The 72089-nt window shown below is 36.4% G+C and overlaps 3 protein-coding genes across 3 annotated transcripts; all 3 read left to right on the plus strand.

Moving 5' to 3' along the window:
* Positions 1-18278: 18278 nt before the first annotated feature.
* Positions 18279-22257, plus strand: LOC113173447 (C-type lectin domain family 4 member C-like). Its single transcript, XM_026376858.1, has 7 exons — positions 18279-18352; positions 19013-19119; positions 20620-20733; positions 20984-21034; positions 21394-21536; positions 21810-21913; positions 22101-22257. Exons 1-7 carry the CDS (start codon positions 18279-18281, stop codon positions 22255-22257), a joined length of 750 nt encoding a protein of 249 aa, XP_026232643.1.
* An 11856-nt stretch (positions 22258-34113) lies between these two features.
* Positions 34114-36752, plus strand: LOC113173448 (CD209 antigen-like protein A). Its single transcript, XM_026376859.1, has 6 exons — positions 34114-34402; positions 34502-34603; positions 35061-35315; positions 35639-35781; positions 36069-36172; positions 36596-36752. The coding sequence occupies exons 1-6, from the start codon at positions 34333-34335 to the stop codon at positions 36750-36752; spliced, it is 831 nt and encodes a 276-aa protein (XP_026232644.1). The 5' UTR covers positions 34114-34332.
* A 4235-nt stretch (positions 36753-40987) lies between these two features.
* Positions 40988-50223, plus strand: LOC113173449 (CD209 antigen-like protein C). The gene is made up of 7 exons (XM_026376860.1): positions 40988-41057; positions 41153-41242; positions 46982-47071; positions 47288-47509; positions 48888-49030; positions 49782-49885; positions 50067-50223. Exons 1-7 carry the CDS (start codon positions 40988-40990, stop codon positions 50221-50223), a joined length of 876 nt encoding a protein of 291 aa, XP_026232645.1.
* Positions 50224-72089: the final 21866 nt, after the last annotated feature.

A 72089-nucleotide genomic window follows, 5' to 3' on the forward strand; every position in this document is an offset into this window, starting at 1 on the left:
TCAGAGTTTGTGCAGTAAGTGAGTCAGTGAGAGACAAAGCACATAGTGTCTCAATGATGACAGCAAAAATAACTGCAAACACAATGATCCAGTTAAGATTATTAAAGATTTATTAATGTTTGGGTTTCTACAGTGAACTAAATGTTTCCCAAACTCACTATAGTTGCATTAGTCATGTTTTGTCATGTTCATTTACTAATGTTAAGATACTTGTTATGTAATTTCAAACTGGAATCATGTACTGTAAATCCAACTTTGTGTTTTACCTCACACTTTCTTCCTTTAGCAGTAGATGTAGCTGCATCTTCACTCATTTCTAATTGTTTTGTTAATACAGAGAAATGTTGTCCTGCAGACTGGGTTGTGTTTAGTTCTTCCTGTTATTTGCTCTCTAATGACTCTGGTTCCTGGGAAGAAGCCGAAATGGACTGCAAGCACAGAGGAGCACTTCTGGTGGTCGTAAATGGCACTAAAGAACAGGTACACAATAAAGAAATACATTTATTGGTTGTTAAGTGTTTCAAGCAGGTTTCTAACAAGAGTCTAAAAACACGTGAGCACAAAAAATTCTTCCAAAGTCATCAACCAGCAATAATAGATGTAGTAGATGTTAACAAGTTCAATTTTAGTTTCTGCTTTAGTTCATATTTAATCTCAAATATGAAAAACAAATGTGACCAACATCACTGAAATGACTGAAGAGCACAACAGCCTCTAATGTTTGTACAGACAGAGTGAATTCTTCTTTTATATAATGTGTATCTGGAATTACCAACACAACTGAAACACAGGAGTTTACATAAAGAGATCATAACAGGTTCCAATTGATTTTGAAAAAACAAACCCTGAGTGACAGAAAGTCAAGTAGACAGAGATTTGTACCACAAACGAAAAGTCAACAACTTAAAACAGAGCAAAGAACGAACACACACACACACACACACACACACACAATAGGAGATTTAAATTCAACAGTGTTACCATTAGCATCACCCCTTTAACTATAAAATGTTACTGAGAAACTGTGTTTATGTCAGATCTTTACAGTTTCTTCTTCATTTTGTTGTTTGTCTGTTTTGGTCAGTAACTGGAGGAACAACCAGCCTGATAATGGTGGTGGAAGTTCATGGACTGGTGATGAGGACTGTGCACATATCAGATCTGACTCTGAGTGGAATGACCTGTCCTGTGAAATATCTCTGCAGTGGATCTGTGAGAAAATGTTGTGACACTGGTGGTGACAGCCCTCTGTGTGCTCCCTGTGCTTGACTACCAGCCTCCATCTACTAGCAGATGTCCCCAGATTCTCTCCTGCCTCCTTTGTCCTCCGTTCCTCTTAATGATTAACACATTTTCTCATGTAAAAGTGAAGCATTAATTAAAAATACAATACAGCAATCTTACTCAAGTTGATTGTCCTTGTTTTATATTTCTATTGTAACATGCTTCATATTACATCATGTGACCGTTAACTATGCAGAATTCAGATTTCAGTGAGCATTCAAACATCATGGTGCATTTTCTAACCACATTATGGAAATAACACAGTAAACACGTCTGTGGTTACCTGCAGTCCAGTCTCTACCACATATTTTAATGTCCCTCTGTAAACACAGCTCACAGATAGACTTCCCCAAGAGGATCGATAAAGTCATTATTATTATTATTATTGTTATTATTATTATTATTATTATTATTATTATTATTATTATTATTATTATTATTATTATTATTATTATTACATAGATATGATGATGTTTTATGTATATAAACAAATTGAATTCCCTCCGTTTAAAAAACTAATTTTATACAATAATTAAATAAAGTGTTTGTGCTCTGTGTGTGTGAGTGTGTATGAGTATGAGTTGTAAGTGAGATGATTGGTGACTAAGATAAAACTCACTTTTTGTGTAACATGCACTATTTGTACACGTCTTCCTGGTAAAGGAAATATATGCAAATGTCGATTCTGACAAACCGATTCAACATTCAAAACCTTCACAGAATCAATCAGGTAATTTTATTAGACTGAACTGTCACTAAATGTCATTATTACTGTTGTATCATTAGTTATATTCTTTGCTCTTTTCTCTGTTCAGGTTCCAGGAGATTTCATGGAGCTGTTGTTCTCTGTCTGGTGCTGCTGAGTGTTTTCCTGCTGATTGGACTCATCAGCCTCGGTGTCCACTGTGAGTCTGGTTCATGTTCAGTTCACTTTGTTAAGAAGCATGTTACATATCAAAGTGTTGTTTAAAGTTGGGAGTTCAACACCTTTTATCTTTCCTGCAGAGCAAAGATAATTATACATTGCGTTATGAAGGGGGCACAGGCTCACCAGAGAATATTATAGTAATATTACATCATAATAATTAATTTAGTGTTTTTTGTTTCACCTACATGTGTCTTCATTATTTTAGGTTATAACTCAGTACGTGGTGCAGATGATAAATTCTCTACTATCAAAATCAACCTGACTGAGCTTCTCCAGGGCAGTCAGATAAAACTGAAGAGAGAAACCAGCTGAAGACCAACCTCACTGAAATGACTGAAGAGAACAATAAACTCCAATGTTTGTTCAGACTCAGTGAGTAGAAGCAGTGAAAGACAAGGATCATGGTATCGCAAAGATGCCAGTAAAAAATAAATGCGAACAAAATTATCCAGGGACTTAGACTTATGTGCACAGTGAAATAAAGTTTTCTCAAACTATTCTTTTAAACTGGAATTGTGCTCACACTGTTTCTCTTTAGCCATAGATGGAGTTGTGTCTTGACTCGTGTTTGTTTTGTTACAGATAAAACTTGTCCTGCAGGATGGACAAAGTTCAGCTGTTTCTGTTATTTCCTCTCCACTAAGACTGGTTCTTGGACAGAAGGCAGACAGGACTGTAGAACCAGAGGAGCAGATCTGGTGGTTATAGACAGTGACTTAACGAGGATTTTTCAATTCAGTTTTTGTTTCAGTTGAGTTTTTGTTGCCAAGTTTAGATATTTGCAAAAAGATTTAGTTTTTTGGTCTCTGTGCCAGGCAGAAATTTTATTAATATTTTGTTTTTGTTTCAGACCAAGTTTGTAACTAGCAGGAATCCTTTATGTTTTTTATTAGTTACGATAACCATTTGCCATTAATGTCACCAAAGTTTATCAAACAAAATTGTAGAGCATCTCTGTACTGGATTTGTGAGAAAAAACGCTTAGTGCTGGTGTTCGTGTTTGTTTCATGTGGGAGAGTGAGTGTAGTGTATGACTACAGTTCCTACTGTAATGATGACTCAACAATAAACATCAATGGAAGATTCTGATCATTATATTAAATATGGGTTCAAGATCAAAATTATTTGTCTGGTGTTATGATATTAAAGTAGCTTCTGCCTTTCTTGGCCTCTGCTTCTCTTTTCTTCTTGTTGCTGAGTGGTTTTGTCGCCACCTTCTGATCTGTAAACTCCAGTAGCAGTAGAAGAGTTGCTTCAGAGTCTTTGAGCAGAATTTAGTGTTTCAGGATCAACGCTCATGTGATTATCTCTGTTTATTACACTCACTGTGTTTATTACACTCACTGTGTTTATTACATTCACTGTGTTTATTACAATCACTGTTTATTACACTCTCTGTTTATTACACTCACTGTGTTTATTACACTCACTGTGTCTCATCCTCATGACTCAGACTTCTGAAAGAAACTAGATCTTCAAGCAAAGTGAAGAACAGTCAAACAATAAGGCACAATGTGAGAGATAAAGGAACTGAGGTTAAATAAAGATATTGATGGTGGTTGATCAGTGTCACTAGATTCCTGAAGGTTTTTCTTTATTATTGCTGCAACAACTGCAAATTATCAAGTCTGTTGACTCAATAACTTTAACAAAACCTACAGGTAAGAAGGCTAAGGCTGTACCATGTTTGATTATATATTAGAAGTTGTATTAGGTGGTCTACCTGTCATTGTTTGTTGTTTTTTTTTTTCTGTTCAGGTTCCAGGAGATGTAGAGCTGTTGTTCTCTTTCTGGTGCTGCTCAGTGTTCTCCTGCTGGCTGGACTCATCGCCCTCGGTGTCCACTGTGAGTCTGGTTTTCAAAAGTTAACGTCTAAATGTCTCTAAGCTTGACCTCATCTGAAAGTGTGAATGTGTTAAATGTTTTTAGGCTGCATGTGTAAAAACTTTATAACAACTAGCACATATTGAACCCATTAAAAAATAACTTGCACTGACTCCTTTTAGTTTAAGAGTTTTAAAAAATGTTACTTGTTTCTTAATTAGTGAACTTTGACTCAAAATAAATTTCTCATTTACTGATTTCTTATTAACAGTTTTTATTTTTTTATTTATTTTTTTATTTTTTTTTACTTGAAAATGTATTGTTGAAACATTTAAATCTAAACTTTAAACTTAATTTACTTACATTTGTTCTTGTATATAATTTTAACTTTATTCTGGTGTGAGAGTTCATTTTGTTTTTTGTAAAGTTACAACACTTACAATACACAAAACTAAACTTTTAAGAAAGAGGAAGAAACTATTTTAATTTGCATAGCAATGTGATATTTTGTTTCTCAGAGTCTGAAACAACTCTACAGTAGAGCAAAGTTGCAGAGACAAAAAAATTCAGTTCATCATATTCGTATTTATACTGTGTTTGAATGTTTACATTCACTATGGTTTCTTTTAATGGACAGACACATTCAAATGACTGAAGAGAGGAACAGGCCGCAGGATCTGTCCAAACAGAGTGAGTAAGAGTTGTAGAGACATGATGCATCATAAAGACAAAACTCTTTCTTTCCTGTTGTGAGTCTTGCAACATGAATTTGCTTCATATTCCCCAGAGACTGAGGAGACATTGTTCACATTCTGTTAATGTTAATAAGCTAATGGTAACATGTTCAGATACTAATTCACTAATAGCAGTTTAAACAGGCACTAAATCATAACCCCTGTGCTAAATCTGCACTTGTCTCCACAGTGTAATTTACTGGCAGTAGATGGAGTTTTGTATTTAATCATTAATATTGTCTGTTGTTTTATGTTACAGAGAAAACTTGTCCTGCAGGATGGACGATGTTCAACTGTGTCTGTTACCTCCTCTCCAGTGAAACTGGTTCATGGCAAACAGGTAGAGAGGACTGCAGACAAAGAGGAGCAGACCTGGTGGTCATAGACAGTGCAGAAGTCCAGGTGCAGTATTTTTGATCATGTTTGTGTGACTGAACAAGGAGGGAGAAAATATTAAACAGGACTTTACACGTAACTGGGAACACAATCTCCAGTCCTCACTGTGTAGAAATATGCAAATTCAGTGATCAGAGAGTGAGATCTGTGACATGCAAACTTGTGGTCTGTCCACAGATGTTCTGTAGAGTTTAGGTCTGAGCTTTTTTTGGGACACTCAAAGAAAACTTGTCCCAAAGCTACTACACTATTACATAGTAGATATGTTCTGATAAATGCTGTATGTGTGTCCTGCACATGTTATAGTTATACGTAACATATCTCTCGTCTTCATTTCTTTCACTTTGTTAAACAGACATTTCTCTCTGGATTCACCAGTTATTCAGCCTGGATCGGTTTGACTGACGTGGAAAATGAGGGCATCTGGAAATGGATAGATGATACTGGACTGACTCTGAAGTAAGGCTTCACGTTGGTGGTACACTCACTGATTAACATTTACTATTTATTCATCATTGTATTTTACTAGAATTGAATTGTGTTGGTTTGAATTACCAGCAAACAATTCTTGCATAAACTGTAGAAACATCCTAACTAGAAGACTTTCATGGATAAAGGTACTAGTGTTTTAAGTAGACAGATTACCGTTAAGTGCTTTGTATGGAAGAAGAAGGATTTTAATTTCTGTTCTTGATTTTACAGTGATCCAGAGAAACTAAAGTAGGAGAAACATAATTCTTGTCAGAGCTTTGGCTGCCGCATTTTGGATTAACAGAAATCGTTTTTTAGGAGTTATTGGGACATCCTCTTAGTACTAAATTGCAGTCTAGAAGTAAAAAATACTTGTTCACCAAATTTAAAAAAGGCAGATTATAGCTGTCAGAGCATACGTCCCTTAAAAATTTAGTGAAATAGTAACAATACTGCACAGAGCTGCTGAATAACTACAATAACAGTTTTTATCACGTTATAATTTTATTTTATGTTAATGTATCACTCCTATTTACAGTGCTAACTGTGCTTCTAGTGTCAAATCTGATGACGGTGTCACTGATTCTTTTCTTTCTTATCCTGTTACTGTAGGTACTGGGCAGAAAATCAGCCTGATAATCATGGTGAAGAAGACTGTGCACATTTAAGATCTGATAATTTTTTGAATGATCTGTCGTGTCAAACTTCTTCACAGTGGATCTGTGAAAAAAATGCTTAACCCTCCATGTTTAAATAAAAGCTGCAGTTTATATTTAAACAGTACTTTCGGTAAAGGTAACAAAAAATGGAAATTAATACCATATTAAAAAAACATTTCAGATCAATTATTCAGAGCAGTTTTTTGCTGTAATTTAACCATTTCAAAAAAAGAAAAAGGGATTTATTCCTGGAAGACACATTTAAATCACTTTTTGGTTTTACATTTTGTTATTTTACAGTTGTGAAAACACATGGGATTAAATACCACAAAGGCAATTTGAGAATCTTGGTTTGTAAACTCATAGTTCCTCATATCCTAAAATAGGACTCCTCTCATTTAAGTAAAATAAAAAAAAAAAGTGTTGCCTCTGCAAACTGCTGTTTGATAATTTCTCCTTTTAGACTATGATGCAGCATTAGATGGTCTACACAGCCCAGTGCTTTTAGATCTGCTGATCAGCACACAACCCTTCGAGCTGAAGAGCATGTCTGCTCTTTAAAGTATTTTGTGTGATGTTCTGTGGTAGCAGCAGATCTAAGTACTAACTGCACACTGTTCACTCATTGAGTCAAGTTTAAATCAAATAGTAAAATATGAACTTAAGAACAGCTCCATAAATATTGATCTGCTAACACCCTCTACTGGTAAAATGACATATTGCATATTGTATGATGATGCTGTCAGGTGACGTGACTCCTGCTCCCTTTCGGGAACGGACTAACTAGTGGACCCAGTTGCAGAATGACAACAAAAGCACAGGGAAATTTCCCAAAAATGATTTATTAACAGAATACATAGTGATAAATACAGAACAGACGTAATGTAATGCAAACACAAAGGAGCAAAGAAAACTACTTCAAAAGAAGGGACAAACTAATGAACTACTACTGCTAACCAACAAGCTGCGTGGAGATGAAAGCCAGAGGCCGGGGAAAAGGTGAATGAAGGAAGCAGGGAACAAAGGAGGTTGGACAGTTAACATACTAGCAAATGACAAACTAACAGACATCAACTGAAATACACAACACACTAATGAGTAAATACAAAACACCTGCTAAAAACACACACCTGCTGCCACTCGAACCAGCTGAGACATGACCCCGGAGGTGAGGGAAAAACACAAAACAGGAAATCAAAAACACAGAGATATCTTCCAGGGACATTGCCTCAGCTGGCCGGAGGAGGGAGTCGTACCACCATGAAGTAGTCATGTTGAATGGTTTTGAATTAGCAGATGTGCTTTGTCTCAACTTAACTGGTAAATTTCTTGACTTCTTATTTGGTCTGAGACCATCAGCGTGAGAAACATTTCTAATAGCGACTGCTCAAATCATGTCTGATGGTCTCAAACATCTAATTCCTACATGAAAGTCAGATGTTGATCTCTGTCACTGTGTGGTCAACATTTGAATGCTGTTTTAATCATAAATGGTAAAGAAAAAGATCTACTAATCCTCGTCTCTAGCTTTAAGGCAACACATCAGGATTACAATTATATACATACAATTATAAAAGTCACTGTCTGTAAATGAAGATACAGGGAAACAGGAGCATAAATTAAACAACACACACGTTAGCTGGACAACATAACTTTAATACATCAATTTAATACGCCCAGTACGTAACAGAACAAATCAAAGATGACTGATCTGATTTCTCCTCTACCTCTGACTTATTTCACAGACTTTAAATTTAATGCTGCTTCCTGACTCTCTCTCTTACTTCAGAGTCAGTGGATTCCCATCGACCCATTCCCAGGTTCCCTCATTGTCTCTGTCAGTCAAACCAATCCAAGCTGCCAACTTGGTGAATTTAGAAAGGAAAGTCTGTTTAGTATGAAAAGACAGCCACAGTATTTATGTTTCAGTTTTAACCACATAAAACTAAGTGTAATACAGTGTAATTATAACAGTTCATTAAAGTGGTTGAATACTGATGTGCTGCAAAAAGTCAAAGATTTTAACCACATTTATTTTCAGGTGCACCTTTTACTAAGTTGCATGAGAACAGTGTGTAAGAAACAGACAGATGACAATGAAATATAATTACATTACATTATATTATATTACATTACATCATTCCTCACACTTTCAGTCACATATGGACACTGTACCTGTTCTTCAGCACTGTCAATGACCACCAGATCTGGTCCTCTGTCCATGCAATCCTTTCTGCCTTGTGTCCAAGAGCTAGTCTGATTAGAGAGGAAATAACAGGAGGAGTTGAACATTGTCCATCCTGCAGGACAAGTTTTGTCTGTAACGTAAAACAACAGACATTAGAAATCAGTGAAGACAAAACTCTATCTGCTCCAAAGAGACCATGTGCTGTGTCCTTTACTTTTAAAGTGGAGAGTCCTGCAGCTGCACTGGGGCCTGAGTAACAATCTGAAATGACCGAAATGATGAAGAGACATGTAAAACACTAAATACCATGTGAAATCACATAATGTAGTTGCTACCTAGTTGTGCTTCATCCTAACAAATAGCCAGTCCTGCAAAAATCTATTAGATGGGTGAGTGTGAACTGTCACTTTAAGGTACCTGTTGAAAATTTGAGCCATTGTCTTTTCCCTTTGTATAGATTTCACATTATATAAAGACTGAATAAGTGTTCACCTGCATGCATTCAAACAATATGACATCAAAATGCCATTTGAGAAGAGCCAATAATTAAGACAAACATACACCAGAATAAAGTATGAACAGTCTTTTAAAACAACATTCAGAGTAGATAATGTTTCTGAAAATCACAAGTTGACGTAACAATCAGACTCACAGTAGACAGCAGGTTCAACACAAGCTACAGCCCAAGAAGACTGAGACTTTTCATTAGTGCACCTGACTTTTATCTCATGAGGAAGTTTCTAAAGAATGATCTGTGGCCATCTGTTACCTTCTTCAAAATAAGCCACAGCTGAACTCCATTTACACAGGTATAAGAAACTTGCTTGATTCAGATTTGGACGTAATGTTGCATTATGAAGTCAGTAAGTATGATTACAAAATAAAGACAAGACACATTTCAATACACATTTCTGTTGAACCACAACTCAAAAACAATGTCGGATTTTTGTGAGTTAATGTTTTATTTATTATTACTTTCATCAGTTTCTAGTTATTTCAATGGCCTTTGTGTGTTTTTCTTTTTTAAACGGAAGTTGTGCTCAGGATGATTTCTGCATCTTCAAAACTGTTGTTACAGTTTATTTTCAGGAAAAGTCCAAATGTTGTTTCTTCTGGAGAGTCACAATTTTTTCCTGTCTTTGGTTCATTACTTTGATTTGATAGCATCACATTTTAAGTAATGAATCTATGCATGAAGCTAATCAAATTTGAAGTCACTTCTAGCACAGTTTGGGTCTATCAAGTATTCTGATAGGAAACTATTGTTAACACGGGTTTTATACCAGTGTTATTTTCTCTTTTCACATTACAAATGTTCTGTATCATCCTCTGGTTATTTTTACATTTTGAAATGCACATTTAAAACAAGCTGGCAATTCAAGAACTGTGGGTGCAGAGTGTGGTTCTGTGGGGGGCTCTGGTTTTTGAGAGAATAGAATCTTAGGATCACGGTTGACTTATTGACCGTGACTTGAACTTCAACTCTTTACCACAAGCTGCAAAACAAGCTTCCTGAACTATTTAGTTAATGTCAGGTTTTTTTTTTTTTTGTGGTTTCAAGTAGCCGATGTGTGGGAACATGTCACCTTTCTTAAAATAGCCTCTGATGATCTTAGTGTGAGAAAATACAAACTGTATCAGTAACAGTATGTTTCTAACACATTTTCTTTACCTTTTCAAGACAAAGTGAGTCTCTTGTGTTACCCCATGGCTCAGTACATGGGTTAGCATAACAGCAGACTACATCCTAGTATTCATCTGTTTCTGTGACACCACAACATGTCCACCCCATAAAAATATTCTTTTGGCTAAAAGTCAAGACAGTCGAGTTTCCTGTGTTGCATTTCTGTACATCAAGATAATTGTTTTTTAAGAAAGGTGTTAGATGACCACAGATAAGACATGTTTAACTGCAGAAACTTCCTCAGAAGACAAACTAAACAGACACATCGATGTAAAGTCTGCTTGTGCTGTAGCTTGTCAAACAGCTCACAGGTCCCTCCAGAAAAAATTGACGTCCTCTGTGCAATGGAAGAAATCTACTGCAATGCTGAAATTATCACGTCTGTTGATTCAACAACAAAAACTACAGGTAAGAAGGCTGAGAGACTGTACCGTGTTTGATTATATATTAGAAGGTATATTGTGTGGTCTACTTGTCATGTTAACTGTTTGATGATTTTCTCTTTTCAGGTTCCAGGAGACATCATAGAGCTGTTGTTCTCATTCTGGTGCTGCTCAGTGTTCTCCTGCTGGCTGGACTCATCGGCCTCGGTGTCCACTGTGAGTCTGGTTTTCACAAGTTAACGTCTAAATGTCTCTAAGCTTGACCTCATCTTAAAGTGTGAATGTGTTCAATGTTTTTAGGCTGCATGTGTGAAAACTTTATAACAACTAGCACATATTAAATCAGTTAAAACATAACTTGCACTGACTCCTTTTAGTTTAAGAGTTTACTTGTTTCTTAATATTGAACTTTGACTCACAATAAATTTCTCATTTACTGATTTCTTTTAAACAACTTTTAGTGTATGTTGATGCATTTAAATCTGAACTTTCTCTTTAAACTTTATTTTTTCTCCTTCTTCTTCTTATTACTATTATTATTATTTTTAATTGTTTCTTTTTAAATATGTTCTTATATATTATCTAAACTTCATTCTGGTGTGAGATTTTAATTTCTTTTATAATTTGTAAACACAAAAAGCTAAATTTTAATAAGGAAGAAAAAACAATTTAATTTATTAGACAAACAGGAACTTGAGTTCATCTTTTATTTTGACATTATATATTATATATTTCATATGTATTTCATGTTTTGTAGCATAAAAATGGGTTTTGGGACCAGTTACCACTTTAGTAATGTTTGTTTGTTTGAATTACTTCAGTTAATATTGAAGCAAAAATTGTTTGATAGAAATTCTAGAAATTCATACAGTATTTTTTGTCTCTTAATAATTTCAGACCTTAACTCAGGATGTGGTTCAATTGCCAACCAGACTGAGGAGCTCCAGGTCACTCTCTTGATTCAAGAGAGAGACCAGCTGAAGGCTAAACTAGTTAACACAAGTGAAGAGAGAGACCAGCTGAAGGTCAGCCTCATTCACATGACTGAAGAGAGGAACAGGCTGCAGAATTTGAGACAGAGTAAGAGTTGTAGAGACATGATGCATCATAAAGATAAAACTCTTTCTTTCCTGTTGTGAGTCTTGCTACATGAATTTGCTTCATATTCCCCAGAGACTGAGGAGACATAGTTCACATTCTGTTTGTATGTTAATAAGCTAATGGTAACATGTTCAGATACTAATTCACTAATAGCAGTTTAAACATGCACTAAATCATAACCCCTGTGCTTAATCTGTACTTGTCTCCATAGTGTCATTTACTGGCAGTAGATGGAGTTTTGTATTTCATGATTAATATTATCTGTTTTATGTTACAGAGAAAACTTGTCCTGCAGGATGGACGATGTTCAACTGTGTCTGTTACCTCCTTTCCAATGAAATTGGTTCTTGGCAAACAGGTAGAGAGGACTGCAGACAAAGAGGAGCAGACCTGGTGGTCATAGAAAGTGCAGAAGTCCAGGTGCAGTATTTTTGATGTTTGTGTGACTGAACAAGGACGGAAAAAATATTAAACAGGACTTTACATGTAACTGGGAACAAAATCTACAGTCCTGATTGTGTAGAATTCAAATTCAGTGATCGGAGAGTGAGATCTGTGAAATGCAAACTTCAGGTCTCTCCACAGATGTTCTACAGAGTTTACTTCTGGGCTTTTTTTGGGCCACTCAAGAACAAACTGGCCCAAAGCTACTCCATCATTGCATTAGTAGATATGTTCTGATAAATGCTGTATGTGTGTCCTGCACATGTTGTGGTTATATGTAACATATCTCTCGTATTTATATCTTTTATTTTGTTATACAGACGTTTCTCTCCAGATTCACTAAGCAACAAACCTGGATTGGTTTGACTGACTTGGAAAACGAGGGCACCTGGAAATGGATAGATGGTACTCCACTGACTCTGACGTAAGGCTTCACGTTGGTGGTTCACTCACTGATTAACATTTACATCGTTGTATTTTACTAGAATTTATTTGTGTTGGTTTGAATTACCAAAACAATTCTTGCATAGACTGTAGAAATATCCTCACTGGAGGACTGGATAAAGACAAACAACCCAAACTAGTTGGTAATAAATACTTAATTCTTAAAACTGTAAGAGTGTTTAATGTGTGCTCATTTGAGGCCCATATATGTATATTGACTATTTTTTCTTCATCATTTTGAGACAGGATGCCCCCAAGTTTTGCACAATGCTGCAGATGTAGGTTCTTTACGGTAGTGGTGGAGGGCTGTGCCATCTAGAGTACTACATGGTCATATAGTGTAATAGGTTTTGTCCTTAAATATTGTTGTGAGGCTGTTTTGGGGATAAACAGTGACATCAATCTTTTGTTCACTGACGTCCTAGGTACTGGGCACATGATCAACCTGATAATGGTGGTGGAGACCCTAGATTTGGAGAAGAGGACTGTGCTCACATCAGAACTTATACCAATGACCTATGGAATGATCTGTCATGTAGTTATCAACTGCACTGGATCTGTGAAAAAACACTATAAAACTGCTGAATAACTTCATCATGATTATGTAAAGCTGAGTAACATGTTCTGATATAACTGTAACATCACTGCGTCTCTGCGTGTCAAGTTTTGTTGTCGCTTATTGAAGAGGAATGAAAGTTGATAAAAATGTACTTTGAAATATAAAAAGTGGATGTTATGCTGAAGACCATCGTGTCATTTGAGCGTCATGACAAAATACAGGGTCCAATGAACCGATTGAGCAATTGAATTGTTTTCAACTATTCTAAAATTCCATTTCTCAGGCAATAAAAAAATCATAAAAACACTAATTCTGACTAATTTTCTTACTGATTACCCTGATTAGGGATTTTTTAATAAATCATGTTTACACTGTTAAATCATGGTGCTGAGCACCTAGTGTTTTGCTGCTTCTGTGACACTAGATTGTCCAACTTTAAAAATAAGTCTTGAAGCAGACATAAATTCATAAAACCTTCTGCCACCTTTTTTAACTGCAGATCTATTTCCACCTTTATTCTAAGATTGATTATTCCCATTGTCCTCTCGTGTTTCTATTTAACATAGGTAGAGAAAAAAAGATTAAGTTCAAGGTAAATCAGCATCTGACCTCAAAACAGTGGCAGTTCAGTACTTCCGATTATTAATTATTAAATAAAAATAAAATAGCATTATTATTTAAAACCTATAATATTATATAACTTTAGAATTGGCCAAGATCTGCATTATAATTGAACAAACATGTCAGCTCCAACATGTATTTTCTTGGTCAAGATGCTGCACGTTCTTATGAAAAACACTCCAGCAGGTGTTCCTACAAGGTTCTTAAAGGTGTTCAGCACTAGATTATCTCTTGTAAATCCTGATGTAGCTCAGTCGTTTCCCACAAGAACTCAAACAGGAACAGAAAACTTTAATCTTTTTCTGTGGGACAGTTGTTTTAAATAACTTCATGGGGCAACAAAAGTGATTGGATGTCATGGGTCCCGAACATATCTGGTGAATGTGAATAGAACATGTGTAAAAGGAGATAAATTAAAAGCTTGATGCAAAGAGACATAATGGCGATTAAAAAAACTGTGGAGATTATCTGATGGACACATGAGATGGACAAATGGATGCAGGAACCAGAGGAGACACAGATCAAGTCTTAGCAAGTGAGCAGACAGTGCCAACGAGTGAAGATGGTGAAACGGCTAACCATCTGTGTTCACTTAAAGCTATTGTCTGTCATTTTTCACTGAAGATATTTTGCCCCACTCTGTTCCGTTTAACATAAAAACTTCAACACAGTTTAACCTTTGAGGATCAAAAGTGTCCATTTTGTGTTTTTTTACAGACACCAGAGGCTGCAGTCTGTTTGAATTTGTGCTAGGTGTGTATTTGCACAGTGCCAAATCACAACAGAAGTCATCTAAGACCTTACACTATAAGATATAATTGTATAGAAGATTATACAGAAAACCCAACAAAATGCTATTTGAGCTAGTTTTGGGCAGCAGTGGAGATAGAAAGAAAGAAACCTCCAGCATGGGAGAGGGAAGACACAAAGTAAATTATAAGCAATGGTGTTACTGGGTGCAGTTTGGTGACTGTCACTGGGGAAAGAAGTGTCAGATATGAACTGTTGTTTTTATAGACAGCTGGTTAGCACACACATACTTGACATCTAATTAAACTTTTAACCTTCCAGAAGAGATAACAGATGAGGTTGATAAAGTATTATGAGATATGTGTGCTGGATGTGGTAGATGCTGATGTCATCACTTTTGTAACAGCTTGTTACAACAACTCCATCAGTTGTCTGTTTGTTGACCTTGTAATGATCAATAATAATAATAATAATTCTTTTTATCTCCTTTCCTCTATCCACTTATATGCCACCATGTCCTCTCCCCCCTTACTCTCTCTCTCTCTACCTTTCTGCAGGCTATTTCCTGTGGGCAGTTACTGACCGAACCAACCTTTCCACTGTATCGTCTGCTGCTTGTTGATGTTTGTTGTATTTTTACAGTCTTAAACTTGTAAAAATTGTAAAATGCCTTGGATGACTTTTAATGTGATTTGACACTTTATAAATAATTATTTAAAACACAAGTCAAACTGTCTGCAGCCCTGATTTTTTCTATTCACTTTTTCTTCTATAAGTAAATTGCACAAGTTTAAACTGCCTTCCTCTTTAGCTTCTTACATGAATAAAATGCTGTCTGTGGAAAATAAATAATGTGTGAGTGTGAGTCAGCCTGTTCGAGATTTAATCACTTTTTACTAAAAATTTACTATTTTAGTTTGCACTTCTGTACTATCAATACAGACAGTAGTGGTAAGTGAGGAGGCAGATGTGGGCAGAAACATTTTCTCTGAAATTAAAGTTCAGACACTGATAAAAGTTTTATTTCCTGTGTTGTAGCTTGTGCACAGAAGCTAACCTAAAATAAATAAGACTTTTTTGTGAGCAATGGACTAAATCTATGCCAATGTTGAGCATGACAATTTTGTTTCAACAAATCAAAGTGTTTTTACATATAATATTATTTGGACTTGCTGTCACTGTAGCCACTTTTCTGTATTTAGCTCCAAGGAGTTCATAAAAGGTATAAAATAAGCATCTTAAGTCAGACTCTCAAAGGTAACGAAGGGCAGAGGTTCACCAATCTGTAAAACGTTGTATCTACTGTACAAAATGTCAAATTCAGAATAATGTGATGCATGTCATTGCATGGGTTCTAGATTCAACACAAAGGAAACCTTGCAGGAGTTGGGCTGGTTTGACTGACAACATGGAGAATGTCTGGAAATGGATTGATGGAACTTTACAGGTTAGACTTGCATGTATTTTAAAATTGTGGGTTCCGGTGTCTGGTTAGTTGTTATTAAAGTGTCTTTAAGTCTTTTCTTTCATTTCTTTCTTGTGCCCAGTATTAAATATTTATTTGTACCTAACCAAACAATGACATCTAGTGGCCATGTGAATTCTGAAAAGCCCATCAGAGGGAAAGGTGTTAAGGTGCCATAAACCCATCCAAGGCCCTGTCCCACCTGCTTCCAATCCTGGTCTCAACCTCTCTTCACCAACATTAAAACCGGAAAAGCACACTGTGCATTTATTTATTGTAATTATTGCTTATCTAATCCAGCTGAGCGGCAGTCAGCAAAAATCACAGTTCAGAAAAATCTTGTCTCAACTTTATTTACTTTCCAAATGTAAATTAAGTCTATTGGAAATAAATACATCCACACTGCCACACACAGTGTCTATGCACTTCCTCCACCTTCCCTCCTTCACCACTAGCCACACTTCAAGTCCAGCTGCTGCCACTCAGCAATCGATACAGGATCCTCTTCACATTCAGATTTCAGATTGTTGTTGGAGTTTCTGTTCTCTACCTGTTCCTCAGTCTGGACTCTTGGACTTTTGTTTTACGTCTCATGTAAGTTGGTATTTGGACTGAGTTTTGTGTTTGTGGCTAGCTCCCTGTCTGCCAGCTCACGTTTAGACCTCCTTAGATTTAGTTTTTTCTGTGTGATGTTTCTGTTGCCTGTTTTCTTTGTATTCCTTTTTGTTTGGTCTGATTTTATATTAAAACTTCTTTTATCTCAACCTCCTCTTCTCAGTCTCTGGGGCCCTCATTTAGTCAAAACCTTTATTCAGTGTGTGTTTTTAGTAACTCTTGGTCGCACTAATGCTGAGAAGCACGTCTCATTAATTTAAATGTTCACACTTAAGTAGAGACGAGATAACAAGATGGTGTTGCCAGATTTTGGTTCCTCATTTCTTATTGATTACAAACTGTCATTTGACAACCAAATGGGTCACAGTCAGAAGCTCCTTGATCACCAGTGCACTACTTTTTATGTCTTGGTCCTATCTACGACCTGCTGATTAAGATTGCTGACAGCTGTCAGTTTCAGGGGTAGGTGTGAGCATAAGCTAATAGAAGTTGGGTATTACATTAGGCGAGCAGCATGTTGCTGGAGACCCTGTGGGGACGAATGACCAGGCTGGAGCCTCTTCAGCACACTTACAGAGAACAATGTTGTTCCAGTATGTAACACTTCTCAGCAGTGGAGCTGTGGAAAAAAAATACCACAACACTGCTGTAATTTTAATATTATATTTGAAAATGCTTTTAAACTTAAGCTCTGATTATGTAAAGCTTTTAATAGTGTGAATATTTAAAAAAACTTTGTTCACTATTCTAAGCTTTCAGATGATCAAGAATCGATTGATTAACTGATGAAGACTTTGAGTGTAATTATTCTTAATAGTTTTTATTATTAAACCCTGTTTAGGGTTGGGCAGTGGTACAGTCCTGAAATCCTCCAGAGTCTTCATCAGATGAGATGTTGGTTCACTGGTCTGTAGTCTTTAGGCTCAGTGGGCCCTGCAGTGGTTGCAAGTGGCACAAAGTGGTCTTCCACACCGCTCTCCAGACTTATCCTCAGGCCAAAGATGGTATAATTATTGTTTGAATTCCATAATTATTGGAATGAATAATTAGACCATGCTTTGTCTTTGTAACAATACAACAGATTGTAGTTACAAAGACTAGTAGATGTAGTAAATGCAGTTAGTGATTAATAATTAGGACACAACATCAAATCTAATGCTTTAAGCAGAAATAGACTACATATAGTCTACATTACATTAACAGATAATTGATTGCAAAAGTGCTATTTTCAGTGTATGCTTTAAGTAACTTCCTCACTGCTCAGCTACTAAAATACTCAAGTAACAAAGTCAAAAGTAAATGATCTGAGCTGTGATGCACTAGGTTTTCTAATACTTGTTGAATGCATGTCAGCTACAACATCAGTGGATGGTGGTGGCATATAACCACAATGAGGTCATTCTAGGTTCTCATTCTGTCAACAATAAAACCACTCGGTTCTAGTAACATTGTGTCATGGTGGCTCGACTAAACATGACTTTGTTTTCTATTGATTTTTTTTTTTTTTTTTATCATGAATAAAAATTGTCCCTCATAAAAGACCAAACTAAGTTGCAACCACACTGAAGCAGTGTGGTTGCAGCATGGTATGTCTTATAACTGCCCACAAACTTGTCATTTCCTAAGCAACTCAGCTTCCTGACATCAAATGGTTTTAACATTGTGTATTTACTACAGTCTGTGCAGCAGAACTGATCATTTAGGAAATCATTGGCCATCTTATGAACAATGGAGGAAGTATATATCAATGTTGACTACGAGAAGTTGACTCAGAACCTTCTAGACATCAGACAGGATAAATGGCAAAAAAGGAAATGAATGGCTGCAAATATGAAGGTCAAGTCATTATCAAACTCATTCAGTCATTCACTAAAAACATCTTTGCCAAATTTGCATGTTTTACCTCAAAGTCTTTGTTTTGCAGTAGAGTTGCGTCTTGACCATGTTCCAAAGTCTGCACTAACACAGAAGTTATATTTATATTATGTATTTTTTACTTCATTTTTCTAGTTTGTGCTGTTCACTCCTCATTTCCGTATTTTATTGAGCCGTATCACAGAGTCAACTTCATCAACACCAACTTTGAATGAGTTTTGGTCTATTCTTTTGTCTGTGACGGGAAACTGCCCGCAGGATGGAAGACATTTGAGGTTCCTGCTATTTTCTCTCCAATAATCTGGTTCTTGGACAACAGCTCCAGAGGACTGCAAGAAAAGAAGCATCGAACGTTACTCAAGTGTCTCTCTGTACTCGCTTGTGTCAGTGCTGTTTTGTTGCTTTGACTCAGTTGTCCGGACTCCACACTGTTCATGGCCAGCCGATCAGTGAGTGTCCATTGAACCACATGGGTGTAATTCGACGTCAACTAAAGAACCTAACATTCCATTAGATTTCACTGATCTTTGTTTATGTCCGTTAAAAGATCATCAGCGTTGTGTCTCTTTTGTTCATTATACTCTTAGGTACTGGGGGAGTGGGCAGCCTAATAATGGTAGTGGAAGTCCTAAGCTTGGTGAAGAGGACTGTGGACATATCAGAGTTCAGCTTCAAGACTGGAATGACCTGTCCTGTAACAATGCTCTGAAATGGATCTATGAAAAAAATATTGTAACACTGGTGAAGCTTAGATGTCATACATTTGATAAAATCTCTCTTTTATCTTTTTTATCTGTTATCTTTTTATATTCAATAATTTACGGTATAAGTGATGATTCTGCGTAAGTAGGGTCACTGCCTCTGTCATGAAGAAAGAAAGAAATGATTTGATACAAACAGCAACATTAACCATTTTGAGATTTTACCCCACACTGCATCACATCAACTGTAATTCACTTCACTATACACCCTGCAAGTTAAAGTTTAATTATTATGTGCAGCAGTGTACTGTGAAAAAAAATATCTACCTGATAAGAACAGAGAGACAAATGTGTGCATTTCCACGCTGGACCAAGACAAAACGTTTTTTAGGAATAAGAGTAACTGTGATGTTTCCAGCCCCTCCTGCCTGTCTGCCCCTGATTTCCTGATTGGGCCTTTTCCTTGTTGTGTCCCTCCTCTGACCTGCTGATTGCAAGTCTGTCTGCACCTGTGTCTCCCCTGTAACTTTTATTAGCAGGTCTGTCAGATAGTCTCACATCGCTTTGAGAGCAATACTATCCAGCATTTATCTATGGACTGATTATCTGATAAGAACCCTGTTGTCCTGAAACCTGTCTCTGCCTGGCTCCCCCCTAACCGGACCTGACTTCTGTTCTGACCTGCCTCTGGCTGAACGTCATACAACCTGAGCGGTCTTTCTCATTCTGCCCTAGTTTGTTCTCATCAGTTTCTCTTGTTGTTGCTGAGTGATCTTTGTCGCCACCTTCTGTTGTAACCTAGAGATGGAACAGTGCAGCAGCTTGTGCCCAGAAAAGGATGTTAGTGAAGTTCAGCTCTTCACTGATTATTAAATCTTCAGTATATTAGAATAAAGTGTGAGTCTATTTAATTTTGTTGTATATTAAACTTTTCATACAAACATAAGGAAAAATAATAACTTTTGTCTTTAACTTTTTAATCCTCAAACAAACAGGTCAGAGTTCATCCTCAGCTCAAAACCAATGTGGATTTCAGTGTTTTTAGTGAAGCTTGATGGCACTCTGTGTGTTGATCTGTGTTCACTGCACTAATCTATATCTTCATGTTGTCAACAAGCATATGATGCTTAATTTACACAACACAACATCCTACAGATACCAACAGAAGAGGGCACTTTAGTCCTTCTGTCATATTTCAAACTTGTCACTTCCTCAGAAGATAAAACATCAAGAGACTGAAATAAACACAACTTCTGCTTCACTCATTCTTCAGTCTGTGCTGCAGAGCTGATCTTCCAGGAGATATTTGACCATCTAATGAACAATGGAAGGAATTTATTACAATGCTGAACATGATAAATCTCATCATGTAAGACCATCGACAGATCAGACAGGTACAAATGTTTTATCACACTGAGCTGTTAATAAATCTGTTCTCATCTATTATTACTTCTGTATCATTGGTTATATTAACTGATCTGGTCTCTGTTCAGGTTCCAGGAGCTCAGAGAGGAGACTTCCTCCTGAGCTCCTTGTTGCTGCTTTACTGTGTCTGGGGCTGCTGAGTGTTTCCTTGCTCATTGGACTCATCGGCCTCAGTGTCCACTGTAAGTGTTCAAGTCATAAGTTAACATAAAGTCAACCAACGATTTTTAGGAACAGTTATTTACTGGAACTACAAGATACAACATTAGACTTGAATAAAATAAATCCACTGTGCTCCACGTAGACATCCCACAGGACAAACAAAAAGGAAATATATGGACTTAACATAAATTCCAATATTATCAAATTATGTAAATGAATGTAGTTCTTTTAGTATTAGTGTTTCACAGACATGTCTCTTTATTCTTTCAGATCATGTCTCAGTGTCGTTCCTGGCTGAAGAGAAGAGAGTGTGCGGACAGAGTGAGTGCTGTACATAACTAGTCAAAAGAAAAAAACAAGGAATTAAGACTGATTTAAATAATGAATAGTACATAAAATGACAATAAAAACAAAGGAACAAATACAGTCTTCATGCTGAAAAACAGCAAACACAATGCTCCAGTTAAGATTATTAGAGATTCATTCATGCTTGGGTTTCTACAGTGAACTAAATTAGTCATGTTTTGTCATGTTCATTTACTAATGTTAAGATAGTTGTTATGCAATTTCAAACTGGAATCATGTAGTGTAAGTCCAACTTTGTGTTTTACCTCACACTTTCTTCCTTTAGCAGTAGATGTAGTTGCATCTTCACTTATTTTTCTTGCTTTGTGTTACAGAGACAACTTGTCCTGATGGATGGACAAAGTTCTGCTGGTCCTGTTATTTCCTCTCCACTGAACGTGGTTCCTGGACAAAAGGCAGAGAGGACTGTAGAACCAGAGGAGCAGATCTGGTGGTTATACACAGCGCTGAAGAACAGGTGAAGCATGTGTTCATGTTTGTCTGACAAGGAGTGAATGATAATGTTTAATTTGCACGTACAAATTCAGATGAGGATTTAGTCTGAGTTTAAGTTCATTTTTACATGTTCTCATTAAGGTTTACTGGTAATATCTGTGTTTTTGTTCTATCTGTGAGCTGATAATGTGACTGAACATTTGATTGATATGTCTCATCTGTCTGTGTACACGCATACATGTGCATGTAATGTTGTCTAAACTGGAATATTAAATGTTTTGTTTCTGTTAAACAGACCTTCATCTCTACATTCATCAACAAGAACACTTGGATTGGTTTGAATGACACAGACAAAGAAGGAACCTGGGAATGGGTCGATGGAACTCCACTGACTGTGACGTAAGGCAGATATGTGCTTTAACTTCTTTAAATCCTAATATACCTGCAAATAATGTGACTCCTAGTAATTGTGGATTTATAGTTAAGTTAGTTAATACATGACAAATTCAGGTTGTGCTGTCAAATTGGTTTGTAGTGAGATTAAACTCTATTAGATCTATCTTGATTCTGTTTGTACCCCCACCAGGTACTGGGGGTCAAATGAGCCTAATAATGGAAATGGAGGCATATTTTTGGCAAACGAAGACTGTGTCGAGATCTCAACTGGGTGGTCGTCGGAATGGAATGATCTCTCATGTGAAGCTTCTCGACAGTGGATCTGTGAAAAACCAGCTCAGCCTTGACTTTCAAAGTATTGATTCTATTTACAGCTGTTTATAATATTATATCCAAATAATCAGATCAAACACAGTGACAATGAAAAGAAAGCAGTAATTTCACCGTTTCTCCAAACTCTCCAGAAACTGGACAAATGCTTCTCAGAAATGCTTCATGCCTCTGAATATAAAAAAACATGAGCTGCATTTATTGTTTTTATGTTTTTCTATGTTAACACATAGACAACTGTGATATTTTCTGGCTACATCATAGATCGTTTGCTCATCTCAACACATGTACATTTATTTTTCAGGATTTTGTCAAAAGATTTTGAAAAATCCTCTAAAGCTGAAACAATAAACAGCAAACAGAAGTATTTGAAACTGTGCTGTTATTTCATTAAGTTATTTTAGTAAAATACTAGTTGAAAATTGTTTCTTGATTATAACATGATAAGTTATGATTCCTTCAACAGTGTATAAACAAGGATAATACAAATACAAGTATATGTCTCTATAAAACAAATGTCTCTGAATAGATGATACCTTCACACATATGCAAGTCACTCATGCTGTCGACAGTCAGTGCTATAGAAATACATTTAAATGATCCTCGTCAAATTAATTAATTAATTAATTAATTTATTAATTATATTTAAATAAACTAAACAATAAACAAAATACAGTTAAGTTGGTTAAAATACTGAATATCTTTTTTTTATGTTTTCTGTCAAATAAATAAAGGTCCAAACTAACTGGCAAATTACAGATTTTAGTTTTTCTAAATGTATAATTTTTTATTTGAACTGATAATTTGAGGTCATTTTTTTTGACGACTTTTTTTGAGAAAGTGTAGTATCACAGTCAAAAAAAAATGAAATAACTTAACACTTCTTATGTGAGTTAAGAAATTGGGGAAGTACAACTCAGACCAGGCAGGGTTGAGACAGAGTTTCATCTTTATGGTTTATTTCAGTGCATTTGCAGCATCACTGTGGTTGATAACCTTCAGTATCTCAGTTAGATGATATGATAACATGCCATGTGTGATGCACATTAAGTTAGAGTCCTAGCTAATGTCTGAAAGACTGTGTAGTTGTTTTTACACTTAAAGAGAAATCTTTAGATGTTCTTTAATTTTCTGCCTGTTAGCAGTTTATCTAATTAACAGTCAGTGTTAACAAGCAGTGTTTCTCTACCTCATAGATCTTTATGCACAAACATGATAATTTATATTGTTTAAAATGACACCACAAGATCAACTCTACAAAAAATCTATTTCAAGCATCCTTGACCCTGAATAAAGCTGCAGTACTAAATTCTACTAAATGAGTAAGTTTGTACAAACACCACTGCTCTACAGGAAGTTCCTGACCACTCTGTTCACTCTGATGCTTTTTATTTGTATTTTCACACAATTGTCCAAACTCATAGACAGATGAACATGAAGATAAGAAAACCACTTTTTGTTATGTAGCGGTGAGCGGTGCTCACTGCATTCAGCACATCTAGCAGAACCAAAGGGAACATTGCATGTCTGTGGTCCTAAAGTGTGTTTGTCAGAATGGAGAATGAATTCTCACATTTTGCTGTGGATGAACCAAATGTTATGGTATGTTTCAGATATCTTTAGGTGTTCTTTATTGTTTGTTGGGCCACCAGGTACTGGATGTGTAGGGGAGGATGTGCTGTACACTACAAAATAATTAATATAACGTAAGGTGTAGCTGCAGATAGAACAAAGGCAAACTGCTTGACAGATGATGGCCCTTTAAACCACTTTTAGCATAAGTGAAACTTGTCACTTCCTCAAAAGGTAAAACACAGAAATACAGAAACCAAGACCACATTCATCATTTACTATACACTACCTGTCAGACCTGCAGTGATGGTGAATGTAGTCAGTGGGTATGCTCCACAAGTTGGCTGTGAGTTAGAGGAGAAGGAGAGATTCTGGAGTGAGTTTGATGAGGTCATAGAGAGTATCCCCAGAGGAGAGAGAGTTGTTGTTGGAGCAGACTTTAATGGGCATGTTGGTGAGGGGAACAGAGGTGATGAGGAGGTGATGGGCAGGTTTGGTGTAAAGGAAAGCAATCTGGAAGGACAGATGGTGGTGGACCAGGCACAGACACAGTATGTTAAAATACTCTCTACTGAGCAACGCTGGAAGGACACTAGCAGTTTCTCATTCAAGTTGTTTTTCTTTAGAAGACTGAGAAAGTACAGTCTCTGCTGGGCCTTCTTCACCTGAGCAGTGGGGTTAGAGCCCCAGGTCAGGTCCTGCTCAATGGTGACACCAAGGAACTTGAAAGCAGCCACCTCCACATGGTCTCCACCGATAAACAGTGGCTGAATGTCTGTTTTTGTTCGGCCTGTAGTCCACCACCAGTTCCTTGGTCTTTGTGGTGTTGAGTATATGTGTGTGGTGTTTTTTCCACACCACACACAGAGCAGCTCTACCACGTCCTATCTATCTATCTTTTTTTTTCAGTGATCTAGTGGAGAGAAGCTAATGTAGGAGAAATATGATTTCTCTAGCTAATTCTTGTCAGAGCTTTGACTGCAGCTTTTTGGATTAACTGGAGACTTTGTAAGGAGTTGCTGGGACATCCTCTTAGTAGTGAATTACAGTATTGCAGTCTAGAAGTTAAAAAATATTGTAAATTGACTAGTTTTTCTGTATCATTTTGAGACAGGATGCTCCTAATTTTGCACTACACTGCAGATGGAGGTTCTTCACAGTGATACTTGAGGGCTGTGACATCAAGAGCAACTACATGGCTATATAGTATAATACAACAGTTTTGGGGCCTTAATATTGTTTGTGAGGCTGTTTTGAACTTTTTTTCAGGGATAAACGGTGTCATCAACCTTTTTTTCACTGACTTCTGCTGTATAACTTCATCATGGTAATGCAAAGCTTTTAGTAACATCTTCTTGGATTATTGTAACTGTCTCTGTGTGCCAAGCTTGTTGTTGTATAATTTTAGCTTTCAGGTAATAAAAAAAATCACAAAAAAAACTTATTCAGGTTCATGTCTGACTGATTACTCTGAGAGATGATTTTTTAATAAATGTTTACACCGGTAAATCATGTTTCTGAGTGCCTAATGTTTTGCTGCTTCTGTGGCACTAGATAGTCCAACTTTAAAAATAAGTCTTGAAGCAGTCATACATTTATAAAACTAAACCTTCTGCCAACTTGCTAAACTGCAGATGTATTTGCATCTATATTCCTTTATTGATGAATCCCGCTGTCCGCATAAGCTGAAAGCACACTCTAGTTGTTTCTATTTAGGTAAACTCTTTGTCAAGTCTGTGAGGCCATGTGCACACACAGGAATCTTACACTGAGACTAAAAAAGATAAAGTTGAAGATGAATCAGCATCTGACCTCAAAACAGTGGCAGTTTAGCACTTCTGATTATTAATTATTAAGTAATTATAAAATATTGTTGTAAGTTAAAACCTATAATATTATTCAACTTTAGAATTGGCAAAAATCTGCATTTTAATTAGCACAAACATGTCAGCTCCAACATGTATTTACTGTATCTTGGTCAGGATGCTACATGTTCTTATGAAAAACACTCCAGGAGAGGTGTTCTTAAAAGACTCTAAAAGGTGTTCAGCACCAGATTATCTCTTGTAAATCCTGATGTAGCTTAGGCTTTTTACACAAGGACTCTAACAGGAACAGAAAACTTTAATCTTTTATTGTGGGACAGTTGTTTTAAATAACGTCATTGGACGACAGAAGTGGTTGGATGTCATGGGTCCTGTAACATATCGGGTGATTGTGAATCGAACGTGTGTAAAAGGCGATAAATTAAAAGCTTGATGCAAAGAGACATAATGGTAATTTAAAAAAAAAACACTAAAGGAGATTATCTGATGGACACATGAGATGGACAAATGAATGCAGCAACCAGAGGAGACACAGATCAAGCCTTAGCAAATGAGCTCCTCCAATTCTACACCACATACATCGATGGAAATCAAATTAAAATCAATTAATGTAGGACCAGATGAATCAAGTTATGATGAAAACAGTCGGCTGTGTGTTTGACTTTGAATTAAAACTGAACTTCACTGCAAAACACAAACCAAAATGTCTGCAGCCCTGTTTTTTCCAATTTTACTTTTTCCTTTTATAACATTGCACGTTTAAACTGCCTTTCTCTTTAGCATCTTGATTTAAAAAATTCTATGGAAAAAAAAAATGTGTGTAAAGTGTGAACTAGATTTAATCACTTGTGAAATTTCCTGTTTTAGTTTGCATTTGGGTGTTGTCAGTACAGGCATTAATAGTAAGTGAGGTGGCAGATGTAGGCAGATACATTTTCCACCAAAGATCACACACTGATAAAAGTGTGTGAGTTGTAGCTTGTGAGCAGAAGCCAACCTTAAGCAATGGACAAAATTTATGCCAGTGTTGAGTATGACAAATCAAAGTGTTTATTTATATATTATTACTTTGACTTGCTGTCACTGTAGTCACTTTTTCTATTTTCAGCTCCATGGAGTTCATGAAAGCTATAAAAAGAGCATCTTAAGTCAGACTCTAAAAGGTAACGAAGGGCAGAGGGTCACCAATCTGTAAAACGTTACAACTCCTGTATAAAAATGTTAATTTCAGAATAATATGATGCATGTCATTTCATGGGTTCAGAAATACTAAACTGTGAGCACAGTTCACCGTGCCATCGGAAAATGTGAGTTAAAGCTCCATCATGCAAAGAAGAAGCCAAATATCAACAGGATCCAGAAGCACCACTGTCTTTTCTGGGTCCTCTGGAATAAAGAGGTGAGGGCCCCTCCAGCTTATTATAGTGCTCATTTCAAAGGCCTGCATCTCCCTGGTGTTAGGGTCTATTAGTCCCCATGGAAAGGGAAGTTTGCACATGAAAAAGGCACCATCAGTGCTGAAACAAACATATCCAGGTTTTAGGAAAACTCTCATAGAGATATTTTAGCAGAACAATGCTAAACTGCTTTTTATAATCTATAATCCCAAATCAAAAAGGGTTTGGACGCTGTCTGAATTTGTATACATTTTTATTAAATGGGGGTGCATGCATAAAAATGGTGAAACCCCTTGATTTAAAGCTGGAAGTCTTGACTTCGCTCACATCTAGAGTGTTTTGTTTCATATCACTTTTACTATGTTAGTGTACCGACGTCAAGTCTAGACCTTTTCATTTTTTCAGATCGTAGCTCAGTATGTGGTTCAGCTACAGAACTCTCCCGCATCAGAGGGAAGCTGACTGAACTTCTCCAGTATAGTGAAAACAAACAGTTTCCCTGACTGAAGACAGAGACTTGCTGAAGACCAGCCTCCTTTAAACGTCTAAAGCACGAGACAGGCTTCAGATGTTGTCCAGACAGTGAGTATACAACATTCATGTACACCCATTTGATACTGGAAAAGCTCTAAACATGGCCAATTAATGTTTTAGTTTTAGGGATACTTAGACATTATACTAAAGGTAAAGATGTGATGTTGGCACCATCATCAGAGTTAGAGCAGGCAGCAAGATCCAGCAGAAAGGGATGGCAAGGCAACGTGTTGATGCAAAGAGTCAACAACATATAAGCCATTTACAAGGAAGGATGGTTTTGGTGAAAGAGCTGGTAAACTGGTATGAGGCAGACTGAGCAAAAGCTGCAGAGCCAGAGTAGAATCATGACAGATGTATCTAAATAAAAAACACTCTTTATTGTGCATTGAGAAACACATTCCTCTCTAGACTGACCACAAAGGAAACTTTGCAGCAGTTGGATTGTTTTGACTGAAAACATGGAGTTGAATGAATGTCCAGTCTTCAAAGAAAGAAGTTGGGGATGATCTAGACAGCAGCAGCTTGTAGCAGCAATATCACTACAATATTTCATCATATTATCAATATTAGACAAGATGGACAATAGGCAATTATAATGTATATTATCAGAGATATGCACACTGTCAAAGGCCTCTGTGTTATAACCTGTGCTGTGTACCTAACCTAAGGCTGACCTCTGTGAATTCAGACTAGCCCATCAGAGGGAAAGGTGTTTCAAGGCCCTGTTCCACCTTCTTCCAATGATCTCTCTTCGCCAACATTAAAACAGGAAAAGCACACTGTGCATTTATCTATCGTAACTATTTCTTATATAATTCTGATGAGCGGACGACAGCAAAAATCAAAGTTCAGAAAAATCTCATCACATCTTTTACTTTCCTTGTGTCTTTTCTTTACATATTTCATGGCATCTTGTATTGGACTAAGATACATGTTATTCCAGTTTGTCCAAGCACCTCGCTATCTGATTACCCATTTTCCAATGGATGTGATACCTGCTCTTGTCACCTGTTTCTGTCACAGTTAGGGGAAAAGGGACGTGGCAGGTATAAACGGAAAACTAGATTTATTCACAGGAAACCGAAACAAAACAGGGAATTAAGGGGGGATCAACAGACACTACAAAAACAGGGAAAAACACGATGACAAAGTAACAACATAAAACTACCAATATGAGAGGAAGAACTGGAGAAAATCCACAGCTGGCTGGGGGCTAGGCCAAAACAGTGACAGTTTCACCCTTGAGAAATAAGTTTCCTTGTTCAACTAATTTACCTGCCTGCGTTGTCTTTTTGTATACATCCCTGCCTGATCTTCACCACCTAAGTCTGGTTCTTCAAGAGCAGCTTTATTTAAAGTTTTAATCAGAGTAAGAATAAAAGATAATGTCCACAGTTCTCACAATGAAGATGAGTAACAGATGGTTGAATAGAGTAACAAAATGATTATGATGTTGAAATAAACATGAAGATATAACCAAATAATAGCTCAATGTAAATTAAGTCTATTGGAAATAAATACACACACAGTGTCTCTGCATTTCCTTCACCTTCCCTCCTCCACCACTAGCCACATTTCAAGCCCAGCTGCTGCCACTCAGCAATCGATACAGGATCCTCTTCACATTCAGATGTCAGATTGTCGGAGTTTCTGTTCTCTACCTGTTCCTCAGTCTGGACTCTAGGACATGTGTTTTACATCTCATGTAAGTTGGTCTTTGGACTGAGTTTTGTGTTTGTGGCTAGCTCCCTGTCTCCCAGCTCATGTTTAGACCTCCTTAGATTTAGTTTTTTCTGTGAGATGTTGACCATGCACCAATGCTGAGAAGCACATCTCACTAATTTACCAGCCTGAAGCCTCTTCAGCACACTTACAGAGGACAAAGTTGCTGCAGTGTTTACTAGTTTGCTTAAAATTAGTAGACACTAGTTTTAGTGTCTTCTAGATTGAGATTGCTCCCAATACACAACAAGCTGTGATGTACTAGGTTTTCTAATACTTGTTGAATGCATGTTAGCTACAACATCAGTGGATGGTGGTGGCATTTAACCACACTGAGGTCATTGTAGGTTCTCATTCTGTCAACATGAAAACCACTCTAGTAAGTAAGTTCTAGTAACATTGAGTCATGGTGGCTAGAATAAATGTGACTTTGTTTTCTATTGATTCTTTTTTATCATAAATAAAAATGTAACTCATAACAACCACACCGAAGCAGTGTGGTTACAACTTAGTTCTGACTTACCACAAACTTCGTTTCCTCAGCAGCTCAGCTTCCTGAAATCAAAGGGTTTTAACATTATGTGCATTTACTACAGTCTGTGCAGCAAAACTGACCACTTAGGAAATCATCGGCCATTTTATGAACAATTTGAGGAAGTATATATCAATGTTGACTACGAGAAGTTGACTCAGAACCTTCTAGACATCAGACAGGATAAATAGCAAAAAAGGAAATAAATGGCTGCAAACATGAAGGTCAAGTCATTATCAAACTCATTCAGTCATTCACTAAAACACTTTGCCAAATTTGGATGTTCTCAAAGTCTTTGTTTTGCAGTAGAGTTGCGTCTTGACCATGTTCCAAAGTCTGCACTAACACAGAAGGCCGTGCAGGTAATACTGTGTGGATCCAGCCAACCAAAATCAATGCAACAGCAAATGTAGCACACATACACACTACTTATATTTTGTATGTTCTACTTCAGGAGTGTCCAACCCTGGTCCTTAAGAGTCACAGTCCTGCTTGTTTTCCAACTATCTCTGCATTTCCTGCTTCTGATTGGCTGAACACACCTGATCCATGTAATCAGCAGAGGGTAGGGCAGAAATAGTTGGAAAACAAGCAGGGCTGAGGCTTTTGAGGACCAGGGTTGGCCACCCCTGTTCTACTTCATTTTTCTAGTTGTTCCTGTTGACTCCTCATTTCCATATTTCATTGAGTGATATCACCAAGTCAACTTCATGAAAATGAAATGGATCAAGGGATCTCCACTCACTGTGAAGTAAGGAAGATGTGCAGTTCACCTTGTTCACATTTAAATATTCCTGTAGATAATGTGTTTCTGGAATTCCAAACACAACTGAAATACATGGGTTTAAATAAAGAAATCCCAACAGTCTTCGTAGGTAAAGTTTTTTTTTTTTTTTTTTTAGAGATTACAAGATTAACAACGGAGAAGTAAACAGTTTCATAAAGCAAACGGGAAAACACATTAATCAAATCAGAGCAGAGACATACATGCACAGGCAATAAAAGCGGAAACTGTTCAAATGTACATTATTTTGTTCTGATCATTACTTTGACAGGGTGAAATGGCTGTTAACTCAAAGTGTCTCTCTGTAACTCTGCCTGTGTCACTGCTGTCATTAAGGAGTGACTGTGATTCAATTTACCGGGAACTCCACAGCTAGGTATCATGGACACATTCCAGATCAGATGAAGTGTCACAGTCAACGTGTTGGCTTGCTATTTTTTACACCATTCTCCAACCTACTGAACCACAAATTGTTAATGCCTACTTCAAATAAAGAACATGTCTGATAAAAAATTCTTTAGATTCTCCACTGATGCTTGTCTCACTCTGCCCATTTATTACTGCAGATAACACCTAATGCAACTGGCAACATACAGAACATAAAGTTCCATTAAGGATCTTTGTTTATGTCCGTTAAAACATCATCAGCGTTGTGTCTCTTTTGTTCATTATACTCTTAGGTACTGGGGGAGTGGGCAGCCTAATAATGGTGGTGGAAGTCCTAAGCTTGGTGAAGAGGACTGTGGACATATCAGAGTTCAGCTTCAAGACTGGAATGACCTGTCCTGTAACAATGCTCTGAAATGGATCTATGAAAAAATATTGTAACACTGGTGAAGCTTTGATGTCATACATTTGATAAAATCTCTCTTTTATCTTCTTTATCCATCCATCCATCCATTTTCTTCCGCTTATCCGGGGCCGGGTCGCGGGGGGAGCAGCTTTAGCAGAGATGCCCAGACTTCCCTCTCCCTAGACACCTCCTCCAGCTCTTCCGGGGGAACACCGAGGCGTTCCCAGGCCAGCCGAGAGACATAGTCCCTCCAACGTGTCCTGGGTCTTCCCCGGGGCCTCCTCCCGGTGGGACAGGACCGGAAAACCTCCCCTACGCGGCGTCCCGGGGGCATCCGAAACAGATGCCCAAGCCACCTCAACTGGCCCCTCTCGATGCAGAGGAGCAGCGGCTCTACTCCGAGCTCCTCCCGGGTGACTGAGCTCCTCACCCTATCTCTAAGGGTGCGCCCAGCCACTCTGCGGAGGAAACTCATTTCGGCCGCTTGTATCCGCGACCTTGTCCTTTCGGTCATGACCCAAAGCTCATGACCATAGGTGAGGGTAGGAACGTAGACTGACCGGTAAATCGAGAGCTTTGCCTTTCGGCTCAGCTCCTTTTTCACCACGACGGACCGGTACACCGACCGCATTACTGCTGCCGATGCACCAATCCGTCTGTCAATCTCATGCTCCCTATTTCCCTCACTCGTGAACAAGACCCCAAGATACTTAAACTCCTCCACCTGAGGGAGGATCTCCCCCCCAACCTGGAGGGTGCAAGCCACCTTTTTCCGGTTGAGAACCATGGCCTCGGACTTGGAGGCGACGGGCCAGACTAAGAGCAGTTCATAAACCCTTTATGACGAGTGAAATATCAAGGTCGGATACGTCGCCCGGATTGGCGTCACCGGGGCCCCACCCTGGAGCCAGGCCTGGGGTTGGGGCACGTAGACGAGCGCCTGGTGGCTGGGATCTCTCCCACGGGACCCGGCCGGGCGCAGCCCGAAGGAGCGACGTGGGACCGCCTTCCCGTAGGCCCACCACCCGCAGGAAGGCGCATAAGGGGTCAGTGCAGTGTGGATTGGGTGGCAGCCGTGTGGAGGTGCCTCGACAACCCAATCCCTGGACAAAGAATCTTCTTTATCTGTTAGGTTTTTATATTCAATAATTTACAGTATAAGTGATGATTCTGCATAAGTATGGTCACTGCCTCTGTCATGTAGAAAGAAAGAGATGATGTGATACAAACAGCAACATTAACCATTTTGAGATTTAATCCCACACTAGTGATGGGCAAAATATACAGAGGCTTCGGAGCTTGTGTCACTCTTCCTGAAGCGTAGTGATTCGAATCGCTGTGTCGGAGCTTGTATCGAAACACCAGTGTCACGTGACAGAAGCTTCGAACATCATTGCTGAGAGTATTTTGGAAAGTTTTAAAGTTTGGGATCATTTTGATCTCATACCACCAGACACTGCGACACTTGCAACAGTAGAAAAAATAATATTTCTCAACAAAAACCTGTGAAGCCAACTAACTTGTCTGTTTCTGTAACTAATAATTTCTATAAAGACACTTCACATAAAAAAAGATACGTTTCTGAATTCAAACGCTGATTATAATCCTGTTAGGGATAATAAACCCTAATAAACTAACGTTTAACCCATATTATAATTTGCATTGATTCTTTGGGTTAATTTTGAATGTGTTTTAGAGTATGGGAGAGAGCACCTGCATATTTTACTGTAATGACTATAGAATCATTAATTGGTATGAATGAACAAAACACTTGAATGACCACACAGACTTTTCTGAACTTTTGTTGCTGTCATGGGATTAAAACAGTGCCAGTGCTTCATTCGTGCCCTTTAGAGGTTGCTATGGCCTCAGTTGTCCACCAGATGTCACCGTCACTGAGACCTTGAAGCTTTGAACCTTGTTCGACGGAATTGTTAAGAAAGCCTCAAAGTGCTTCATTAGGCTTCATTTGCCCACCACTACCCCACACTACATCACATCAACTGTAATTATGTCAACACTTCACAATACACCCTGCAAGTTAAAGTTTAATTATTATGTGCAGAAGTGTACGATTAAAACAGATATACCTGATACCAACAGAGAGACAAATGTGTGCATTCCCATGCCGGACTGAGACAAACAGTTAAGAAAAAGAGTATCTATGATGTTTCCAGCTCCTCCTGCTTGTCTGCCCCAGTTTTCCTGGAGGGCCTATTCCTTGTTTTCTCCCTCCTCTCTCAGGTGACCTGCTGATGCAAGTCTCTGTTACCGTGAATGTTATCCTACCTGAGTGGTGCTCTTCCTCATTCTGCCTTAGTTTGTTCTCATCAGTTTCTCTTGTTGTTGCTGAGTGATCTTTGTCGCCACCTTCTGTTGTAGCCTAGAGATGGAACAGTGCAGCAGCTTGTACCCAGAAAAGGATGTTAGTGAAGTTCAGCTCTTCACTGATAATTAAATCTTTAGTATATTAGAATAAAGTTTTTACTGTGAGTCTATTTAATTTTTGTTTTATAATAAATATTAAACTTGTTGTGACTTTTCATATAAACATGAGTAAAATTAAAAACTTTAACTTCTTAATCCTCCAACAAGCAGGTCAGAGTTGATCCTCAGAGCAGAACCCAATGTGGGTTTCAGTGTTTTTTAATGAAGCTTGATGGCACTCTGTGTGTTGATCTGTGTTCACTGCACTAATCTACATCTTCATGTTGTCAACAAGCATAAGATGCTGAATTTACACAACAAAACATCCTACAGATACCAACAGAAGAGGGCGCTTTAGTCCTTCTGTCATATTTCAAACTTGTCACTTCCTCAGAAGATAAAACATCAAGAGACTGAAATAAACACAACTTCTGCTTCACTCATTCTTCAGTCTGTGCTGCAGAGCTGATCTTCCAGGAGATATTTGACCATCTGATGAACAATGGAGGAAATTTATAACAATGCTGAAGATGATAAATCTCATTATTTAAGACCATCGACAGATCAGACAGGTACAAATGTTTTATCACACTGAGCTGTTAATAAATCTGTTCTCATCTATTATTAATTCTGTATCATTGATTATATTAACTGATCTGGTCTCTGTTCAGGTTCCAGGAGCTCAGAGAGGAGACTTACTGTTGCTGATTTTCTGTGTCTGGGGCTCCTGAGTGTTTTCCTGGTGATTGGACTCATCGGCCTCGGTGTCCACTGTGAGTGTTCATGTCATAAGTTAACATAAAGTCAACCAACGATTTTCAGGACTGTTCTGGACTCTGCACAGAATTTGATTTATTGTTTTGAAATTTCAACAATATAAAGTTCTAAATCTTTATCATTAGCAGAATAGTAGAAATCTGTAATTGGCTACAAAGGCGAGCCTCACTTAGATACTTCGAAAAGTAAATATTTCTGCACTGCTGGCAGTACTGTTTAGTTAGTCTGGACGACAAGAAGCTTTTCCAACAACTCTTCACATTAAGATTGGTGGTAAAGCGCATTTCTATTCTATCTAATTATTTGCAAGATGTTCATTCTGTATCTTTAAATTATGAACATCAGTCATGATCACAGGAAATATTTGGACTTAACATAAATACCAATATTATGTGAATAAATGTGAATTTAGTTTTTTTTATGTTTCACAGAGATGTCTCTTTATTCTTTCAGTGGCCTCCCTGACTGAAGAGAGAGACCAGCTGAAGACCAGCCTCACTGAAATGACCGAAGAGAGAAACAAGCTAAAGACCAGCCTCACTGAAATGACAGAAGAGAGAAACAAGCTAAAGACCAGCCTCACTGAAATGACCGAAGAGAGAAACAAGCTGAAGACCAATCTCAATGAGTTGACTGAAGAGAGAGACCAGCTGAAGACCGGCCTCACTGAAATGACTCAAGAGGACAATAATCTTCAGAGTTTGTGCCGTGAGTGAGTCAGTGTCAGACAAAGCACATAGTGTCTCAATGATGACAGCAAAAGTAACCGTAAACACAATAATCCATTAAGATAGTCAAATAATAATTCATGTTTGGGTTTCTACAGTGAACTAAATGTTTCCTAAACTCACTATAGTTGCATTAGTCATGTTTTGTCATGTTCATTTACTAATGTTAAGATACTTGTTATGTAATTTCTCTAACTGGAATCATGTACTGTAAATCCAACTTTGTGTTTTATCTCACACTTTCTTCCTTTAGCAGTAGATGTAGCTGCATCTTCACTCATTTCTTGTTGTTTTGTGTTACAGAGACAACTTGTCCTGATGGATGGACAAAGTTCTGCTGGTCCTGTTATTTCCTCTCCACTGAACGTGGTTCCTGGACAAAAGGCAGAGAGGACTGCAGAACCAGAGGAGCAGATCTGGTGGTTATACACAGCGCTGAAGAACAGGTGAAGCGTGTGTTCATGTTTGTCTGACAAGGAGTGAATGATAATGTTTAATTTGCACGTACAAATTCAGATGAGGATTTAGTCTGAGTTTAAGTTCATTTTTACATGTTCTCATTAAGGTTTACTGGTAATATCTGTGTTTTTGTTCTATTTGAGAGCTGATAATGTGACTGAACATTTGATTGATTATTATTTGATTGATATTTCTCATCTGTCTGTGTAAACACATACATGTTCATGTAATGTGGTTCAAACTTCAAATTAAATGTTTTATTTCTGTTAAACAGACCTTCTTCTCTACATTCATCAACACGAGAACTTGGATTGGTTTGAATGACAGAGACAACGAAGGAACCTGGAAATGGGTCGATGGAACTCCACTGACTGTGACGTAAGACAGAAATGTGTTTCACCTTCTTTAAATCCAAATATCCCTGAAAATAATGTGACTCATAGTACTTGTGGATTTATAGTTAAGTTAGATAATATGTAACAAATTCAGGTTGTGCTGTCAAATTTACTTGTAGCGAGATTCAAATCTATTCAGATGTAAATATCAGCCTGTGTCTTTTCCCCTTGTTGTGAATCTTGACTTGTGTAGAAATGTTGAGATTTTGTTCAGTGTTATGAAAGAACTGAAAGTATAAAGATAAAATTTTATACTGTTTTAAAACATTCATAACACATAACAACTTATTTATAGCAGATTTTAGTTTTTACTGAGAGCAGCACAGTTATAAACAATAAAGTAGCTGAAAAGACCAATTTAAGTCTGACATTAACAGTATCGTGATTCTGTTTGTTCATCCACCAGGAACTGGGCAGAAACTCAACCTGATAATGGAGATGGATACATAAAGGTGGGAGAAGAGGACTGTGTCCAGCTCTTAGATGGTCATTCATCTGAATGGAATGATGTCTCATGTGCAGCTCCTCTACCATGGATCTGTGAAAAACCAGCTCAGCCCTGAGATTCAAAAGATTTATTCTATTTTCAACTGTTTATAATATTATATCCAAATAATCAGATAAAACACTGTAACAATGTCAAGAAAGCAGTAATGTTGAAGTAATGTTACAGTAATGTTCCCGTTTCTCCAAACTCTCCAGAAACTGGACAAATGCTTCTCAGAAATGCTTCATTCCTCTGAATATAAAAAAAATATGAGCTGCTTTTATTGTTTTTATATTTTTCTATGTTAACACATAGACAGCTGTGATATTTTTTGGCTACATCACAGATCGTTTGTTCATCTCAACACTTGGTGTTGACTTATTTAATCCTCATCAATTTGGACATTTCTTATATTTACAAGATACTGTTTAGTTTCTGAAAATACTGAAAATATTTTAAAATCTTCTCTGTCAGATCAATAAAGGTCAAAGCTAATTGAAAAATCATGGTTTAAGTTTTTTGGAAATATATTCATTTTATATTTGAACTGATAATTTGGGGTCATTTTTTGACAACTTAGAGAAGGTGTAGTACCACAGTCTAAAGACCTGAAATAACTTAAGAGGACTTTTTATGTGATTTAAGAAATTGGGTACAACTCAGACCAGGCAGGGTTGATACAGAGTTTCCTCTTCATGGTTTATTTTAGTGCATTTGCAGCATCACTGTGGTTGATAACCTTCAGTACCTCAGTTAGATGGTGTGATAACATGCCATGTGTGATGCACATTAAGTTAGAGTCCTAGCTAATTTCTGAAAGACTGTGTAGTTGTTTTTACACTTAAAGAGAAATCTTTAGATGTTCTTATTTTTTGCCTGTTAGCAGTTTATCTAATTAACAGTCAGTGTTAACAAGCAGTGTTTCTCTGCCTCATAGATCTTTATACACAAACATGATAATTTATATTGTTTAAAATGACACCACAAGATCAACTCTACAAAAAATCTAATTCAAGCATCCTTGACTGAATAAAGCTACAGTACTAAATTCTACTAAATGAGTAAGTTTGTACAAACACCACTGCTCTACAAGAAGTTCCTGACCACTCAGTTCACTCTGATGCTTTTTATTTGTATTTTCTCACATTTGTCCAAACTGTGTCTCACTCATAGAAAGATGAACATGAAGATAAGAAAACCACTTTTTGTTATGTAAGAAAATCTACTTCTCCCTCTTATACCCACAAAAACTGTACTGTGAGCATCATTAGAACGTCATAGTCTGGCATCATGAAGTGAATTAAACATGTGTCTTACTTTTATAAGAGCTGCAGCTGGAACCTCTGAAGAGCGCTGAGCGGTGCTCACTGCATTCAGCACATCTAGCAGAACCAAAGGGAGCATTGCATGTCTGTGGTCCTAAAGTGTGTTTGTCAGAATGGAGGATGAATTCTCACATTTTGCTGTGGATGAACCAAATTTTAAGGTCTGATTAAGAGCAGTCGAACATTTTATCAACAGTTTATCACAGTGAAACAAAAACATTTTTTTTTATTAAAAGCATTTTACCATTTGAGCTTTGGTTGAGTCTCAGTTTTGCTCTTTGTCTTGTTTAGTCTTTATTTCTTTGTCGTCTAGATATAACCGTTTATCTTATCTTGAAGACTGAATTGCCAGATGGGAGACTTCCTGTTGACAGTGTGGTTACAGCTGTGAAAGGGGTGTGAAGTGTGGGTGTTAGTATTAGCATGGGTTAGCCCAAGACTATGGTCGAATTAGTTGTTAACTTGTGAAAACAAGTTTTTTCTCAATACTCAAATGTGTTTTCACAGTGTAATCTTTATGTTTTCCGGAATGAGCTATTTGGTATCTACTTCTGCACAAGTGGGTATTAGTGTTCTCTTTATTCTCTCCACCTAGAACTATTTATAGGTACGGGAAATGACCTCCCGAGGTCAGGTGCATGGATATTCTTTAAGGCGGATCCGTTGTTTATGGGCCTCGTTGCCAGAGAGATTTTCCACTCTACTTTCACAGTGATTTTACAGTATGTTTCACCTCTCATATCAATGGGTGGATTTTTCCTTACAGCATTTTATTGTGCTATGAAATTAGACTTCCTGATTTTGAACACTAATTATTTTCATTTAATGTTGGCATACTGTAGACCTTGGGAACAACCAAGACCCTTGTATGATTTAGCATCTTTAACATCATGCTGATACACAGACTGCTTTAAAATGTCAAAAGAAACTTGAAGCCTTGAAACTTTTTTCTATCTGAGTTCAGCTCCCCACATCTAAGGAACCAAGTTTATCGTTAAAAGCGTACATTCACAGGAACAGTATGTCAAACTGGATCGGTTGATGGTCTGAAAAATGTAGCTCAAAATGAAGTTCAGGTTTTTGATTTGAAATACTTGAAGCAGGACATATTTTCTAACAAGATATTGAAGGCTTCATTCATTATGTCACACATTTAACTTAGGTTGTTGTCACTGTTGTTCACAATGTCAATGTCAACCTGCTCTCCAGAAATCACATAGCAAAAAGAATCTGATTTCATGATATGGTTTAATACTTGATCAGTAGTTTAAGCAGATATTTAGCCATCAGCAACATTACTTAATTTCACAATCCTCTTATATGCCAAAGGCATGTTTACTGGAAACTGCCCTTTTTCATTCAGGCTCATGTGTCTGTGTTTAAAATAATTAAACTGAAATCAAAGCTAGTTGATGGAACGAGGGATAATCCAGAAAAAGAAAAAAGCTTGTCTATAATCAGAGGAGCTAATGTCACAGAGAGGAGACAGATTCCGGTGGCTGGAGGAGAACAGTCCAGAGGAAATGTGAAATTGGTCATTCTGAGATTTTTGCATTTCACTCATCATTGGAGCTGTGATATATTTGTCTTGAATGGACAGCTGCTACATTTTCATACAATACTGTAAGTGATGTAACATAATTCATATTTTTTTTATCATTGAGGCCCATTACTTTCTCAAAATGTCTAGATTTAAACTAGATTGATGGGAACTTCAGACACAGACAGCAATTAGTTAAACACAATCTAAGTTCCACATCAACCTCATTTTCCACTTCTGTGTCAAATGTGTCCATATGAGCCACTTTGTACTCAGGTTCAAATGTAATACTAAGTGTATTAGTTGGAACATAGTATTTCAAGATTCAGTCCCCTTTTTTTTTACTTGGTGAGTACGATGTTCTATAAGAAACTTACCTTGCTTAAAAAATACACATTTCTCTCAAATGTTAATTTTGTTCACAGCAAACACTTGAATGTGAAACCTGGGAATGTCCACACTTCATGAAGGCAGCATGACTGAGTGTACGGACATCAACTATTTTGAGAGGTTGTTACTGTCTGTTAATCTCAACTCAAATCAAATTTGAATCTGAAACAATTTTTAAGGGTTTTATATCAGTGTTATTTTCTCTTTTAACATTACTAATGTTCTGTATCGTCCTCTAGTAATTTTTATTTACAGTGTTAAACAATAAGTTATCAGAACCCCGTCCAGCATTCTTTGACCTTTAATCCACAGCTGATATCACAGAATATATGGTGTAATTTGTTTTATTTGTTTTAACACAGACTTTGATATTGATGCAAGGTTTTTGTCACAATGGTTAATTATTGCAATGCACGTTTAAAACATGCTGCCAATTCAAGGACTGTGGGTATGGTTCTGTGAGGATCACGGTTGACTTATTGACTGTGACTTGAACCACAACTCTTTACCACAAGCTACAAAACAAGCTGGCTTAACCATTTAGTTAATGCCTTTTTTTTTTGTGGTTTCAAGTGGCTGATGTGTGGGAACATGTCACCTTTCTTAAAATAGCCTGTGATTATCTTAGTGTGAGAAAATACAAACTGTAACAGTAACAGTAAGTTTCTAACACATAAAAAAAGATTCTTTACCTTTTCAAGGCAAAGTGAGTCTCTGATGTTACCCCATGGCTCAGTACATGGGTTAACTGATGAACTGATGAACTGTCCAATGCATTCTAGTATTTATCTGTTTCTGTGACACTCCAACAGGTTCATCCCTTACAAATGTTCTTTTTACTAAAAGTCAAGACAGTCGAGTTTCCTGTGTTGCATTTCTGTACACCAAGATTATTGTTTCTGGTTTTTAAGGAAGGTGTTAGATGACCACAGATAAGACATGTTTAACTGCAGAAACGTCCTCAGAAGACAAACTAAACAGACACATCGATGTAAAGTTTGTTTGTGCTGTAGCTTGTGTCAAACAGCTCCAGGAGAAATCGACGTCCTCTGTGCAATGGAAGAAATCTACTGCAAAGCTGAAATTATCACGTCTGTTGAGTCAACAAATTTAACAAAACAGACAGGTAGGAAGGCTGAGAGACTGTACTGAGCTCTAATGTATATTAGAAGTTATATTATTTCACCGACTGTCATTGTTTGTTGGTATTTCTCTTTTCAGGTTCCAGGAGATGTCCTGGAGCTGTTGTTCTCTTTCTGGGGCTGCTCAGTGTTCTCCTGCTGGCTGGACTCATCAGCCTTGGTGTCCACTGTGAGTCTGGTTTTTATAAGTTCTAAATGTCTCTAAGCTTGACCTCATCTGAAAGTGTGAATGTGTTCAATTTTTTTAGGTTGCATGTGTAAGAACTTTATAACAACTAGCACATATTGAACCAATTAAAAAATAACGTGCACTGACTCCATTTAGTTTAGGAGTTTTTAAACATGTTTCTTAATTTTTAAAATTGGTCAACTTTGACTCACAATATTTTTTTTCATTGATTTCTTATGAACAGCATTTAGTTTTAGGATTCTTATTCTTAAAACATTTAAATTGAACTTCCACTTTAAACTTTTCTTTTCTAACACATTTTTTTTTCTGACATGCCATTACAATTGTTCCTATATATTATTTTAAAATGTATTCTGTTGTGAGATTTTAATTTATTTTGTCTCTTGTAAAGTTACAGCACAAAAAGCAAATTTTTTACAAAGAGTAATGTAGTATTTTGTGAGTTTCAGAGACAAACAAGAAATTCAGTTAATTTATCATTTTAACATTATATTCAAACCATGTTTGATTGTTTGCATACACACTAGTCCAGTTTTTATTCAATAAACAGAAAAGGAAACATGTTTTGTAGCACAAAAATAGGTTTTGGAACCAGTTACTTTTCATTTTATCAATATTGTTTGAATTACTTCAATTGATATTGAAGCTAAATTTGTTTGATATAAATTCTAGAAATTCATACAATATTTTGTGTTTCATGGACATGTCGCTTCATAATTTCAGACCATAACTCAGGATGTTGTTCAATTGCTAACCGGACTGAAGACCTTTTAATAAGTAATTACACTTATACCATCTGGAAGTAATAAATGTGTGGAGTAGTTTTTTAGCAACACTTTGGGACAGGATGCTCCTAATTTTAACAATGTATCTCTTTTGAATGAAAATGTTGCGATCTATGATGTCGAATGCAGCACCAAGATCTAATAAGACGAGTATAGAGAGTAGACCATTGTCTGATGCCAATAGAAGATCGTTAGTAACCTTTACCAGTGCTTTTTCTGACTATGATGTACTCTAAATCCTGACTGGAAATCTTCATAGTTAGTTATTGCTGCGCAGGTGGTCATACAATTGCTTAGAAACTTCCTTATCCTTCCTTATCAAAACCTCTAAATCCAGAGGAGGCTTTTTGAGTAGGGGTTTAACTACAGCGACCTTAAAAGCCTGTGGTATGTAGCCTATTTCTAAGGATACATTGATCTGATCTAATATGGATGTGCTGATCAAAGGTAAGACATCTTTGTGGAGTCTAGTCGAGATGGGGTCTAAAAGGCTTGTTGAAGGTTTGGATGATTTAGTTACTGAATTTAATTCAGCATGATCTACGGGAAGGAAACAGTCTAAGTACGAGTGTGGTCTCACAAATGAGAATTTAGAGCTGTTGTACAAAAGAGACCATCTATGCTGAATGCAGGGAGGATCTGACAACTTTCTTCTCTAAGAGTTATGATTTTATTTGTAAAGAAATGTATAAATCTGAATATAAATCACTGCTGCCAAGTTATCAATTTATGGAAGTATAAAGACCATGGGAGTGTTCAGCAATCACAATGTTAAGGAAGGAGACAGGTCCTGTGTCCCAGAAATGAACATGCTGTAAAAGCTGAAGTCAGTTGGTAATACTAACTGATCTAACACAGAAAAAGTTTAGTCAGATTTATTGTCGGACAGTGATATCATATAAATAATCAAATAAAAGATTTAGTTCATGTAAAATAGTCATATTACGCATGTAACTACAATATTCTCACACCTTTAAAAGCAACTTATGGTTCTCAGAAATGCTTAATGCCTCTGAATTAAGAAATAATAAGATGAGTTGCTTTTATTGTATTTACTGTATTTTTTGCTGTGTTAAAAATTAGATAGACATGGTATTTGCTGACTACATCATAGAAAGTTTGCTTTTGTCAGCATATATTTTTATTTTTCAGTCTATTTTCTAAAAGCCTGTGCTTACAGCAAAGGGCAGTGCTTCAAACGTTATCGACATTAAATTTAGTAAAATGTTAGTTTAAGATTGTGTCCTGATCATCGTGCCAAAGTTAGGAACTCTTTGTTTCAAAGAGATTCAAAATGAAATAATAAGAAATTATACGATTTTCAGTGTTTGTGTGAAGTGTTATGGACATAACCTGAATATTTTTGGTTGAATACATGTGTAGTATAAACATTAGCATGAAAAACAATTTGTATATTTTCTTTATCAGCAAAAGAAAAGTTCACAGACGGAGCTGACACAGTTTAATATAATTTTTGTTAATATCAAGACGTGATTTCGTGCTGAAGTTTAAGAGAACTGAAGTCAACAGAAGAGTCATCATTTACATCTAAGCCGTAAAAGATGAATGGTCAGTTTTTTCAAATTTGTATTATATTATTTTAACCATTTAAACATAAAAACACACAAACAAGAATGGAGTAACAGAAGGTGAAAATATCAAACATGAATTCAGGAGGAATGACCTTTCTTACTAAACACTGATGTTCACACTGGTGATGGTGGTGGTATACATCATTCTCTTTATATAATTGGACCCAAAACAAACAATTCCACCTTTTGTTTTATCTGTCTGCAGGACATTTTTCAGTGATTTCCAGGGTCAAGTTGATCTTTTGCAAATTTGTATTTCATTTTCAATTTCATATTTTAATCAGAAGAGATGGCAGAAAGAGTTTTTTCTGAGAGAGTGAGAGCAGTGGACTATTACAGTTCTTTTTCATCAGTCTGTGTCGATGTTATTTTTCAGTGAAGATTCTGATTATTTTTCTCCACGTGTGATTTCAAAACTGAAATTATCTGTCAGGCGACCAATACTTTGTTATAATATTACAGTAGCTCCTGCTCTACTTAGTTTGTTCTCATCAGTTTCTCTTGTTGTTGCTGAGTGATCTTTGTCGCCACCTTCTGTTGTAGCCTAGAGATGGAACAGTGCAGCAGCTTGTACCCAGAAAAGGATGTTAGTGAAGTTCAGCTCTTCACTGATTATTAAATCTTTTACTGTGAGTTTATTTAATTTTGTTTTGTAATAAAATTTAAAATAAAAACTTTAACTTCTTCTTCAGTGTTTTTTAGTGAAGCTTGATGGCACTCTGTGAGTTGATCTGTTTTCACTACACAAATCTATATCTTCATGTTGTCAACAAGCAGAAGATGCTTAATTTACACAACACAACATCCTATAGATACCAACAGAAGAGGGCGCTTTAGTCATATTTCAAACTTGTCACTTACTCAGAAGATAAAACATTGAGTGCTTTATTCCTCTGAATGTAAAAAAACATGAGATGCTTTTATTGTTTTTATGTTTTTCTATGTTAACACATAAACAGCTGTGATATTTTCTGGCTACATCACAGATAATTTTCTCAACTTAACACTCGGTGCAACATGTACATTTATTTTCAGTTTTTCAAAAAATCATCTAAAGCTTACTTATCTTGTCTTGGTTATAACATGATGAGTTCTGATTCTTTCAACAGTGTATAAACAAGGTTTACAAACATACAAGTATACGTCTCTATAAAATATATGTCTCTGAATGGATGATACCTTCACACATATGCATGTCAGTCATGCTTTGGGTACTGATGCACCCCCATATCATCACAGACAGTCAGTGCTCTAGAAATAAGTTTAATTGATTCAAGTGCCTTATATAATTACAAAATACTGTTAAGTTTGTCAAAATAATGAAAATCTTTTTGAAATATTTTCTGTCAGATAAATAAAGGTCCATGCTACTTGACAAATCCCAGATTTTAGTTTTTTTGAAATATATTATTTTGTATTTAAACTGCTAATTTGGGGTCATTTTTTGATGACTTACAGAAGGTGTAGTACCAAAGTCAAAAGACCTGAAATAACTTATTAAGAATGTTTATGTGAGTTAAGAAATTCGGGAAGTACAACTCAGACCAGGCAGGGTTGAGACAGAGTTTCCTCTTTATGGTTAATTTCAGTTCATTTGCAGCATCACTGTGGTTGATAACCTTCAGTACCTCAGTTAGATGATATGATAACATGCCATGTGTGGTGCACATTAAGTTGGAGTCCTGGCTAATTTCTGAAAGACTGTGTAGCTGTTTTTACACTGAGAGAAATGTTTATGTGTTCTTTCTTTATCTACCTGTTAGCAGTTTATCTAATTAACAGTCAGTGTTAACAAGCAGTGTTTCTCTGCCTCATAGATCTTTATGCAGAAACATGAACATTTATATATAAATGTTTAAAATGACACCACAAGATCAACTCTACAAAAAATCTATTTAAAGCATCCTTGACTCTGCATAACGCTGCAGAACTAAATTCTACAATATGTAAGTTTGTACAAACATCACTGCTCTACAGGAAGTTTCTGACCACTCAGTTCACTCTGATGATTTTTATTTGTATTTTCACACATTTGTCCAAACTGTGTCTCACTCATAGACAGATGAACGTGAAGATAAGAAAACAACTTTTTGTTATGTAAGAAATCTACTTCTCCCTCTTATACCCACAAAAACTGTACTGTGAGCATGATTAGAACATCATAATCTGGCATGATGAAGTGAATTAAACATGCGTCTTACTTGCTGCAGCTGGAACCTCTGAAGAGCGATGAGCGGTGCTCACTGCATTCAGCACATCTAGCAGAACCAAAGGGAACATTGCATGTCTGTGGTCCTAAAGTGTGTTTGTCAGAATGGAGAATTAATTCTCACATTTTGCTTTGGATGAACCAAATGTTAAGGTCTGATTAAGAGCAGTCAGAAGTGTAGGGGAGGATCTGCTGTACACTACAAAATAATTCATATAACGTAAGGTTCATTGAGGATTCTGATCATTTTCATCCAATCTTGGTTTTTCTTCCTGCTTCCTAATCTACTCCCAGTGTCATCCCACAAACCCTCTAGTGATCATAAAAACCTGCTTTTTCTGTTTTGTTCTCCATCACATCTTGTGCACACATGAAGCATTAATTAAAAATACTATTCAGCAATCTTATTCGATTGTCCTTGATTTATATTTCTAGAGTAAACATGCTTCATATTACATCATGTATGAACCTGTCAAATGAACTTTACCTATGCACTATTCTGATTTCAATGAATCTGTGCTGAGCATTCACGCATCATGTGCATTTTCTAACCACATTATGGAAATAACATGGTAAACGTCTGTGGTTACCTGCAGTCCAGTCTCTACCACATATTTTCATGTTCCTCTGTAAAAACAGTTCACTGATAGACTTCACCAGGAGGATCATTAAAGTCATTATTATAATTATCATTAGATACACAGATATGGTGATATTTTATGTAGATATTATTTTAAACAAATTTAAATCCTTCATTTTAAATAAATTAGGTTTATAGACTATTTAAACAAAGTGTTTGTGCTCTGTGTGTGTGAGTTCCTCTTTTAAGTGAGATGATTGGTGACTAAGAAAAAAACGCTCACTATTTGTACACATGACTTCCTGGTAACATTGAAAAGAGCCGAAATCAACATACAGCAGCTTTCATCATTTACATGAAGCACAGCTTTCTCTGCAAGTGATCTTTATAAAACATGGAGGAAATTTATGTAAATTCTAACTCTGACAAACCGATTCAACATTCAAAACCTTCACAGAATCAATCAGGTAATTTTGTTAGACTGAACTGTCACTAAATGTCATTATTACTGTTGTATCATTAGTTATATTCTTTGTTCTTTTCTCTGTTCAGGTTCCAGGAGATTTCATGGAGCTGTTGTTGTCTGTCTGGTGCTGCTGAGTGTTTTCCTGCTGATTGGACTCATCGGCCTCGGTGTCCACTGTGAGTCTGATTCATGTTCAGATCACTTTGTTAAGAAGGATGTTACATATCAAGATGTTGTTTGAACACAATTATCTTTGCTGGAGAGCAAAGATAATTGAAAGATAAGGCTTCGGGCTCACCAGAGAATATTATTAGTAATTAGTCATTTTATATTAGAATAAAAAACTTTGTGTTTTCTTTTTTTTTCACCAACGTGTCTCTTCATTATTTCAGATCATAACTCAGTATATGGTGCAGATGATAAATTCTCTACTATTAAAAACAACCTGACTGAGCTTCTCCAGGCCAGTCAGATAAAACTGTCCTCCCTGACTGAAGAGAGAAACAAGCTGAAGACCAGCCTCACTGAAATGACTGAAGAGAGAAACAAGCTGAAGACCGGCCTCACTGAAATGACTGAAGAGAACAACAAACTCCAATGTTTGTTCAGACTCAGTGAGTAGAAGCTGTAAAAGACAAGGACCATGGTATTTCTTGCGCTAGTAAAATACAAGTAAAAATTAACTGCAAACACAATTGTCCAGGGACTTAGGCATGTTTAGGCATGCATACTCAGTGAAATAAAGTTTAGCAGTAGATGGAGTTGTGTCTTATAATAAATAATAATACATTTATTTATGGAGCACTTTTCTAAACATATGTTACATAGTGCTTCACAAGAGAGACAATAACAAATGTAGCCCAACAAGATCAACTTGAGCAAGCACTAGGCAAACAGTGGAGAGGAAAAACTCTCCATAGAGGAAGAAACCTCCAGCAGAACCAGGCTCAACTTAAATGGCCATCTGCCTCGACTGGTTGGGGTGCAGGAAACAGCAATACAAACAAAACAATAATAAACACAATTGACTACAACTCCTGCATCAGTCCTTAGGAGGACCAGTTCCAAAGGAAAGACATTGTAATCTAATGGAGAGTCTTCCCAAGGACAGATAGAAGGTATAGATGGTAGAGGTACTGTATGTTTTAAGCAGAGATTTAAAAGATGTTAATGAGTCAGCTGATCTTATTCCCTTGGGTAAGTTGTTCCAGAGTTTGGGGGCTCTAACTGAAAAGGCTCTGTCACCTCTAGTAGTCATTCTGACATCAGGGACAAACAGAAGATTTGGTCAGTAGTTTTCAGGGGATAAGGGATCTAGACCAGGTTTTTTTCAGAAGAGGTTGCACACATACAATTTTAAAATAATCTGGCACAATTCCAGTGGACAGAGAAGTATTGAAAATAATCAGGAGAGAGGGAGCAAGTGAATCAATGATCGAGATCAAGAGTTAGTTGGGATGACACCAACTGGGCTGGAAGGTGGTTTCATTTTAGAGAAAGTTTTTTAGTAGCTTAGATACGGTCATGGGAGGAAACCGGCAAGTGCATTCTCTGAAAGGGTGTGAAACTATGACTGGTGAGGAGTTGGGGTTAACAGAAGCTCTGATTGATTCTACTTTATCCTTAAAATGGGCTAAGAACTTATCACACTCTGCATCACTGGCTGTTAATACACAGCGTTTAACTGTGAATTTTTGAGGTACAGTGATTCGATGAAGACAAGTATCAAATAAGACACATTTATGATCAGAGATGGATCCTTTAACTCAATGGAGTTTAGAATCAAACCTAAAGTGAATATCAATTCAAGGGTATGCAGCTGATTATGGGTGGGACGTTTGATCTGTTGAACCAGGTTGAAAGATTAAATAAAATCATGATAATGATAAAATCATTTGCTAGAGTATTAGTATTATTTTAAATATGAAGGTACTACAAAGCTGTGAACCTGACTTAACAAATGTTTGTTTTGTTTTTTGTTTTTTTTTTCAGATAAAACTTGTCCTGCAGGATGGACAAAGTTCAACTGTTCCTGTTATTTCCTCTTCACTGAGACTGGTTCTTGGACAGAAGGCAGACAGGACTGTAGAACCAGAGGAGCAGATCTGGTGGTTATAGACAGTGATGAAGAACAGGTGCAGTGTGTGTCCATGTTTCTGTGACTTGATGTGGTGTGAGTTAATTGCAGTATGAAATTCAAAGGATTTAGTTTTCTGAGTTTTTGTTGCCATGTTTAAATATTTGCATTAAGATTTAGTTTTTTTTCTTCATGCCAGGAAAAGATTTTATTACCATTGTTTTTGTTCCACACCAAGTTTTTAGCTTATTTTTCATTAGTTATTATGACCCTTTGCCATGAATGTCACCAAAGTTTATCAAACAAAGTGTAACTTTTTTCTTTTACAGTGCTCTAATTACTAAGCAGTTAAATAAATGGAAATGTTTTAATGTAAGGAAAATCATCATGTGTAATCGTTACAGACAACATGCAGTGGAAATACTAAAAAGAAAAACACTATTACCCATCAATTCAAAGAAGTACCTGTAATCATGTTGAGTTTAAGTTGGTAATAACTCAGATATAACAGTGTACTCTTTGGATAGTAGAGGGTTAATAATAGTTAGCACAGTATAGTATAATAGTGTAATAGTGTAATAGAGACACTTCCTCTGTTACTTATCAGGTGAAGTTACAATTGTAGTTACCCAATTATAAATTGTTTAGTAAACCCTCTTTAACTTGTTACTAAGTCCAGAAACTCCAGGAACAGTTTTCCTCTGGTGTCATTGTACAGTAAATGCTGGGTATACTCTTGTTTTACATTTTTCCTGACAGGGTAGCGGGAAAATGGAAACTATAACCTTTATTTATTTGCATTGAAACAGACATTCCTATCTAACCTCACCGATGCAAATGTGTGGATTGGTTTGACTGATGAAGAACAAGAGAACACCTGGAAATGGATTGATGGGACTCCACTGACTCTAAGGTTGAACTTAAATGTTTTTCTATTTGCATTATAAACTACAGATAACAAATCAGACTACAAATAAATAAATTATTTTTAAGAATCTTTTTCTTGAAAGAAGTGTACTGAATGAAGTGAAACACATTCAGTTAGTTGTGTTTCATTGTAGGACTGTGTTCACTCTTGTTGTTTTACCTGTTAGTTACTGGGAGAAAAATCAACCTGACAATGGTGCTGGACAAGCAAAGTGGGGTGAAGAAGACTGTGTACACATCAGAACTGGCTGGAAAACTAAAAACAACTGGAACGATCGGTCCTGTAGAGCATCTCTGCACTGGATCTGTGAGAAAAAAGCTTAGTGAGATTCTGATCATTATATTAAATATGAGTTCAAGACCAAATTTATTTGTCTGGTGTCATGATTGTACATTAGCTCCTGCCTTTCTTACCCTGTGCCTCTCTTTTCTTCTTGTTGCTCAGTGGTTTTGTCGCCACATTCTGGCCTGTAAACTCCAGTAGCAGTGGAAGAATTGCTTCAGATCCATATTTTATGAATGCTCTTATATTTTTTATTTTATTTCTACATTTCCTGTATTTGTTGTACATTAAACTCAACAAAGTCAACCATATTTTGTGTTGATGTATTTTAAACGGTGTTGAAGTATTGATCCTAACAGCAGGGTATTGTCAGGGTAGTGTCAACTACACAAATCGAAACTTATAAGAATGACCTATGGAATGATAAGATAAGATAGATAAGATAAAGCTTTATTGTCATTGTACAGTCACACTTGTTACAACAGTACAACAAAATTGCGAACTGTCACACATTGGTGCAAGGAGAGAGAAGAAAACAACATAATAATAATAAAACAGCTTACAATTACCTTCATACAAAAAGTATTTAAATATATATACATATATAGATATATATATAGATATATATATATATATATATACACACAAATATACACATGCACACCAGCTGTATATACAGAATATACATTCTACTCAGAAAAACTAAACCAGAAAACTAAACCAGATGTGTGTGTGTGTTCATGAGGGCTATTGCTCTATTGTAAAAACTGTCTCTGAGTCTGTTGGTCCGTGACCTCAGCACCCTGAGTCTTTTTCCAGAGGGCAACAATTTAAACACCCTGTGTCCCGGGTGTGTGCAGTCTTTCAGGATGTTGCGTGCCCTCCTAAGACAGCGGGTGCTGTAGAGGTCCTTCAGTGAGGGAAGAGGGTAGCCAATGATCTTTTGGGCAGTGTTTATGACCCTTTCTAGCACCTTCTTGTGTGCCATGGTGCAGCTTGAAAACCACATGGAGATGCAGTATGTTAGCACACTCTCAATGGAGCAACAATAGAAAGCAACCAGCAGCTCTCTCTTCAGGTTGAACCTCCTGAGGATCGTCAGGAAGTGAAGATGCTGTTGGGCCTTTTTCATTACTTCTGCGGTGTTGGAGCTCCATTGGAGGTCTTCATCTATGTGCACACCAAGGTACTTGAAGCTTGGCACCCTCTTCACACACTCCCCATTAATGACAACGGACTGCAGATCTGTCACGTAGTTCTCGTCTGCACTGGATCTTTGAAAAAATACCATAATACGTACGTAGCTCCCACAAACATCATTGGAAATCAAATTAAATTAAATCAAATCAAGTAATGCTGCAGCGAATTAATTAAGGTATGATGAAAAGAGTCATTTGGCTTGTGTGTTTGACTTTGAATTAAAACTGAACTTAACTGAAAAACACAAACCAAACTGTCCCTTACATTAATAAAATGTTGTCAGTGGAAAGAAATGATGTTTGAGTTTGAGCCAGTCTGTTGTGAAAGATCCTGTTTTAGTTTGCACTTCTGTACTATCAGTACAGACAGTAGTGGTGAGTGAGGTGGCAGATGTGGCCAGATACATTTCCTCTTAAGTTACAGTTCATACACTGATAAGATTGTAATTTCCTGTGTGTTCTAGTTTGTGCACAGAAGCTAACCTTCCAAAAATAAGACATTTTGTGAGCAATGGATGAAATCTATGTGAATGTTGAGCATGACCATTTTTGCTCCAATAGTTTCAACACATCAAAGTGTGTATTCATATATTATTTTTTGGACTGGATGTCACTGTTCACTTTTTCCTGTTTTCAGCACCATTGAGTTCATAAAAGGTGTAAAAAGAGCATCTTAAGTCAGACTCTAAAAGGTAACGATGGGCAGAGGTTCACCAATATGTAAAATGTTGCATCATCTGTACAAAATTTTAATTTCAAAATAATGTGATGCATGTCATTGCATGGGTTCAGAAATACTAAACTGTGAATACAGTTCACCGTGCCATCCAAAAATGTGAGTAAAGCTTCAGCATGCAAAGAAGAAGCCATATATCCACAGCACCACAGCTTTTTCGGGGTCACAGCTTAAAAAAAACATTCTCTGGCCAGACAAACTGAACATTGACATTCTTTTTAGAATAAAGAGGTGAGGTCCCCTCCAGCTTGTTATGGTGCTTAATTCAAAAGCCTGCATCTTCCTGGCGTTGGGGGTCCATTAGTCCCCAAGGAAAGAGAAGCTTTCACTTGAAGAAAGGCACCATCAGTGCTGAAACAAACACATCTCTAGGTTTTAGAGCAGCTCCCATCCAGATGATGACTTGACAGCAGGACAATGCTAAACTGCTTTTTTTATAATCCATAATCCCAATTCCAAAAGGTTTAAGATGTTGTCTGAATCTGTATAAATTATTCTTAGACTGTAGTGCATGTAACCCTTTATTACATGCACTGCAGTCTGTGCAGCAGAGCTGACCATTCAGGAAACCGTTGGCCATCTTATGAGCAATAGAAGAAATATATATAACAATGTTATGTGTAACATATATATATATATATATATATAGATATATATATATATATATATATATATATATATATATATATATATATATATATATATATTTATATATATATAGATATATATGAATACTGAGGCCAGCCAGCAGAACTAGACTAGCATGTCCTGGGAGCTACACAGAGAACTTGTGTTTTTTATTGTATGACTTCTTCTTTCTGTTCTGCTCCTCCATTGCTCATAAGATGGCCAACAATTTCCTGAATAAAATCAGACAGGTAAGAATGTTTGAATGCGTGTGTTCATGTTTGTCTGAGTTCCTCTTTTACTTGAGATAATTGCTGACTAACATATCAACACTCACTATTTATACACATGACTTCCTGGTAACTTGAAAAGGGCAGAAAACAACATACAGTAGCTTTCATCATTCATATGTAGCACAGTTTTCTCTGCTTTATCTTCCATTAATAAATTTTTAAAAAACATGGAAGAAACGTATGCAAATGTTGACTCTGACAAACCGATTCAACATTCAAAAGCTTCACAGAATCAGTCAGGTAATTTTATTAGACTGAACTGTCACTAAATGTCATTATTACTGTTGTATCATTAGTTATATTTTCTGCTCTTTTCTCTGTTCAGGTTCCAGGAGATTTCATGGAGCTGTTGTTCTCTGTCTGGTGCTGCTGTGTGTTTTCCTGCTGATTGGACTCATCAGCCTCGGTGTCCATTGTGAGTCTGGTTCATGTTCAGATCACTTTGTTAAGCAGGACGTTACATATCAAAGTGTTGTTTGAAGTCGGAAATTTAAAACCTTTGGGCTCAGATTTAATAAAGGTTTAATAAATATCTAATGTTTCACAGAGACAACTGAAATGAGAAATGAGCAAAATACTGCACGCTGTGAATTTTTACCTTAGCCTTCATAAATATGCAAAGTGTGGCACTTGTCTGAATGTAAAAAATACAGGGCAAAGAAAATGCGAATAGACATGCAAATAGATAGGTAAAGCAGTCCTCCACACCAATACGGTACTGGGAGGCAAACTAGCTGAATAGTGAGGGTGCCGTCAGCAACTGCCTATGTAGCGTGTGACGTCTTTTACTTGAGAGTCAACATCCAAATGCTTTGGCAGTGTGTTTACTGACCACCAGAGAGAATACAACTTTGGATTATCTGTATCGTGAAGGATTCATACATCTCCACTACGTCTTGAGGAAGTTTAGGTTTTTTCATGTGTGCAACAAGATGTTGTAAATCTTTTACCAGTCTGTTGAAGCCAGTGCTATTTTCTTTGCTGCTGTCTGCTGGGGCGGCAGCATCAGATCCAGGGACAACAACAAACTGAACAAACTGATCAGGAAGGCTGGCTCAGTGCTGGGACTTCACTATTCAACAGCGGATGTTGAGTGGAGGATGCTGAATAAACTGTTAAACATCATGGAGAGCAGCTCACATCCTCTCCACATCCTGCTGGTCAAACAGTGGAGATGATTTAGTCAGAGACTTCTCCAGCTCCAGTGTGATAAGTAAAGGAACAGGAAGTAATTTCTGCCAACAGCCATTATCCTGTTTAACGACCATATTAATACAGTGAAGAGCTCTGCTCCAACTGAGCCAAAACATCTAGTGACATATTCATTGATTGAATTATATTGTATTATATGTATTTTTACAATTCTTGTCAAATCAAGAGGACCTAATACATGGGACACAATGAACATAGCTTATACGGCAAACAAGACTGAAGCACTGGATTATTGAGATTTCAGTTCAGTACTTGCTATTTGAGATCTTTTTCCTTTTTTTTTTTTGTTGTTTTTGTTTTTTGTTGCCTGCTGTTCTTTTCTCTCTCCTCTTTCCACTCACCCCAACCGGTCGAGGCAGATGGCCACTGCTCTAGTGTGATTGTTGAGTTTAAAATATAGTTTACAAATTTCTGTTTACTTTTATATTTTGTAATTTCTTGAAGCTTAAACATTTTAAATTCCCTAAGATTATTTTTTTATTTGCCACTATAAAAATAAACTGAATAATGTTTGGATGAGGGAATATTTAAATATTCCTAAATGTTGTGATATTACATTATAATGATTAATTTAGTGTTGTTGTTAGTTTTTTTCACCATGTTTAACATGTCTTTTCATGCAGATGATAAAATCTCTACTATCAAAAGCAACCTGACTGAGCTTCTTCAGGGCAGTCAGATAAAACTGTCCTCTCTGACTGAAGAAAGAAACGAGCTGAAGACCAACCTCACTGAAATGACTGAAGAAAAAAACGAGCTGAAGACCAACCTCACTCAATTGACCGCAAAGCACAACAGGCTCCAATGTTTGTTTGGACAGAGTGAGTCAGTGAGAGACAAAGCACATGGTGTCTCAATGATGACAGCAAAAATAAGTGCAAACTCCATTTGTGTTACAGATAAAACTTGTCCTGATGGATGGACAAAGTCCTGCTGGTCCTGTTATTTCCTCTCCACTGAGTCTGGTTCCTGGACAACAGGCAGAGAGGACTGTAGAACCAGAGGAGCAGATCTGGTGGTTATACACAGTGCTGAAGAACAGGTGAAGTGTGTGTTCATGTTTGTCTGACAAGGAGTGAATGATAGTGTTTAACATGCACGTACAAATTCAGATGAGGATTTAGTTTAAGTTCATTTTTACATGTTCTCATTAAGGTTTACTGGTAATATCTGTGTTTTTGTTCTATTTGAGAGCTGATAATGTGACTGAACATTTGATTGATCATTATTTGACTGATATGTCTGTGTACACACATACATGTGCATGTAATGTGGTTTAAACTTAAATATATTAAATAATACAGTGACTTTTTTTGTTTCTGTTAAACAGACCTTCATCTCTACATTCACCAACACAAGAACTTGGATTGGTTTGAATGACACAGACAACGAAGGAACATGGAAATGGGTTGATGGAACTCCACTGACTGTGACGTAAGACAGAAATGTGCTTCACCTTTATTAAATCTAAATATGCCTGAAAATAATGTGACTCATAGTACTTGTGGATTTATAGTGAAGTTAGTTAATACACAACAAATTCAGGTTGTGCTGTCAAATTGACTTTTAGCGGGATTAAAATCTATTAGATGTAAATATCAGCTTGTGTCTTTTCCTCTTGTTATGAATCTTAACTTGTGTAGAAATATTGAGATTTTGTTCAATGTTATGAAAAAACTAAAAGTATAAAGATCAAATGTTATACTGTGTTAAAAGACTATTAAAAACATCTTATAACAACTTATTCAGAGCAGCTTTTAGTTTTTAATGAGAGCAACACAGTTAAAAACATTAAAGTACCTGAAAAGACCAATTTAAGTCTGATATTAACAGTATCGTGATTCTGTTTGTTCGGTCACCAGGTATTGGGCATCAAATAACCCCAATAATGGAGAAGGACGCGCAGAATGGGGAGAAGAGGACTGTGTTGAGATCTTTGGTGGGCAGTCATCTCAATGGAATGATATCTCATGTGAAGCTTCTCGACAGTGGATCTGTGAAAAACCAGCTCAGCCTTGATATTCAAAGGATTTATTCTATTTACAGCTGGTTATTAATAATAAATCCAAATAATCAGATAAAACACTGTAACAATGTAAGGAAAGCAGTAACGTTACAGTAATGTTACAGTAATATTACAGTAATGTTACAGTAATGTTACAGTAATGTTACAGTAATGTTACAGTAATGTTCCCGTTTCTCCAAACTCTCCAGAAACTGGACAAATGCTTCTCAGAAATGCTTCAGGCCTCTGAATATAAAAAAACATGAGATGCTTTTATTGTTTTTATGTTTTTCTATGTTAACACATAGACAGCTGTGATATTTTCTGGCTACATCACAGATCGTTTGCTCATCTCAACACTTGGTGAAACATGTACATTTATTTTTCAGGAGTTTCAAAAGATGTTGAAAAATCCTCTAAATCTGAAGTAATAAACAGAAAACAGAAGTATTTGAAACCGTGCAGTTATTTCATTAAGTTATTTTAACAAAATGTTAGTTGAAGATTGTTTCTTGATTATATCATGATAAGTTATGATTGCTTCAACAGTGTATAAAAGAGAATAATACACATACAAGTATATGTCTCTATAAAATATATGTCTCTGAATGGATGAAACCTTTACACATATGCAAGTCACTCATGCTGTGGGCACTGATGCACCCCCATAACAAATCCCAGATGTTAGTATTTTGTAAATATATAATTTTCTATTTAAACTGATAATTTGGGGTCATTTTTTGATGACTTAGAGAAGGTGTAGTACCACAGTCAAAAGACCTGAAATAACTCGACATCTTATATGAATTAAGAAATTGGAGAAGTACAACTGAGACCAGGCAGGGTTGAGACAGAGTTTCCTCTTTATGGTTTATTTCAGTGCATTTGCAGCATCACTGTGGTTGATAACCTTCAGTACCTCAGTTATATGGTATTATAACATGCCATGTGTGATGCACATTAGGTTAGAGTCCTAGCTAATATCTGAAAGACTGTGTAGTTGTTTTTACACTTAAAGAGAAATCTTTAGATGTTTTTTAATTTTGTGCCTGTTAGCAGTTTATCTAATTAACAGTCAGGGTTAACAAGCAGTGTTTCTCTGCCTCATAGATCTTTATACACGAACATGAACATTTATATTGTTTAAAATGACACCACAAGATCAACTCTACTAAAAAATCTAATTCAAGCATCCTTGACTGCATAAAGCTGCAGTACTAAATTCTACTAAATGAGTAAGTTTGTACAAACACCACTGCTCTACAGGAAGTTCCTGACCACTCAGTTCACTCTGATACTTTTTATTTGTATTTTCTCACATTTGTCCAAACTGTGTCTCACTCATAGACAGATGAACATGAAGATAAGAAAACCACTTTTTGTTATGTAAGAAATCTACTTCTCCCTCTTATACCCACAAAAACTGTACTGTGAGCATCATTAGAACATCATAGTCTTGCATCATGAAGTGAATTAAACATGTGTCTTACTTTTATAAGAGCTGCAGCTGGAACCTCTAAAGAGGGGTGCTCACTGCATTCAGCACATCTAGCAGAACCAAAGGGATCATTGCATGTCTGTGGTCCTAAAGTGTGTTTGTCAGAATGGAGAATTAATTCTCACATTTTGCTTTGGATGAACCAAATGTTAAGGTCTGTCTGCATCTAAAACTGTGTAATAAAGTTACAGTATTAATAATATTTTAATATTATATATATAAGATTAATATTTCATGATCTGTTCTTCTTGTTGCTGAGTGATCTTTGTCGCCACCTGCTGACTTGTAAACTGTAAGTGCAGGGATGAAGTTACTTTATGTTCCACACTAAAGATGTGAACAGTTTGTGAAGTTCAAAGTTAGAAACTTTTTGTCTTTAAGCCTCTTCTTTCACCTTTAATCCTTCAGGAAAAGTCGGGGCTCAGAGGTGATCCACAGAGCAGCACCTGGTTTGGATTTTAGTGTTTCAGGGTTGAAGCTCGATGATGATCATGTTCACTGTGATAGACCTGTGAGTAAGCAGTCATCAAGTGCTTAATTCACAACACAACTTCACGTTCATCATTTACTATGCACTACCTGTCAAACCTGAAGTCTGAGCTGCAGATCTGATCTTCTAGGAGACGTTCTGTCACCTTGTGAGTGATGGAGGAAATCCATACCAATGTTGAACTTGACAAGTCTGTTCACTCTGACTGAACCAATCCAAGCTGTCAATAAATCCCTGTTCTCACCTGTTACTGTTGAATCATTGAGTGTTTTCACTGGTTGTTGTTCTGTGTCTGGTGATGCTGAATGTTTTCCTGCTGACTGGAGTCACAACTGGAAGCTAAAAAGCAGTTTTTTCTTGACAGTAGATGGAGTTGTGGCTTGACTGAGTGAGTTTATGGTTTTGTTTTTATTCTAGATAAAACTTGTCCTGTTATTTCTTCTCCAGTCAGTTTACATCCTGGACAGAAAGCAGTGAGTTCTGCAGAAGTAGAGCAGACCTGGTGATCAGACAGAACCAGAGAACAGGTTCAGTGTTTGTGTTCAGAGAGTTAGAAATGATGGAATAAAGGAATTTTTTCACATATCTTTTGATAAGTTGATCTTAAAATCCAGCTTTCAGTCTCCACAAATGTGTTCTTGTCACGGTCCTGTTTTTGTCTCCCACTTCACTTATCACCTATATTATTTTCACCTGTGTCTTGTTATTTCCCTCTATAGGCACCATCCTGTTCATCTACACTTTGCCAGATTGTCAAATTTTCCACACTGCTCTCCACCCACCCTGCCTTGTGACCATGTCCTCACCTCGACCTGGACCTGGACCTTGTCCTTGTCAAATCCTTTGTTTTTGTGTGAATCTTTGTGTCGTGTCCTGTCCCTCACTTGCTGTTCACCCGCTCTGGACTATTGTTGTGAGTTTTGTCTGCCTTTTTTTGTTTGTAATTTTCCAGTATCCACTGTGCTTTTTGTTCCTCACCCTTAAATCTGTTCATGAACGTTTGATTTTAATTTGATGCTCTGTTAGTTGCTGCCTTGTGTTTTTGTGTTCAGCACCCTAAATTGCAGTGAACGCCATCGTGGTTTTCCTTCCTGCTTCCTAATCTATTCCCTGTACCATCCCACAAACCCTCTAGTGACAATAAAAACCTCCTTTTCATCTGTAATGTTTCTGTTTCTTTTTTTTGTTTGTTTGTTTTTTTTTACTCTATTGATCTTTAAAGCTTGTTTTTTGTTCCTTGAGTAATATAATAATATTAGACTTCAAGTTGTCATCAGACATTTATACATTGTGCTTCTTACATTTACTTGTATTGTGGTTAAAACTGGAATATCACTCCATATGTAATATGGAGTGACAGAGACGAAGAGGGAACCTGGAAATGCATCAGTGAGACTCCACCAACTCTGAAGTACAACAGAAATGTTGAAATCCAAAATGTATTTAATGTGTATGTGAAATTATCATGATTGATTTTTGTTTAGGTTGTGGGAGAGGAAGCAGCCTGATGATGGTGGTGGAGATTCAAAGACTGCTGATGTGGACTCATCATCAGAGTGGAATGACAAATCCTGTGAAACTTCTCTGCTATGGATTTGTGAGAAAGCAGTGTAACACTGGTCCATGTTTTTGATACTGTCTCCACAGTGTAAATGAGGGTTATGTCAGCCTGTGTCTGCTCTCTGTCTCTGTCATCTCCTTCTTTTCCCAGCAGATGTCCCCAGATACTCTCTTACCACCTTTTCTCAGTCACACACTTCACTATCTCCAGCTGCCTTTACTACCTGACCTCTCCACACAAACTCATATTTATGTGTCATCAGTTCAATCACAAACACATCTTCCAGCTGGACAATGCACCTAAACATACAACCAAAGGAGTGACTGAGGCTACGTTCAGACTGCAGGTAAAAGTGACCCAAATCTGTCTGGGCCACTTTCATATGTGGATCTAAATCAGGTTCATCTCGAATGTTTTCTGATGCCACCTCAGTCTGAACAGTCAGGTCACATTTTATCCGACTTAGATGCTAAAATAACTCTGGATTGGCGGGAGCTTGGACAACAACAAAGTCAATGTGTTGGAGCGACCGTCACAAAGTCCTGATCTAAATCCTATAGAAGATTTGTGGGCAGCAGGAATGGGCCAAAATCCCAGAAAACTATTGTGACAAATTTGTGGAAGGAAACCCAAAACATTTGATTTGGTTGTACAGTGTAAAAGCAAAACAACCAAATACTGATGAAATACATGTGAACTAAACTGTAAAATAACATCTGTCCCATTATTCTGGCATTTAGTAAATAGAGACCTTTTTGGTAATACTAACTTTCATATATATATATATATATAATTTACTTTTATTATTTGAGTAACTTCACTAACAACATGTTGCCAAGAACATTTTCATTTATTGTAATTTCATCACAGTGACTCCCTGAAGCGCCGTGTCTAGCAGAAGACAACAACAACAACAACAACAACACAGGCTTTTTGAAAATATCCTAAAAAATAAACGTATACGTTGCACTAAGTATTGATAAAAGCGAACTATCTATGATGTAGTCAGCAAATATCACATCTATCTTAACTTGATTGTCTTATTTTAACAAGCAAAACATACAGTTAATACAATAAAAGCAACTCATGTTATTATTTTTAAATTCAGAGGCATTAAGCATTTCTGAGAAGCATAAGTTGCTTTGGATGGAGGTATGAGAATATTGCAGTTACATGCTTAATACGACTTTTTTGACATGAACTAAATCTTTTATTTGACTATTTAGATGTTATATTGCAGCTGAAACCAGATGTTATATATATATATATATATATATATGTATATATATATATATATATATATATATATATATATATATATATATATATATATATATATATATATATATATACCTTTTGTTTTATCTGTCTGTGGGACATTTTTCAATGTTGTCTAGGGTCAAGTTGGTATTTTGCAAATTTGTATTTCAATTTCATAATTAAATCAGAAGAGATGGCAGAAAGAGTTTTTTTCTGAGAGAGTGAGAGTAGTGGATTATTACAGTTCTTTCTCATCAGTCTGTGTCAATGTTATTTTTCAGTGACGATTCTGATTATTTTTCTCCACGTTTGATTTAAAAACTAAAATTATCTGTCAGGCGACCAATACTTTGTTATAATATTACAGTAGCTCTTGGTTGTTGCTGAGTGATCTTTGTCGCCACCTTCTGTTGTAGCCTAGAGATGGAACAGTGCAGCAGCTTGTACCCAGAAAAGGATGTTAGTGAAGTTCAGCTCTTCACTGATAATTAAGTCTTCAGTATATTAGAATAAAGTTTTTACTGTGTGTCTATTTAATCTTGTTTTGTATTAAACTTGTTGTGACTTTTCATATAAACATGAGTAAAATTAAAGACTTTTAAAGTGTCTTTAACTTCTTAATCCTCCAACAAGCAGGTCAGAGTTGATACCAACAGAAGAGGGCGCTTTAGTCCTTCTGTCATATTTCAAACTTCTCATTTCCTCAGAAGATAAAACATCAAGAGACTGAAATAAACACAACTTCTGCTTCACTCATTCTTCAGTCTGTGCTGCAGAGCTGATCTTCCAGGAGATATTTGACCATCTTATGAACAATGGAAGAAATTTATAACAATGCTGAAGATGATAAATCTCATTATTTAAGACCATCGACAGATCAGACAGGTACAAATGTTTTATCACACTGAGCTGTTAATAAATCTGTTCTCATCTATTATTACTTCTGTATCATTGATTATATTAACTGATCTGGTCTCTGTTCAGGTTCCAGGAGCTCAAAGAGGAGACTTACTATTGCTGATTTTTTGTGTCTGGGGCTGCTGAGTGTTTTCTTGGTGATTGGACTCATCATCCTCGGTGTCCACTGTGAGTGTTCATGTCATAAGTTAACATAAAGTCAACCAATGATTTTCAGGAACAGATATTTACTGGAACTACAAGATACAACATTAGACTTCAAATAAACCCACTGTGCTCCACGTAGCCATCCCTCTCCCTGTTCTGGGCTCTGCACAGAACTTAACTTATTGTTGTGAAATTTCAATAATAAAAAAGTTCTAAATCTTAATCATCAAGCAGAATAGTAGAAATCTGTGATTGGCTACAAAGGCGAGCCTCACTCAGATACTTCTAAAAGTAAATATTTCTGCACTGCTGGTCGTACTGTTCAGTTAGTCTGGACGGCAAGAGGCTTTAACAACAACTCTTCATTAAGATTGGTTGTAAAGTACATTTCTATTAAAATTATTTGCAGGATGTTTAAATTATGAACATCTGTCATGATCACAGGAAAAATTTGGACTTAACATAAATACCAATAATATCACATTGTGTGAATGAATTTAGTTTTTTGTGTTTCACAGAGATGTCTCTTTATTCTTTCAGTGGCCTCCCTGACTGAAGAGAGAGACCAGCTGAAGACCGGACTCACTGAAATGACTGAAGAGAGAGACCAGCTGAAGACCAGACTCACTGAAATGACTGAAGAGAGAAACAAGCTGAAGACCGGCCTCACTGAAATGACTGAAGAGAGAAACAAGCTGAAGACCGGCCTCACTGAAATGACTGAAGAGAGAAACAAGCTGGAGACCGGCCTCACTGAAATGACTGAAGAGAGAAACAAGCTGATGACCAGCTTCACTGAGTTAACTGCAAAGCTCAACAGGCTCCAATGTTTGTATGGACAGAGTGAGTCAATGAGAGACAAAGCGCATAGTGTTTCAATGATGACAGCAAAAATAACTTCAAACACAATGATCCAGTTAAGATTGTCAAAGATTTATTCATGTTTGTGTTTCTACAGTGAACTAAATGTTTCCCAAACTCACTATAGTTGCATTAGTCATGTTTTGTCATGTTCATTTTTTCTGATAGTAATTTCAAACTGGAATCATGTACTGTAAATCCAACTTTGTGTTTTATCTCACACTTTCTTCCTTCAGAAGTAGATGTAACTGAATCTTCACTCATTTCTTGTTGTTTTGTGTTACAGAGACAACTTGTCCTGATGGATGGACAAAGTCCTGCTCGTCCTGTTATTTCTTCTCCACTGAGTCTGGTTCCTGGACAACAGGCAGAGAGGACTGCAGAACCAGAGGAGCAGATCTGGTGGTTATAGACAGTGCTGAAGAACAGGTGAATTGTGTGTTCATGTTCGTCTGACAAGGAGTGAATGATAATGTTTAATTTGCACGTACAAATTCAGATGAGGATTTAGTCTGAGGTTATGTTCATTTTTACATGTTCTCATTAAGGTTTACTGGTAATATCTGTGTTTTTGTTCTATTTGAGAGCTGATAATATGACTGAACATTTGATTGATCATTATTTTATTGATATGTCTCATCTGTCTGTGTACACACATACATGTGCATGTAATGTGGTTTAAACTGGAACATTAAATGTTTTGTTTCTGATAAACAGACCTTCCTCTCTACATTCATCAACACGAGATCTTGGATTGGTTTGAATGACACAGACAACGAGGGGACCTGGAAATGGGTCGATGGAACTCCACTGACTGTGACGTAAGACAGAAATGTGCTTCATCTGTTTTAAATATCAAATAATTTGACTCCTAGTAGTTGTCGATTTATAGTTAAGTTAGTTAATACAAGACAAATTCAGGTTGTGCTGTCAAATTGACTTGTAGCGAGATTAAAATCTATTTAGATGTAAATATCAGTCTGTGTCTTTTCCTCTTGTTGTACATTTTGACGTGTGTAGAAATATTGACATTTTGTTCAGTGTTATGAAAGAACTGAAAGTATAAAGATCAAATATTATACTGTGTTAAAAGACTCATGACATCTTATAACAACTTATCAGAGCAGCTTTTAGTTTTTACTGAGAGCAGCACAGTTAAAAATATTAAAGTAACTGAAAAGATCAATTTAAGTCTGACATCAACAGTATCATGATTCTGTTTATTTGGCCACCAGGTACTGGGCACCAACTCAGCCTGATAATTGGGATGAATACACACATTTTGGAGAAGACTGTGTCGAGATCTTAGGTGGTCGGTCATCTGAATGGAATGATATATCATGTGAAGATTCTCGACCGTGGATCTGTGAAAAACCAGCTCAATCTTGAGATTCAAAAGATTTATTCTTTTCACAGCTGGTTATAATATTATATCCAAATAATCAGATAAAACACTGTAACAATGTCAAGAAAGCAGTAAATTACAGTAATGTTCCCGTTTCTCCAAACTCTCCAGAAACTGGACAAATGCTTCTCAGAAATGCTTCAGGCCTCTGAAAATAAAAAAACATGAGCTGCTTTTATTGTTTTTATGTTTTTCTATGTTAACACATAGACAGCTATGATATTTTCTGGCTACATCACAGATCGTTTGCTCATCTCAATACTCAATACTAAAACCTCTAAAGCTGAAACAATAAACAGCAAACAGAAGTATTTGAAACTGTGCTGTTATTTCATTAAGTTATTTTAGTAAAATACTAGTTGAAAATTGTGTTTTGATTATAACATGATAAGTTATGAATCCTTCAACAGTGTATAAACGAGGATAATACAAATACAAGTATACGTCTCTATAAAATATACGTCTCTGAATGGATGAAACCTTCACACATATGCAAGTCACTCATGCTGTGGCCACTGATGCACACCCATATCATCACAGACAGGGAGTGCTTTAGAAATACATTTAAATGATCCTCATCAAATTTAAAATTTCATATATTAACAAAATACAGTTAAGTTGGTAAATATACTGAAAATCTCTTTTAATCTTTTCTGTCAGATAAATAAAGGTCCAAGCTAGTTGAAAAATCATGGTTTTAGTTTTTTGGAAATACATAATTTTATATTTGAACTGCTAATTTGGGATAATTATTCACAACAGAGAAGGTGTAGTACCACCGTCAAAAGACCGGAAAAATAACTTAAGAGGACTTTTTGTGTGAGTTAAGAAATTGGGTACAACTCAGAGCAGGCAGGGTTGAGACAGAGTTTCCTCTTTATGGTTTATTTCAGTGCATTTGCAGCATCACTGTGGTTGATAACCTTCAGTACCTCAGTTAGATGGTATTATAACATGCCATGTGAAATCTTTAGATGTTAATGTGATAATTTATATTGTTTAAAATGACACCACAAGATCAACTCTACTAAAAATCTATTTCGAGCATCTTGACCCTGCATGAAGCTGCAGTACTAAATTCTACTAAATGAGTAAGTTTGTACAAACACCACTGCTCTACAGGAAGTTCCTGACCACTCAGTTCACTCTGATACTTTTTATTTGTATTTTCACACATTTGTCCAAACTGTGTCTCACTCATAGACGGATGAACATGAAGATAAGAAAACCACTTTTTTGTTATGTAAGAAATCTACTTCTCCCACAAAAACTGTACTGTGAGCATCATTAGAACATCATAGTCTGGCATCATGAAGTGAATTAAACATGTGTCTTACTTTTATAAGAGCTGCAGCTGGAACCTCTAAAGAGTGATGAGTGGTGCTCACTGCATTCAGTTTATCCAGCAGAACCAAAGGGATCATTGCATGTCTGTGGTCCTAAAGTGTGTTTGTCAGAATGGAGAATTAATTCTCACATTTTGCTGTGGATGAACCAAATTTTAAAGTCTGATTAAGAGCAGTCGAAGATGTGCTGTACACTACAAAATAATTCATATAACCTAAGTTGTGTTGTCTGGGTACAAAAGGGCAGTAGTACAGGTGAAATTAATGATCATTGCAGCAACATTTTATCAACAGTTTATCACAGTGAAGCAAAAACATTTTTTTTTTATTAAAAGCACTTTAGTGTTTGAGCTTTGGTTCAGTCTCAGTTATGCTCTTTGTCTTGTTTAGTCTTTATTCCTTTGTCGTCTATACGATATAACCGTTTATCTTATCTTGAAGACTGAATTGCCAGATGGCAGACTTCCTGTTGACAGTGTGGTTACAGCTGTGAAAGGGGTGTGAAGTGTGGGTGTTAGTTTTAGCATGGCTTTATTAGTTGTTAACTTGTGAAAACAAGTTTTTTCTCAAGACTCAGATGTGTTTTCACAGTGTAATCTTTATGTTTTCCGGAATGAGCTATTTGGTATCTACTTCTGCACAAGTGGGTATTAGTGTTTTCTTTCATCTCTAGACTATCTTTCTGTTTATAGGTACGGGAAATGACCTCCCGAAGTCAAGCGCTTGGATATTCACAGATAAACACAGATCCGGTGTTTACAGGCCTTGTCGCTAGAGCAATTTTCCATTTTACTTTCACAGTGATTACAACGTATGTTTTTGGATTTTCCCTTACAGTATTTTTATTGTGCCTAAAAATTTGACTTCCTAGTTTTGAACACTAATTATTTTCTGTTGGCATATTGTAGATCTTGGGAACAACCAAGAGCCCTCTAATGATTTAGCATCTTTAACATCATGCTGATACACAGACTCCTTTAAAATGTCAAAAGAAACTTGAAGCCTTAAATATTTTTTCTTTCTGATTTCAGCTCCCCACATCTGAGGAACCAAGTTGTATCAAAGTTTATCGTTAAAAGCATACATTCACAGGAACAGTATGTCTAACTTCAAGGTCAGTTGATGGTCTGAAAACTAAATCCTTGATTGTGGTTTGATTTAACTGGATTCTAAAGGTTTTATCTGAACGTAGCTCAAAATTAAGTTCAGGTTTTTGATTTGAAATACTTCAACCAGGACATATTTTCTAACCAAATATTGAAGGCTTCATTCATTATGTCACACATTTAACTTAGGTTGTTGTCACTGTTGTTCACAATGTCAATGTCTCCCTGCTCTCCAGAAATCACACAGCAAAAACAATCTGATTTAATGATATGGTTTAATACTTGATCAGCAGTTTAAGCAGATGTTAAGCCATCAGCAACAATACAAAATTTCACAATCCTCTTACATGCCAAAGGCATGTTTACTGGAAATTGAATGCTGTTACATATTTTTAATCTGTAGTTTGTCTTCTAATACTGCTTTTTCTAGACTTCCTGTGATTTTTGTACATTAATTTCAACTATATGGTGGTGGTCGAGAACAATTCCAGGGGACGGGATGAGAGGAACTCCAAGAAACACAGACAAAAGTCCAAAATCACCACACAGACAACATCAGCAAGAATTGAAAGCTTTGGAAACCAAAGAACGATGGATAATCCGAAAAATGATGTAGAAAAAAAGCTTGTCTATAATCAGAGGAGCTAATGTCACAGAGAGGAGACAGATTTAGAGGGGTGGAGGAAGCGAGTCCAGAGGAAATGTGAAATTGGTCATTCTGAGATTTTTGTGTTTCACACATCATTGGAGCTGTAACATATTTGTCTTGAATGGACAGCTGCTACATTTTCATACAAGACTTTTCCAGCTGTAAGTGATGTGACATAATTCGTATTTTTATCATTTAGGCCCATTACTTTCTCAAAACGTCTGAGAAACTAGATTGAAGTGTAATAGTTAGAACATAGTATTTCAAGATTCAGTCTCCTTTTTTTTCATTGGTGAGTACGATGTGCTTCTATAACAAACTGCTTAAAAAATATAAATTTCACTCAAATGTTAATTTTGTTCACAGCAAACACTTGAATGTGAAACTTAGGAATTTCCACACTTCGGACGGACATCAACTATTTTGATAGGTTGTTACGGTCCATGGCTGTTAAACTCGCCTCAAATCAAATTTGAATCTGAAACTATTTTTAAGAAGGTTTTTTTACCAGTGTTATTTTCTCTTTTCACATTACTAATGTTCTGTATAATCCTCTAGTTATTTTTACTTACAGTGTGAAACAACAAGTTGTCAGAGCCCCGTCCAGCATTCTTTGACCTTTAATCCACAGCTGATATGACAGCAGTCTGATACGGTGTAATTTGTTTTATTTGTTTTAACACAGACTTTGATATTGATGCAAGGTTTGTGTCACAATGTGTAATTATTGCAATGCATGTTTAAAACATGCTGCCAATTCAAGGACTGTGGGTGCAGAGTATGGTTCTGTGAGGCTCACGGTTGACTTATTGACTGTGACTTGAACCACAACTCTTTACCACAAGCTACAAAACAAGCTGGCAGAGCCATTTAGTTAGTTTTTTTTTTTTTTTTTTTTGTGGTTTCAAGTGGCTGATGTGTGGGAACATGTCACCTTTCTTAAAATAGCCTCTGATGAACTTAGTGTGAGAAAATACAAACTGTAACAGTAACAGTAAGTTTCTAACACATTGAAAACATTTTTTGCTTTACCTTTTCAAGACAAAGGGGTTCTCTTATGTTACCCCATGGCTCAGTACATGGGTTAGCTGCTGAACTGTCCAATACATTCTAGCATTTATCTGTTTCTGTGACACTACAACATGTTCACCCTATACATATATTCTTTTTGCTAAAAGTCAAGAAGGTTTCCTGTGTTGCATTTCTTTACATCAAGACTATTGTTTCTGTTTTTTTAAGGAAGGTGTTAGACGACCACAGATAAGACATGTTTAACTGCAGAAACTTCCTCAGAAGACAAACTAAACAGACACATCGATGAAAAGTCTGTTTGTGCTGTAGCTTGTGTCAAACAGCTCCAAGAAAAAATTTACGTCCTCTGTGCAATGGAAGAAATCTACTGCAACGCTGAAATGATTTATTCTGTTAATTCAACAAACTTTAACAAAACCTACAGGTAAGAAGGCTGAGAGACTTTACCATGCTCAAATGTATATTAGAAATTCTATTATGTGGTCTACCTGAAATTGTTTGTTGGTTTTTCTCTTTTAAGGTACCGTGAGATGTTGTGGAGCTGTTGTTCTCTTTCTGGGGCTGCTCAGTGTTCTCCTGCTGGTTGGACTCATCAGTCTCTGTGTCCACTGTGAGTCTGGTTTTCACAAGTTAACGTCTAAATGTCTCTAAGCTTGACCTCATCTGAAAGTGTGAATGTGTTCAGTGTTTTTAGGCTGCATGTGTAAGAACTTTATAACAACTAGCACATATTGAACCCATTAAAACATAACTTGCACTGACTCCCTTTAGTTTAAGAGTTTTTAAACATGTTTGTTAATTTTTAAAATTGTTCAACTTTGACTCACAATAATTTTCTCATTTATTGATTTCTTATGAACAGCATTTAGTTTTTAGGACTGAGGTTTTTTACTCAAAAATGTATTCTTAAAACATTTAAACTGAACTTCCACTCTAAACTTTTCTTTTCTAACACGTTTGACAAAATGTTTCCTGACATGCCATTACAATTGTTCCTATATATTTTTTAAAATGTATTCTGGTGTGAGATTTTAATTTCTTTTGTCTCTTGTAAAGTTACAGCACAAAAAGCAATTTTTTTTTCAAAGAGAAAGAAACTATTTCATTTGCATAGTAATGTAGTATTTTGTGAGTTTCAGAGACAAACAAGAAATTCAGTTAATTTATCATTTTAACATTATATTCAAACTATGTTTGATTGTCTGCATACACACTTATCCCGTTTTTATTCAATAGACAGAAAACGGAGACATGTTTTGTAGCATAAAAATGGGTTTTGGAACCAGTTACCGGTACTTTTCATTTCATTAATATTGTTTGAATTACTTCAATTAATATTGAAGCAAAATTTGCTTGATAGAAATTCAAGAAATTCATACAATATTTTGTGTTTCATGGACATGTCTCTTCATAATTTCAGACCATAACTCAGGATGTGGTTCAGTTTCTAACCGGACTGAAGAGCTCCAGTCCACTCTCTTGATTCAAGAGAAAGACGGGCTTAAGGCACTTTGCAGTGTAATGTTTAAGACCTTACAGAGTATAATTGTAAGTTAATGATATGCAGTGGTGGCATTTGAATTGATATAGGAGAAAGGAGGGATGAGATAAGCTCAGTTTATCAGTAGAGGTCCCCCAGCAGACTAACCTATAGCAGATGGTTCAGAGATGGTTCAGAGTCACCTGATCCATCTCTAACTATAAGCTTTACAAAAAAGGAAAGTTTTAAGTCTAGTCTTAAATGTAGAGAGGGTGTCTGCCTCCCGAACCTGAATTGGGAGCTGGTTCCACAGGAGAGGGGCTTGATAGCTAAAGGCTCTGCCTCCCATTCTACAACTGGAAACTCTAGGAACCACAAGTAAACCTGCAGTCTGAGAACGTAGAGTTCTGATTGGAAGATAAGGAACTATGAGTTCTTTAAGATAAGATGGAGCCTGATTATTAAGGGATTTATAAGTGAGGAGAAGAATTTTAAATTCAATTCTGGATTTTACAGGGAGCCAATGGAGAGAAGCTAACATAGGAGAAATATGATCTATCTTGCTAATTCCAGTCAGAACTCTGGCTGCAACATTTTGGATTAACTGGAGGCTTTTTAAAGAGTTATTGGGACAAACTATTAATAATGAATTACAATAGTCCAGTCTGGAAGTAACAAATGCATGGACTAGTTTTTTAGCATCACTTTGAGACAGGATGCTCCTATTTTCAACAATGTTTCTCAGGTGGAAAAAGGCAGTTCTAAAGATTTCTTTGATGTATGAAGTGAAGGAGATATCCTGGTCAAAGATAACTCTTTGAATCGAATGCAAAACTAAGATCTAACAAGACGAGAATAGAGAGTAGTCCATTGTCTGATGCTAATAGAAGATCATTAGTGACCTTTACCAGTGCTGTTTCTGTACTATGATGTACTCTAAATCCTGACTGGAAATCTTCATACAAGTTATTGCTCCACAGGTGGTCATACAATTGCTTAGAAATTTTTCAAGAATTATAAAGGGCAGATAGGATATTGATCTATAATTTACTAAACCCCCTGAGTCTAGAGTAAGCGTTTTGAGTAGGGGCTTGACTACAGCAACCTTAAAAGCCTGTGGTACGTAGCCTATTTGTAAAGATAGATTAATCTGATCTAATATGGACGTGCTGATCAAAGGTAAGACATCTTTGAGCAGTCTAATCGGGATAGGTTCTAAGAGACATGTTGATGGTTTAGAGGAAATTAATTACTGAAATTAATTCAGAATGATCTACGGGGAGGTAACAGTCTAAGTACGAACGTGGTCTTACAAATGAATCTATAGCTGTTGTACAAATGAGACCATCCAAACTGTATGCAGGGAGGATCTGATCAATTTTTTTTCTCTAATACTTATTGATTTTATTTGATATACTGATTTTATTTGTAAAGAAATTCATAAAATTATTACTGCCATATACTGCAATATAACATCAACTGCAATATTCTCATACCTTTAAACTCCAAAGCAACTTATGCTTTTCAGAAATGCTTAATGCCTCTGAATTTAAAAATAATAAGATGAGTTGCTTTTATTGTATTTACTGTATGTTTTGCTGTGTTAAAATATGATGTGATATTAACTGACTACATCATTGATAGTTCGCTTTTTTCAACATATACATTTATTTTTCAGGATATTTTTAAAACAGCAAAGAGCAGTATTTCAAACTGTGTCGACATTAAATTTAGTAAAATGTTAGTTGAAGATTGCGTCCTGATCACCGTGCTAATTTTACAAAGAATAAATCTAAGACCACACCATGTTAAAGCTCAACATGAGAGATTCAACATGAAATAATAAAAAGTTAGTTAGTTAGTCAGTTTCAGTGTTTGTGTGATACAAAAGTGTTGTGAAGTTTTTAAAAGATGTCAAGAATGTTTTGTTTTGTTTCGTTTTGTTTTGTTTTGTTCAAATTTGTATACTGTGATTTAACAATTTAAACATAAAAACACCTAGAAAATACAGAAATGTAGCAACAAAAGGTGAAAATATCAAACATGAATTCAGGAGGAATGAGCTGTCAACTAAACACTGAT

This window comes from Anabas testudineus, chromosome 21 (genome assembly GCF_900324465.2).
Source record: "Anabas testudineus chromosome 21, fAnaTes1.2, whole genome shotgun sequence".
NCBI classification, from domain to species: domain Eukaryota; kingdom Metazoa; phylum Chordata; class Actinopteri; order Anabantiformes; family Anabantidae; genus Anabas; species Anabas testudineus.

Excerpts from the sequence above, each read along its gene's own strand:
- LOC113173447 (XM_026376858.1), top strand. The coding sequence starts at position 18,279 with ATGGAGGAAGTATATATCAATGTTGACTACGAGAAGTTGACTCAGAAC. Across the intron at positions 21,035-21,393 it reads GAAGAGAGTGTGCGGACAGA|AGACAACTTGTCCTGATGGA; the intron begins GTGAGTGCTGTA and ends TTTGTGTTACAG. Across the intron at positions 21,537-21,809 it reads TACACAGCGCTGAAGAACAG|ACCTTCATCTCTACATTCAT; the intron begins GTGAAGCATGTG and ends TCTGTTAAACAG.
- LOC113173448 (XM_026376859.1), top strand. The coding sequence starts at position 34,333 with ATGGAGGAAATTTATAACAATGCTGAAGATGATAAATCTCATTATTTA. Across the intron at positions 35,316-35,638 it reads TAATCTTCAGAGTTTGTGCC|AGACAACTTGTCCTGATGGA; the intron begins GTGAGTGAGTCA and ends TTTGTGTTACAG. Across the intron at positions 35,782-36,068 it reads TACACAGCGCTGAAGAACAG|ACCTTCTTCTCTACATTCAT; the intron begins GTGAAGCGTGTG and ends TCTGTTAAACAG.
- LOC113173449 (XM_026376860.1), top strand. The coding sequence starts at position 40,988 with ATGGAAGAAATCTACTGCAAAGCTGAAATTATCACGTCTGTTGAGTCA. Across the intron at positions 41,058-41,152 it reads AAATTTAACAAAACAGACAG|GTTCCAGGAGATGTCCTGGA; the intron begins GTAGGAAGGCTG and ends TTCTCTTTTCAG. Across the intron at positions 47,072-47,287 it reads CATCGGCCTCGGTGTCCACT|ATCATAACTCAGTATATGGT; the intron begins GTGAGTCTGATT and ends TCATTATTTCAG.